The sequence below is a fragment of the Bos indicus x Bos taurus genome, chromosome 1 (assembly GCF_003369695.1).
Source record: "Bos indicus x Bos taurus breed Angus x Brahman F1 hybrid chromosome 1, Bos_hybrid_MaternalHap_v2.0, whole genome shotgun sequence".
Classification (NCBI taxonomy): Eukaryota; Metazoa; Chordata; class Mammalia; order Artiodactyla; family Bovidae; genus Bos; species Bos indicus x Bos taurus.
The window spans coordinates 129254322-129326410 of NC_040076.1; the positions used below are offsets into that span (position 1 = coordinate 129254322).

The window sequence follows — 72089 nt, forward strand, 5'->3', positions numbered from 1 at the left end:
GCAATGGCACCCCACTCCAGTACTCTTGCCTGGAAAATCCCCCTGGTAGGCTGCAGTCCATGGGGTCGCTAAGAGTCAGACATGACCAAGTGACTTCACTTTCACTTTTCACTTTCATGCATTGGAGAAGGAAATGACAACCCACTCCAGTGTTCTTGCCTGGAGAATCCCAGGGACGGGGAGCCTGGTGGGCTGCCATCTATGGGGTCGCACAGAGTTGGACACGACTGAGGTGACTTAGCAGCAGCAGCAGCAGCAGTGTATATGCTTCCATGTTCCTCTCTCCATTTGTCCCACCTGGAGAGGACACAGTTTGAGTGAAGGAGTGACTCTGATTTCCATTCCAGAATACTGTCAGTCAGGGACTCCCCACACACACACTCCCCTCCCCCTGCCCATAGGCATAAAGACCACTCCCTTGAGAGAGCCCCCTCTGTACTCTAGAGACCAGGCTGTACAAGGCAGGTCAAGGATGCATATGTTCAGCTGTGAGATGGGCAGCCACACTCACAGGTTCCTAGGGGCATGCAGACCCCTCACCCAGCAGACCCACCATGGCCATGGAAGGATGCACATTAGCACAGCAGATCTTGCCAAAGCTGCCAGCACGGTGAATGCTGAGCTCACAGCAGGTGGCTTTTCACAAACCCGTGTACACAGCCTGCTCTCCTCCCCCAGCTCTGACCAGCGCTTCCCATCCTCTTGCTCCTGGCAGGGCCGGGGGGCATCAGAGAGGTAGAGTGACTGATGGATGCAGGAAGAAAAATGGATTCTAGTGTTCTCAGCATGGAGAGCTTTTAACTCTAGCTTCTGAGTCCTGCTTAAAGTACATGTGTCAATGTGAGAGCCAGGGAGAATGTACGAGGCCCTCACATGGCCTCTGATCCACACAGTGATGAGAGCCCCCAGTATTCTCTGCCCATCCCTGCGGGGAGCTGCCCTCTCATCCACCCTGGCTTCCTATACGAGGCAAATTTGCGGGTCCCAGACAATCTGCTCCTTCCCCAGTAGGAGGGATCCAGGGATGTAATCTTGGCAGACTTCCAGCATTCCCTTAAGAGACTTTAGCACTTCCTCTACATGCACTGAAGCTGCTCTATTTATATATTGCTGCATAATGAACCACCCCCAAACTTAGTGGCTTATAACAGCAATTATCATTAATTTTGCTTATGAATATGCAATATAGGTAGAGCTTGGTGGGGAAAGTTCATATTTGCTCACCAGCTGGGGCAACTCAACAAGGGCTGGAGGATCCACGTCCAAGATAACCTTCAAGGCTGGAAAGTCACTGCCACCTACTGGCTGGGGCTTCCTCATGGCATGGTGGCTGGGTTCAAAGAATAAATGTTCCCAAATGTCCAGGCAGAGACCACAAGACTTCCTATGATCTAGCCTCAGAAGTCCAGGACATCATCTCTGCTGAATCCTCAGTCACTAATGGCCAACCCAGACTCAAGGGAAAGGCAGTTAGACACCACTCTCAATTAGAACAGTAAGAAATGATAACCCTGTATGCGAGACAGCAAAAGAGACACAGATGTATTGAACAGTCTTTTGGACTCTGTGGGAGAGGGCGAGGGCAGGAATGATATGGGAGAATGGCATTGAAACATGTAAATTATCATATGTGAAACCAATCGCCAGTCCAGGTTGGATGCATGAGACAGGGTGCTCGGGGCTGGGGCACTGGGATGACCCAGAGGGATGGGAGGTGGGAGGTGGGTTCAGGATGGGGAACACATGTACACCCATGGTGGATTCAAGTCAATGTATGGCAAAACCAATACAATATTGTAAAGTAAAATAACTAAAATAACTAAATTATTTTTAAAAATAAAAAAAAGAACAGTAAGAAAGAAGATGTAGCCATCTTTAATTTACTACACAAGTCTGGGTGATGAGGACTGTTTCAGAATTTCAGTGTGAGTGTGTGTGTGACAGAGAGAGAGAGAGAGAGAGAGAGAGAGAATTGGGAATAGGCAATCATTTATTCATTTCTTCAACAAGCACTTTTGAGCATCTCCACAGGGTCATTCAAGACATGTCCACACTCTCCAGGAGCTCCCAGTCATGTGGGAGAAGCAGATATGGATGGATGAACGTGGATATTTATCCATTCAATCTACATTGTTTGAGCACCTATTAAGCACTAGGCCTGGTGCTGGGGTACAGGGTGACCAAGTTGGGCAGGCCCTATCCTTACAAAGGTCACAGTTTGTCAGAGCAGATAGACTTAAAGGCTGTTATTTCAGTGAGTATTGTGAGGGCTTGGAGCAGAGCTGCACGGGGCAGGGATGGTCTCTGGCAGGCAGGTGTGCTGCTGTCTTGCTGGGAAAGTGGCGTTCAGCAGAATCCTTCAGTAGGCGTCTATGCAGTTGAAGTGGGGGAAGCAAGTGGGTTGCTGGTAGGGGGGACCATCCACATGAAGGCTCATGTGCAAGAAGGGGTGAGAAGCTCTTCAGGGCTTCAGAGATGTTCAGTGTGGTGTGTGCTTGCATGTGTACAGACTGTATATGCCTGGGTGTATATATCCATGTGTGTGCACAAGGGAAGTATGTGAGAGTCTGTGTGTGTAAGTGTGCATGTAAGTGCATGCATGTGTGGGTTTGGAGGAACACCAGGACCTCCTCCCCTGCACCTGGCCTAAGATGAGAAGTGTGCCCACTCTGCTGAGGTCTAGGGAACAGCACTCCCACTCTGCTGCCATACATCTCAGGGCACCCATGGCCCATCTCTTTTTACACTCTGGCCTGTAGTGGACAGATGCCACTAGCTCCCCTCTCAGGCACCTGTTGACATGCCATGATTGGCATGTAGCATGGAAAAGGAGAGGCAAGCTCTGGGCCCAGCCTCAAGGTGACCAGTCCACCTTCTCCTCCAGCCTGCTGGAAGACCTTGGGACCTCCCACCTCCTCCACCTCTCACCACCTCCTGGAGCTGAATCTGACCCCAACTCATGGAAGTGACCATGCCTCTGATCAGACTGGCCTGCCAGTGGCAGCCTGGACCAGACCTTGTGCATCTCTGGGCTACAGAATTCTCCATTTTGAGAGAGGAGAACCCACCCTGTGAAGAAGAGGCTCATTCCCATGTGAGTCAGGCAACTCTACCCCAAAGTCATGTATATAAAAGCTCTTCAAGACCCATTCTCTAGTTTCAGGTCTATATCCCCCTTGTGAGTGGGGTGAGGAGCTAGAAAGGGGTAGGCAGAGGAGGTGGGAAGGTGAGGCACGAGGCTGGGTCTTCCTGGGTTCAGTCTGGTAGATGGCCCCAAGAGAAAGCTGTCCCAGTCCCACGTTTCCACTTCACTTACTCCTCAGCAGCACATCAGGGTGAGAAAGAAGAGGGGATAGATAATAATCAGAGTAGTAATAACAGTCTCAAAACTGTTCTAATCATTTTTCTTTTTTTGCCCTTCTATTACCCTACAGGCATTGTCTTTCTGTCTGGACTTGGTTCAACTGCATGTTGATCACATGATCAATAGCAAAAGTTAACATGACTTTCACTAAATAAAAGTTTCTCTCTCACACAAAAGAAACTCAGCATCAGGCAGCCTAGGTCTGATTAAAATGACTTCATAAAGTTGGCAGGGACCCAGGCTCCCTCCAGTTCACTGCTCTGCAATCATCTTCATGTCCAAAGATGGCTGCTAGAGCTCCAGCCATCACATCTGTAAACAAGGCAGCTCTTTAAGTTGTTGTTGTTAAAAAAAAAAAAAAAAGAATTTACTGAGGTATAATTTATCTAAAATAAAATGCATATATGTTAAATAGTTTTGTAAATTCTGACAAATTTAAATACCCATGTAATCACCACTGCAATTAAGACATACAACATTCCCATCTCCCTAGAGGGCTTCCCTGGGTGGCTCAGATGGTAAAGAATATGCCTGCAATATAGGGGATCTGGGTTCAATCCCTAGGTTAGGAAGATCCCCTGGAGAAGGAAATAGCAACCCACTCCAGTATTCTTCCCTGGAGAACTCCCTCAGACAAAGGAGCTTGGTGGGTTACAGTCCATGGGGCCAAACACAACTGAGCAATGAACACTTTCACTTTCACCTCCCTAGAAAGTTCTCTCATGTTCCTGTAGTCAGTGTCCCCTTTGACATTTCCTGTTTTAGAACTTTATACAAATGCAGTAATTTACTATTTACTCTTCTGTGTCTGAATTCTTTCACTCAGCATAGTGCTTTTGCGGTTTACCCATGTTGTTGTTTATATCAGTGGTTTGTTCCTTTTTATTACTGAGTGGTAGTCCACAGTATGAATGGTCCATTGTTTATTCACATGCTGGTAGACATTTGCTTCTTTCTTCTCCATCCTTTTTAGGAGACTTTCTAGAAGTTCCATGTAACATTTCCTTTGGATTTCAAAACAGTCACATGGCCACACCTAGAAGTACAGCTCTTTAGTTGGGTGGAAGTGGGATTTTTTTCTAGGAGGAAGAGGGGGTGGATGTTGATGACAGGAGTGGGCTCATTTGACTGACTGAGAAACCAAGATCCAAAGAAGCAGTGATTCCCCTAAGGTCACCTAGGTCCTCATGACACAGGTGGGTCAAAGCTCCAGATTTAGGGCCTTTTCAATCTGTCCAAGAAGACCACTTCACATCTAGCAGGTATTCCCCATTGGCCAATGCCCACAGAGTCTGGGGCATGGGGTGAGAGTACCATGAAGGAGCTAGCTGGTGTCAGGGAAAAGGGATTAACACTGATGTCAGGGAGCATTTAACTGGGCATTCACTAACCACCAGGCCCACATAACGGTAAAGCCATCCAGTAAGCTAGTCACTCCCGTTAGCCCCATTTCTCAGATGAGTAAACCACATTTAGAGAGGTTAAGCAACTTGTCTGGGGTCACACAGCTAGCAAATGGCATTGATAGGTTCTAGACCTTCAGTTCTGTCAAAGGCGGGATCCAACCACCGAGAGAAATATCCTTTCCAAGAGGTAGAGGAGGTTCTATCTTAGACCTGTAAACAAACAGCCCGTCCAGAGGCCTGCCTATGGGCCTCAGGGGCCTGCCACAGACTCCTACGCTCCTAATTCACTCAGGACCTTTTCTCATAACTCTGCTTTCCTCCATTTCATGCCTATAACGTATTAACATAAACAACGGTGCTGACAGCAGCTCAGTTCTAACTGGCTCATGCTGGAATCTGACTGATGATTTTCATCAGGGAAAAAGACTAAACAGGTTAAGATGATTAAATTTTCTTAAACCTACAGCTAAGCCTAATCAAAGCCATTTGTGCAGAGGTGTGTGTGTGTTTTCCTTTGCTGGAAGGTTGATTGGCAGTTTAGAATAGATGAGAATGACTGCTGGGGGAACTGAGTTAAAATAAAGCATTTTCCACAACTTCCAGACATGAGTACAGCCCACTTCCACTTCCCTGTCTAGGCTGGAAATATCATTTTCCCTGAGAAACGTCTGATGATGAAAATGAAATTCAGAGTCTACATTTCATCCTCTCCCTGTTTTCCCCCTCAAGTTGAATCCTTTTATAATTAGAGCTGTCTGTGTTGAAGGACCAGGGAAAGGCCATAGCTTCCTCATTTCCAGGAGCTGGAAGGGTAGGCAGCCTCCCACACAGCCTGCCCATATCGTCTTTGGCAAAGCCTTTCCCCTCTCTGGGCCCTGGCCACCCTGTCTATACAATGGGGAGGCTAGCCCTCAGGATCTCCTGTTTTTGATGCCCAAGCAGTGGAGGAGGGGCACAGCAACCAGCAAAATCAACCCCCTTCTGTATGATGTTCTTTGTCACGCAAAGTTCTTAAGAGGGCTTACTAATTATGTCATAACCTACCTGGATACTGAAGGGCCTGAATGGGCCACAGGGTCCACATAGGTGACGCAGAGAGAAGGAGCCTCTGATTGTGGTTCTAAGACATTACTGGCTGAACGTTTCACAGTCTATAACATCAGACATCAAAACATTAACCACCCCATCTATCCACTGGGAATGCTTCTGTAGGTGCTTACAGACACCCACTCTCAGCACAGTATAGCTTCCTAAGGATGGCTGTGCACCCCCTGACCTCTTCAACCCCTTTCTCAGTGCCCCCTAAGCTGTTCTCCTCATAGTCACATACTGCTCAGCTTCCCTTGTCCCAGAAGGCAGGTCCTGTCAAGAAAGTTTGAGTCCTGGTACCTCCCTCTGCATTCACATGGCCCACAGGAAACTCTCATGTGAGGCTGCTATACTGCCACTGCCCCTCCCCCCACCTCCATGGGCCCCTCCAGCTAACCTTCAAGTCCTTGGGAAAAAGGCAGCAGTCTCCATGTTCAAAATCATCCCCCAACTCCAGGGGATGTATGCCATAATCAATCTCGCTGCCTTCCCTTTGCTTCATGAAGCAAAATAGCCTATGGGTTTCTGAAGCTTGGCAAATATTTCGCCAGGGCCTGGTGTTGGACTTTCGCTCCGACAGCTCATTCCTAACTTCTGTAAGTACTTCTGAAGCCCTATTAACCTGTTTAGGGAGGGCACTCCCACTGCCCCCATGGAGTAGTAGACAGGACACAAAAACTCCTGAGTTCCTTTCAGATCTAGATGCTCTTTTACATAGGCTGGAGGCAGATAATGAAGGTGAGTGTTCACGGGACCATTTCTGCTACCTTTCAGTAATCTGCACAGGTGTGACTCCCATCTTACCTTGTAATGTATTTTTTTCAACTTTGGGACTTAAATCAATCTTCTAAAACATATTATATTACATAGTTTTGAGGGTATTTTCCAGTACTTTTTCCTGGAAAAAGAAAAGCAAACTAAACCCAAAGCAAGCAGACGGAACTAAAGACAGTGAAGACAGAGATTAGAAAAACAATAGAAAAAAATCAACAATCCAAAAGTTAATCTTTGAAAAGATCAACAAAATTGGCAAACTTTTAGCTAGCCAGGCCAAGAAAAAAAGGGAGAAAGCTCAAATAACTAAAATCAGAAATGAAAGAGGAGACATCACTAACAGGTTACCTTACAGAAATAAAAAGGACTCTAAGTAAATACTACAAATGACCATATGCCAACAAATTAGATAATTTTATTGAAACAAATTCCTAGAAAGACAACTATCCAAACTGACCCAAGAAGAAATAGAAATCTGAATGCTGCTAAGTCACTTCAGTCATGTCTGACTCTGTGCGACCCCATAGACGGCAGCCAACCAGGCTCCCCCATCCCTGGGATTCTCAAGGCAAGAACACTGGAGTGGGTTGCCATTTCCTTCTCCAATGCATGAAAGTGAAAAGTGAAAGTGAAGTCTCTCAGTCATGTCCGACTCTTAGCGACCCCATGGACTGCAGCCTACCAGGCTCCTCCGCCCATGGGATTTTCCAGGCAAGAGTACTGGAGTGGGGTGCCACTGCCTTCTGAATAGACTATAACAAAAAAAGAGAGTTAATCATTTTAAAACTTCTCACAAAGAAACATCCAGCTGCAGATGGCTTCGCTGGTGCATTCTACCAATTACTGAAAGAATAATTAATATCAATCCTTCACAAAATCTTCCAAAAATAGAAGAGGCAGAAACATTTTCCAATTATGTGAGACTAGAATTTCCTCCGGAGAAGGCAGTGGCACCCCACTCCAGTACTCTTGCCTGGAAAATCCCAGGGGCAGAGGAGCCTGGTAGGCTGCAGTCCACGCGGTCACTAAGAGTCAAACACGACTGAGCAACTTCACTTTCACTTTTCACTTTCATGCCTTGGAAATGCATGAAATGCATTCCCACTCCAGTGTTCTTGCCTGGAGAATCCCAGGGACAGGGGAGCCTGGTGGGCTTCAGTCTATGGGGTCGCACAGAGTTGGACATGACTGAAGCAACTTAGCAGCAGCAGCAGCAGAATTTCCTCAATACCAAAACCAAGTTTTCACAAGAAAACTATAAATCACTATCTCTTATGAATACAGATCCAAAATCTCTCAACAGAACACTAGCAAACTGAATCTAGCAACAAATAAAAAGAATTATACATGACAATCAAGCAGAATTTATTCCAGGAAAACGAAGTTAAATATGTCAAAATCAATGAATGTAACACACCATATTAATATGGTTCAGTTCAGTTGCTCAGTCGTGTCCCACTCGCTGCGACCCCATGAACCACAGAACTCCAGGCCTCCCTGTCCATCACCAACTCCTGGAGTCCATCCAAACCCATGTCCATTGAGTTGGTGATGCCATCCAACCGTCTCATCCTCTGTCGTCCCCTTCTCCTCCTGCCCTCAATCTTTCCCAGCATCAGGGTCTTTGCTAATGAGTCAGCTCTTCGCATCAGATGGCCAAAGTATTGGAGTTTCAGCTTCAACATTAGTCCTACCAATGAACACTCAGGACTGATCTCCTTTAGGATGGAGTGGTTGGATCTCCTTGCAGTCCAAGGGACTCTCAAGAGTCTTCTCCAACACCACAGTCCAAAAGCATCAATTCTTCAGCACTCAGCCTTCTTCACAGTCCAACACTCACATCCATACATGACTAATGGAAAAACCATAGCCTTGACTAGACGGACCTTTGTTGGCGAAGTAATATCTCTGCGTTTTAATATGCTGTCTAGGTGGGTCATAACTTTCCTTCCAAGGAGTAAGCGTCTTTTAATTTCATGGCTGCAATCACCATCTGCAGTGATTTTGGAGCCCAGAAAAATAAAGTCAGCCACTGCTTCCACTGTTTCCCCATCTATTTGCCATGAAGTAATGGGACCAGATGCCATGATCTCAGTTTTCTGAATGTTGAGCTTTAAGCCAACTTTTTCACTCTCTTCTTTCACTTTCATCAAGAGGTTTTTTAGTTCCTCTTCACTTTCTGCCATAAAGGTGGTGTCATCTGCATATCTGAGGTTACTGATATTTCCCCTGGCAATCTTGATTCCAGCTTGTGCTTCTTCCAGTCCAGCGTTTCTCATGATGTACTCTGCATATAAGTTAAATAAGCAGGGTGACAATATACAGCCTTGATGTACTCCTTTTCCTATTTGGAACCAGTCTGTTCCAAATAAATAAGTTCCATATACAGTTCTAACTGTTGTTTCCTGACCTGCATATAGGTTTCTCAAGAGGCAGGTCAAGTGTTCTGGTATTCCCTTCTCTTTCAGAATTTTCACAGTTTATTGTGATCCACACAGTCAAAGGCTTTGGCATAGTCAATAAAGCAGAAATAGATGTTTTTTTGGAACTCTCTTGCTTTTCCATGATCCAGCAGATGTTGGCAATTTGATCTGTGGTTCCTCTGCCTATTCTAAAACCAGCTGAACATCTGGAAGTTCATGGCTCACATATTGCTGAAGCCTGGCTTGGAGAGAGGACCAAATTTAAAACACACACACACACACACACACACACACACACACACGACTATTCAACAGACACAGAAAAAGGATTTGGTAAAATCCAAAAGTGAGGGGACAAAAAAGGTGATCTAGGCAGAGAAAATAATCTAAAAAGTCACAAGGGAAAAAGTTTTATTGAGGAGATACACTAGAAGTAAAGGAGATATTTTCAGAAAGGAGATGAGAGGGCCAATCTATAGAGAATCTTAAAATCCAGTTTAAAGGATCAAGCGGGGACCCATGAGGGTTTCGAGTAGAACTCTGACATAATGCAAGTGGCATTCTAGTAAGCTAATCTAGACCAAATTAATCAATGATAAATTTGCATACACCAGTGTGACTCTAAGGTACAGAACAATAATCACAAACATTTTCTGAAGGATGAGTTGCAATCTAATTAAGTCCCAGAGAGGATCCATGCTTTGAGGCTGGAAGGATATATAAGTTTCAAGGCCCTCTTTAGAAAAGGGAAATAAAATTACAAATCAAAATTAGGTACAAAAATGAATTTATATTTAAAATGAACAAAGTAATTACAGTATGTTCATGGGCTACTCCAAGCCATCGGATACAAGCCAGAGTGATGAGGGAGGAATCTTAACCAAGGCCGTTATTATATCTAACTTCTGGAAACTGTACAAACACATATCAAAATGAAAACACACTGTATGGGATCCCCACAAGTGAGACAACCTGGAGCTTGAACCTCCTCTGCCTTCTGGTGAATCTGCCCACAAGTGTGCTGCAGCCAGTGTGTATGGGCTCCTGAGAAGTAGCTACTAGCACCCAGCTTAACATTGAGTGATGTCGGGGTGGTAGCTTGTGATCAGCCTTGGTGGGAGTATTTATATTCGTGAAAGAGAAAGTCACTCAGTCCTGTCTGACTCTTTGCAACCCCATTGACTATACAGTCCATGGAATTCTCCAGGCCAGAATACTGGAGTGGGTAGCCATTCCCTTCTCCAGGGGATCTTCCCAACCCAGGGATCGAATCCAGGTCTCCTGCATTGCTGGTGGATTCTTTACCAGCTGAGCCACCAGAGAAGCCCAAGAATACTAGAGTGGTTAGCCTATTCCTTCTCCAGGGGATCTTCCCGACCCAGGAATAGAGTTGGGGTCTCCCGCATTGCAGGCAGATTCTTTACCAGCTGAACTACCAGGGAAGCTCATTTACACCAGAGAAATGGCCAAATGCTACAAATTAGAGCATCTCCCCATCCCCAGAAAGTTGCTGTTAAACATTTCCCAGCACTCCACTGAATCTACTTCTATTTATAGGTAAAGTATATATCCAGTTCTGGTCCTTGGCACAAACTCTCTGTCACTGGCCATCATAGCTGGACTATTCAGAGGTCAGAGTCATTAGATTTAATATCAGGAGAGATCTCAGAGCCTTCTGTTTGTGCAGACTACTCACCGCACTGTAGCCCCTTCACTCTCTCATCTTCTCTGTCCCTCACCCACAGAACACCCCAAGGCAGCCCCATCAGCATTACCATGTGGGTGAAATGAGAACACTTCAGATCAGAAGTGTGAGCTTTTTCTCTAGGGCCAATAAGATCAAGGAGACAGGATCACAGGGGAAGGAGACTCTTTAAGCTTCTGGCCTTGGATTCCTGCATGACAATGATCTAAAATTGAACCATGCCCTGACCCATCATAACAATGCCATGGCCCTATGCGTGAGGTGACCTGTGTCTCCTGGATTAGGTGCCATTTCCGGCCTTCAGCACTGTCAGAGCAGTGAGGCCCTAAGTTTCCACCTCTGTGCCCATATCTCCTCTCATTTTCCCTAAATATGCTCACCTCCAGTTCTAAGGAGCCCCTCGTTCCAATATGATGGGCTAAGGAAAGGAGGCCGTGCTCCCCTCCCTGTGGTCTCCACAGTTCACAGGCTTTGACCCTCTCCCTACTCTCCATCCCTCTCCACAGAGAGAGGCCTCAGGTTTTACCGGGCCTCCATACAGCCAGTCTTTTCCATCCTTCCTCTGGACCTGCAGGCCCATTTCACAGTTAGGGAAACTGAGGCTCAGAAGTCAGAAGTCACACTGAGGCCTGTCTGACTCCAATGTCCATGCCCTTTCCATTTTACTAAGTTGCCTCTTAAACAGATATGAATTCTGTTTCCTGCCAGCATGGAGCCAGATCTCTATGTAGAAAGCATTCCCAACCTCACCACAGGGTCCAGAATGCCCACAATTCCCAGGGTGGTCACCCACAGCTTTAGGGCTGTGGGATGAATAGGTGGGAAGGAGACGGGCTTCCCAAGTGGTACAGTGGTAAAAAATCTGCCTGATAATGCAACAGATGCAAGAGACATGGGTTCAAACCCTGGGTCAGGAAGTTCCCCTGGAGGAGGGCAAGGAAACCCACTCCAGTATTCTTGCCTGGAAAACTCCATGGAGAGAGGAGCCTGGAGGGCTACAGGCCATGGGGTCACAAAGAGTCAGACGTGGCTGAGCGCATGCACGCACGCGCACACACACACACATACACACAACCACACACACATGAATAAGCAGGAGAGCACACAGGATAAAGACAAGGAAGAAAAGGGGTTAGGTAGGAATAGGGAAGTGTCCTGGGTTTGTAGCCTGAAGACATAAATGAATGGTACTCAGTGGGCCATATCTGGTTCCTGCCCATCTCTAGGGATGCTCACATCTAGGTGTGTGCAGCATCTATCAGCCTGAGCTATGACTACCTGTGAGTACAGCTTCCGAGGACCCTTTGAGAATAAGCACTCAATACTAGCAGCAGAGGGGCTTCTCTGGTGGTTCAGTGGTTAAGAATCAATCTTCCAATGCAGGGGACATGGGTTCCATTCCTGGTCAGAGAACTAAGCTCCCACATGCCGTGGGGTAACTAAGCCCACAGACTGCAACAAAAAGATCTCACATGCTGCGACAAAGATCCCGTGTGCCACAACTAAGACCTGACATAGCCAAAATTAAAATTAAAAACATTTTTTAAAAATATCAGTGGTTAAGGGACTGTGTTTTGAGCCAAAAGATGTAGGTTTGAATCCTGTCTCCACTACTAACTAGCCATAGGACCAAGGGGAAGTCACCTAGCCTCTCTGAGGTTCAGTGTCCCTCCCTGTAACATGGAGACAATAGAAGCACACACCTCATGGGTTATCAGGGGGGTGAAGGGAGATAATGCACATAAAGTGCTTAATAGCTGGCATAAAGGACCCATGCTGCTGCTGCTAAGTCTCTTCAGTCGTGTCCAACTCTGTGCGAGCCCATAGACGGCAGCCAACCAGGCTCCTCCGTCCCTGGGATTCTCCAGGCAAGAACACTGGAGTGGGTTGCCATTTCCTTCTCCAATGCATGAAAGTGAAAAGTGAAAGTGCAGTTGCTCAGTCGTGTTCGACTCTTCGCCACCCCATGGACTGCAGCCTACCAGGCTCCTCCACCCACGGGATTTTCCAGGCAAGAGTACTAGAGTGGGGTGTCATTGCCTTCTCCAAAAGAAGCCATACACAATGGTTATTACTATTATCATTAAGCAAGGAGTATACCTGACAAATGTTTGCTGGCTGAATGAACAGCAGTTATCCAGCAAGCCAGGAAGGAGAGGCCAGCTCACATGGCTATGACTTCCAGGTGAGGTCATGGCACACAAGCCCAAACTCCCAGCTCAGCCTGGTCAACTTACTTAACCCCTGTGCTTCAGTCTCCTCATCTGTAAAATAGAGTCAATAACAGTATCTAAGATAGAATCCACCTGCCATGTGTGAGACCTGGGCTCGAACCCTGGGTTGGGAAGATCCCCTGGAGAAGGGCATGGTAACCCACTCCAGTATTCTTGCCTGGAGAATCCCAATGGACAGAGGAGCCTGGTGGGCTATAGTCCATGGGGTTGCAAAGAGTCAGACATGAGCAACTAAGCACATCAACTAACAAGATAGAAAGATAGATAGGAAGGCAGATAGATATAAACACGTACAGACGGAATATTTTTAAGGATTAAATTAATTAACATTTGTAAAGAACTGAGAACAGTGCTTGGCACATTTCAAGTGCTATTCAGTGTGAGATACTGCTGTGACCCAGGTGTCAGCCTATGGCTATCGGCCAAGACGACACTGGGCCTCGAGACAGAATTACTCCCTCCAGAAACTTTGTCCCCATACAGGTCTCCCACAGCTGCCAGACCTCTGTCATCCATACCACTGGCCCTACCACTCACCCTGCTCAGATTTCCAATTATTTGTCCTGTTTTGAATTCAAGTGGGATATTAGTGGCGAGTCTGGCTTTATTAATGGCGGTGTCTTTAGTGTGATCGACTTTCTCCTTCACTCCTCGCTCTCACTCTAAGAAGCTCTGTTTCCTTTAATTAAGCCCCGTGCTAAGTGCTGAGCAGGTGACGTGGGTCTGGAAAGGCCTTTGTTCTGGGCTTAGGCGCTTTCTCATGGGCTGGAGATTGGAGAGACAGTGCGCTGCAGCCTTTGAAGTCTGACATCCATCCCCACAATCAGAGGAGTGGGACAGTGTGGAGAGCCAGACCCAAGAGGCAGGAGCCCGGCTCTCTCCCCAGTCTGCCTCCTTAGATCTGTGAAGTGGGGGTGGGGTGCAGGAGAGTGTCTCTGCTTCTGCTCCCAGCACCATGACACTTGGCATCTACTGAGGATTAGAAGATGACAAGAAAACAGGAGTTTCAATAGCCAAAGATATCCGAACGGATGTGAGGCTTAACGAAAGCAGCTCAAACGTTGCATTACCCAGCCTGGGGTTGAATCCTAGCCCTGCTGTGCCTTGACAAGTTGCTCAGGCATACTGAGCCTCAACTGCCTTCTCTGTATAATGGGGTGATGGAATCTACCTCATACAGAGAGCATTCAGGAGCCACCTTAACGCGACCTCTGCTGTGCAACAAGTTTCCTGTTTGAAGGACACCGTTATTTCCAGTCTCCCCTGTCCTGCAGGGCTGCCAGCACCTCTGCTTCTCCTGATCACCAAGACAGAATTAATCCTACTGTTCTTTGCACATGTCTCTGTGCCTTTCGCGGATGGATGCATGCACATATCATCACATGCATCCCACACTCTATCAAATGATGGTGACGTGTCTGTTTTTCCAGCCACAACCTGCTTCTTTACCATCTCTGGCAGCTGAGTGAAGAGGGAGGCAGGCTCTGTAAACAGTAGGCACTGGAAGACTGAACCAGGTGAGTTGAGCCCTATTCATTGTCCAGTAAGCCATCACCACAGGTGCCAAGCAGACTCTCTCACCTAGGTGAGACAGACCTGCACTTGTTGTAGGGCTTTAAGCCTTTCTAAGCACCATTAGAAAAATGAGAGCCAAGGTGGGTGATTCACTGTTAAGTGAAGACACAGAGGTTGAGTGTAAAGCCCCCAGCACAGAAATACCAAAGAAATGTCTCAAAATTGGTTTTGATGCCACAAAGGACTCGGATAATAAATGCCAGGGTGAACACGACTGTCTCATGAAGACAAGCATTGGCACCTGTGTGCCCTCCCTCACTGTGTGGTGGGAAAGCTCCATCACCCTCAGCTGGCTCCCAAACGCCCACAGGTGTCCCCAGACAACCACTGCCTGAGTCCACCTGATCTCCCAGCTGAGAGACCTGCTACAGAGTGGACAGGACGAGAGAGCCAGACCTCTGTCAGGTGCTGAAGAGCAGCTCTGGACCCTCTTTCCCAGAGTTCTGGGGCAAAGGGCCTCAATGCTCCTTATTCCGATTGGCACTGCCACCAAGTTCACCATTCATCCCGTCACCCTCCCCTAGTGGCCCTTCTCACTGCCTCCACGAAGTCCTGCCCAGTCTTTTATCTCTCGCCCGCTCCTGCACCAGAGGCTTCTGGAGCCCTGTGGTTGTAGTGATTCTCCACGGCACATGGTATTTCTTCCTCTCAACCCCAGAGGGCAGTTTGGCACAGCTTCTCTTACCTTCCCTCCAAGATTGTGAGCTCCCCGGGGCTAGGTCTGCTCCGATTCTTCTGTGTGTCCCCACCACCTAGAAGAGCCAACACAGAGCAGGCCGTTGGGGAAAAGCCAGAAAAACTGGCTTCAGTCACAGAACTATGTCCAGAAATATTCTTTCGGTTTTGGTTTTGATAGTCTACAAATTTCATTCAGTTCCGAAAGTGCTTACTCGTCTAGAAGTGCCTAGACATCAGTCCTGTGCCTACTGTGCAAGTTAGAATGATAGGTTTCTGTAAAAGACCGAGACTCAAACTGGCAAAACAAATGAAAGGAGGTAGGTTCTGGACTAAAGTGTGTGTGAGTCACCCACCGCTGGATTCGGGTGCTTGACTGCGGATCTTCTACGTTCCTCTCTCCATTTCCTATGGTATTGGCTTCACTTTCAGGGGAGCTAATTCCACAGAATGACCAGATGGCCACCAAGAGCTTCAGCTTTTGATTCTACCACTTTAGCAATTCCAGATAACTTAAAACTCTCGTAATAGCTAAGAGTAGCTGCCATCCAAGGAGGCCTCTCATTGGCCCAGCATGGACCCGCCCCTGAACAAATCACTGTGGCTGTTGGGAGTGGTTCTCTTGATTGGCCACATCTGCATCACGTGCCCACCCGCTGCTGGGAGGACCCTGGTCTGCCCTGCCCACGTGGACTGAAACTCGGATGGGCAGTTTCCCCAGGGGAAATCAGGTTACTCTTTCCATAAGGAGAAAGGACCATTGTCAGGCAAAAGCAATTATTACTCACCAGAGTGCCTACATTAAATAAGGCAAGTAAAGTAACAAGTCTAGATTGCAAATTAACATCCAAAAAACTTTAGGAAAGAGCACACGAGGCAAAAATAAATAAATAAATAAAAAGCCAAGCTAATGAAAGTCTAAATAAGAGCCAGCTCTATCTAATGGAAGCCTGATCGTGTGTCACAGACCTTCAGAATCGTTGGAACTGAAGTGAAAGCAGGCTGGAGCAGTCGGGAAGGCTTCCTGGAAGAAGAGGTGGGGCTTAAAGGACTGGCAGGCCCAAGATAAACAGGGGATGCTGCTGGCCTTCCATGTCCTAGGAGGACACTGAGCTGTCGCAGGACTGTGCTGGGGCCGGGGAGGGAAGGTGGGTGGATGAAGGGTTAGAAGGGATGTAGAGGGCTGGAGAGCCTCGGCCCCTCCAATGGGCTTGGCTCCACCCACAGGACCTGGGCCAGCGAGATCAAAATCTAATTTACCCATTAGACGCGTTTCTTCTGTACAAATCAAATCACGAGCTATTTTTCCACATCGTAAATATTGTTTTAAACTCTTGCTCATAGGCAATTAGATTACAAGCATCGCCTGGTGAGCTATACGCCAGTGTGTTTGGCGGGCCTCTGGTTGCTTTGCGAGCGCTTTCCTTTTGAAATGTTTCCCAATGATTTTTAAAGGTCTTTGAAATCCTCTCCCTTACTGATGCGTGAGGGCTCTTGTCTATGGCCATTAATCTCCATAACAGCCCAAGAGAGACTGTCTCATCTGTGTTCATTTCCAAACGGCTTCGTTGAACTCCACACCCTCCTTATTTCTCCCTGTGGAGAAATAAGTTCCGTCACTCCTCACTCACTAGCTCTGTCCCTCCCCGACCCCAACCCCACCCCCTATCTTTGTGTGCCCAGGGAAGTACAGACCTGAGCATCAGCCCACAGGAGACCTTCATTCCAGCGCCAAGACCTTCACTCATTTTGAGCAAGTTAGTCCACTTATCTTCCCTGACCTCAGTTTGACTTCTGTAGAATGGGTTTTGGTGGTGGTGTTCAGTCGCTAAGTCATGTCCAACTCTTTGGGAATCTAGTGGGCTGTTGAAGGCAGGCTCCTCTATCCATGGGATTTCCCAGGTAGGAATACTGGAGTGGGTTGCCATTTCCTTCTCCAGGGGATCTTCCCCACCCAGGGCTCAAACCCTCACCTTCTGTATTGGCAGGTGTATTCTTTACCACTGAGTCATCAGGGAAGTGTAGTATGGAGTTAATTCTTGCCTAACCCTGCTGCTGCTAAGTCGCTTCAGCCGTGCTGAATCTGTGCGACCCTATAGACAGTAGCCCACCAGGCTCTTCCATCCCTGGGATTCTTCAGGCAAGAACATTGGAGTGGGTTGCCATTTCCTTCTCCATGCCTAACCGTGCTGCTGCTACTGCTGCTAAGTCGCTTCAATCATGTCTGACTCTGTGCGACCCCATAGATGGCAGCCCACCAGGCTCCCCTGTCCCTGGGATAGCCTAACCCTAGTGGCCCCTTTTTCTTCTTTGCTGGCCTTACTAAGCTTGCACAGCTGACTAGGCTTTTGTTCTTTCTTTTCTCACCAGTGCTTCCTTCCTTTTCAGACCAGCCCCTCAACCTTTTATATGCCTTCCACCTTGGCTCCTCTTGGGCTCTGCCCCAGGGGTGGGTGCTCCTTCCTTGAGACCCACATAACCCCAGCCTGACCTGGCTGAGCTCCCAGCCACCTCCTCCAGAAGTGCAGCGCGATGACCTTGGCCCTCTGTTATCTATCTCTTTTCTGGACATCCACCCCATGCTGCTGCTGCTGCTGCTAAGTCGCTTCAGTTGTGTCCGACTCTGTGTGACCCCATAGACGGCAGCGCACCAGGCTCCCCCGTCCCTGGGATTCTCCAGGCAAGAACACTGGAGTGGGTTGCCATTTCCTTCTCCAATGCATGAAAGTGAAAAGTGAAAGTGAAGTCGCTCAGTCATGTCCGACCCTCAGCAACCCCATGGACTACAGCCTACCAGGCTCCTCTGGCCATGGGCCATGCAACACAGTTTAGTTCCTGATGATAGGAATAGCTATAACCACCTTTTACTGAGCACCTACTATGTGCCAGGCACAATGGTAGAGACTATGTACACTACACCTTTCAGTCTTCCCAACAGTCCTGCACTGTATGTGTTATTATTCCTATTAGGAAACTGAGGTTCAGAGAGGTAAAGTACCATCCCTAGTTCACACAATCTATAATGGCTGAGCCAGAAGTTTCTGCCTAAGAAGAATGATCTTGTACTGACCTTCTGCTGTGTCAGGCAGGGGCTGCGCCTCCTGTAATCCCAACAGCACCCATAATGAAGTAGGTAGTGTTACCCTTGTTTCATAGAAGAGAAAACAAAGTGGCATCTCCCATCTGTAACTCCTCAGCTGGAGTGAGAGTCAAAGTCAAATCTGCTGACTCCTCCTTCTCCTATCCTCCCCCCAAACCACACAGAGCCCCAGAGGTGTAGTTGCCTTGTTCCCAGATGGGAAGACAGCCCCACCTCCCAAGCTACTGGCCAACCCTCCCAGAGACAGTGCACCCTCTCTGAGCTGGGAGGTCAGAAGCCCACACTCACAGAGAAGGGTCCAGAGAGCATGACAAAATGTGCAATCTCTTCCAAAGGGCTTTTCCTTCCTTCCTCCCTTCCTTCCATATCTACTTAAGGAGCAGGACTCTGGACAAGGGTGTATCCAGTTCTGTGTCTCTCCATGTTTCAGAAGGACAAAGTTCTATCTCCCAGCCAAGAGCTTTCTGGGGAAGTGCTCCCAGGGCTGCAGTTCTCCCGGAGAAGATGTGCCTGAGAGGCAGCAGTGACACTGACACCGTGAGGCCGTACACCAGTGGGCCAGGCTGGGGACAGAGTCCGGGGGCTCCCCAGCCCCTGCACCGAATGGAGGGACAGGAACAAGGGTTTCCACAGTAGTATCTGTCCCCAGGGAATGTCAGCCCAGTCCTGAGAGGGCGGATGGTCTGGACTTTGTGGGCTTTGTAAAGTTGTGAAAGCAATAAAGGGCCTCCCCCGCCCTGCTAGTTCATGGGTCTCCCGTGTCCCTGGTGGGGCCCCTCTGTGTGCCTGAGTTTGCAAGATGACCTCCTTGTAGCAAAGGCAGCCTCTTCCCAAAGGTCTGACTCTCGCTACCCCGTTTATCCCTCCCCGAAGTTGCTTTTCCTAGGCTGAGCTTTGACCTCCACTAAAGGGCACTATGAGAAGCTGCCTCATGGAACCTCCTTTGGTCACGGTTGAGGGATGTTGTTCCTGAGGGTAACACAGATCACATCATCTCATCCTCACAATACTGATTTCCAACAGTCCTCTCAATCCCAACATCAGGAGCTCATAATTTTTAATTTAGTGGAAATTATGAATCCTATGGGCTTCCCAGGTAATGCTAGTGGTAAAGAACCCACCTGCCAATGAAGGAGACATAAGAGACTTGGGTTTGATCCTTGGGAAGATTGGCTCCATTTCTCTCCAATTAGAATCAGAAAACACCAGAACTGAAAGGCATTGTTTAGATAGCATCTAGTCCAGCCCCTCTATTTTGCTCATGGGACGCTGGAGGACCAGGAAGGGAAAGGGTCTGGACTGTGGTTGCATAGCCATCTAAGAGCCTTCATGACTCCAGCTAAGACCTCTCTCCTCAACTCCAGACTCATCTCTGACTTCCCACCTGACACATCCAGTTAGGTGGCTCAAATTGAGCATGTCTTGGTCTTTCCTTCAGACTGTTGCCTGATGCAGTCTTTCTGCCTCTCTTGTTAATGTGAACTCTACATTTCCAATTGCAAAAATTGAAAAATTTGGCATCCTTAACTTACTCTCCCCCTTTCTTCTTCTTCTCTAATTCTCCTTCCCCCTCCTTCTCCTCTTCCCTCTCCTTTTTATTCTCCCTCTGTCCCTCTCTCTTTCTTTCTCTCCCCTCCCCCCAATCACCACATTCGGTCTATGATCAGATCCTATCATCCAGATTTTCACCACTTGTCACCCCCTGGCTCAGGCCACCATCTCCTCTTGCCTGAGTTGTCTCCTCACTGTTTCTTTTGCTTTTGCCCTCAGCCCCTCGATCTATTCTGAACATGAAAACCAGAGTGGAAACATAAGTTGCCCTCTAATACCTAGATAGCATATTAAAAAGCAGAGACATTACTTTGCCAACAAAGGTCCATCTAGTCAAGGCTATGGTTTTTCCAGTGGTCATGTATGGATGTAAGAGTTGGACTGTGAAGAAAGCTGAGAGCTGAAGAATTGATGCTTTTGAACTGTGGTGTTGGAGAAGACTATTGAGAGTCCCTTGGACTGCAAGGAGATCCAACCAGTCCATCCTAAAGGAGATAAGTCCTGGATGTTCATTGGAAGGACTGACACTGAGGCTGAAACTCCAATACTTTGGCCACCTCATGCAAAGAGTTGACTCACTGGAAAAGACTCTGATGCTGGGAGGGATAGGGGGCAGGAGAAGAAGGGGACGACAGAGGATGAGATGGCTGGATGGCATCACCGACTCGAAGGACATGAGTTTGAGTGAACTCCGGGAGTTGGTGATGGACAGGGAGGCCTGGCGTGCTGTGATTCATGGGGTTGCAAAGAGTTGGATACGACTGAGCGACTGAACTGACTGAACTGAATAGCTTCCAGTTTTGCTCAGGAAAATGCAGAGTCCTCTTTATGATCCACAGACCCTCTATGATTTGCTCTCTGCTTCCCTCACCTCTCTGACCTTATCTTGTACCCTTCTCCCCTCATCCACTCCCCTCCAGCCAAACCTGCTCCTCTTGATATCTCCCCTTTACATCGGCTGTTCCCGCTGACAGATGTTCTTCCCCCAACATCCACAGGGCTAGCTCCTCACTTATTCTAGGTCTTTACTCAGAATTTACCCTCTTATCTCATATATATGGTAACACAATTTTCAACAAGCATCCCAAGACCATTCAGTGAGGAAAGGGCAGTCTTTTCAACCAATGACGCTAGGAGAGCTGGACATCCACCTGCAAGAGAATGAAGTTGGACTGTGACCTTACATCATATATTAAAAGTAACCCAAAATGGATCAAAGACCTAAGCCTAAGAGCTAAAACCATAAAACAGAAGAAAGTGAGAGAAAAGCTTCATGATGTTGAATTTGGCAATGATCTCTTGGATATGACACCAAAAGCACAAGCAATAACAACAACAAAAAAAAAACGATTAACTGGACTTGATCAAAATTTAACACTTTTGTGCATCAAAAGACACTATCAGTTGAGTGAAAAGATAGCCCATAGAATGGGAGAAAATATTTGCAAGTACATATCTAATATGGGATTAATGCCCAGAATATATAAAGAATTCCTAAAACTCTGCAATAAAAAAAGCAAACAACATAAAATGAGCAAACAGCTTGAATAGACATTTCTCCAAAGAAAATATGTGTGCCAATGAGCACACAAAAGATGTTCAATATCATTAATCATTAAGGAATGCAAACCAAAGCCACAAAACCTACTTCATACCCATCAGGATGCCTCTCATATAAATACACACATATTTTATAAAATTTATAAACTTCTAATATAGATATACATATATATTGTATATGTAAGTAAGTGATAGTCATTCAGTTCAACTCTTTGTGACCTCATGGACTGTAGCCCGCCAGGCTCTTCTGTCTATGGGATTTTTCAGGCAAGAATATTGGAGTGGGTTGTTGTTTTCTCCTCTAGGGGATCTTCCTGACTCAAAGATCAAACTGTCTCCTGTGGCTCCTGCATTAGCAGGCAGACTCTTTACCACTGAGCCACCTGGGAAGCCCCATAAGACCATGAAAAGAAAGAAAAATGAAAGTGAACAGTCATGTCTGACTCTTTGCGACCCCATGGACACCAGGCTCCTCCGTCCATGGGATTTTCTAGGCAAGGGTACTGGAGTGGGTTGCGATTTCCTTCTCCATGGAAACTTCCCGACCCAGGGATCGAACCCAGGTCTCCCACATTGTAGACAGACGCTTTACCATCTGAGCCACCAAAGAAGTCCATACGACCATATGACCAAGCAATTCTGCTTCCAGCTATATACACAAAAGAACTAAGATCAGGGACTCAGAGAGTTATTTGTACTCTCATGTTCATAGCAGCAGTATTCTCAGTAGCCAGAGGCGGAAGCAATTCAAATGTCCATTGTTAGATAACTAGATAAAAAAAAAAAATGTGGTGTATCCACACCATGGAATAAGAGTTACTATTTAATGGGTACAGAGTTTCAGCATAAGGTGATGAAAAAGTTCTGGAGATGGATGGTGGTACCATGTAAATGTACTGGATGCCACTGAACTGCACACTTAAAATAGTTAAAATTTTATTTTAGGTATATTTTACCTCAACAAACCAAATACATTCTAAAAATTACCTCCTCACCGAGGCACTCCCTGGCCACTCTCTCTAAAATTTCTACTCCTCCCCTGACAGGATATTTCACATCTCCTTTCCCTGCTTTATTTTTTCTTCTTAGTGCTTATGACTATCAAATAATTACCATTTTGACCTCTTTTGTTGTTTACTGCTACCTCCCCCACCCCATCAGAAACTACTAGCATATAAGCTCAGTGTAGGCAGAGATGTTTGTCTGTTTACTGATGCATTCCAGCACCCAGACTGGTGTTCGGCAGGTACATAAATGTGTGTTGAATGAATGTGAGGCACCAAGGCTGTTGGAGGCCAAGAAGAAGATGCCTCAGCTCATTTCTAGCAAATTCACAGTTCCCTGGAGAGGCTCTGACCCTATAAAGGGGTCAGGACCCTGGAGGCACTTCCAAGCTTCTACTCCCCTCAACTCCTCCCTGCCTAGGGAGCTCAGCTAGGAGACTATCTGTGTGATTGCCAGAAGTGAGGGGTGGTTATGGGAACAGAGCTTATTGGAGCCTCAAGAGAAACCAGGAAGGATCCTCCCCTCCTGCTTCAAACACTTCCCAGTCCCCTGTAGGAGGTGGCTGATCAGCCAACCTCTGAGCCAACAAGATAGCTATGGGCATTTACTGGGCGCTCACTGTGTGTCCAGGTCCTTACTGAGGTTAGCGGACCAACAAGAAAACTACTCAGCCTCTCTTGTTGTACTGGAGGATGGACACACACGGACACACAGGCAACTGATACAGGTGAGAACTGAGTGCTCCACTGTAGGGCGTAGGCCAGGCAGCCTTTCCCGCGGTTCTTATCCCCTTGTATGCAGTCAGAGGACGTACACTCCTGTTTCAACTTGTCCGCATCTGTCCCCAGGTAAACATGCTCTGCTGGCCATTTACACCTTAGTGAGAAGTTAACCTAAATGTTCTTTCTTACCAAGGGGTTTCACATCTAATATTTATCTTCTCAGTAAAATTTCTCATGTCCTAAGAAGTGAATCTGAGGCCTTAGGTGCAGTTGAGGCAAGAACTATTCATGGAGAGTTCTCCTTCTTGAAATGGGACCCTGGGGGACCTCTGGGTGCTAGTATAGCCCTGTAGTCAGGGAAGAGGTGATCACCATGAACTGGGGCAGAGTGGGATGTACCCAAGGAGGAGGTTCCTGTCCCAGAACAAGGCAAATGAAGACAACTGAATACAGCAGTGAGAGGTGGTGAGGTCATAAGCCAGCTGGTTAAAGCCAAGATTTAAGGGAAGAGGCCATGTTTTCCTCCTAATAACTCAGGTTTCTGGCCTGATCAATGGATATCCATGGAGCCTTCTTGTGCCAGGCCCTGAGCTAAGCACTGGGGTCACCAACACATCAGATGTTGTCCCCACCCAGACACAGCCCTCAGCCCAGGCATAAGAGGCCATAAGCAAAGAGGAAGGCTGAGGCAGGAGAGCACTGGGGAGCCCAGAGAAGGAGCTCCTTGCTCAGCCTTCAGGATCAGGGAGGACCTCTCGGAAGGGGGACAATGTCCAGGCTGGGTCCTGAAGGCTTAATGACAATTGGGCAGTTGCAGAGGTAAAGAAGGAAAATCCCAACCTGGAGGTTAGCATGTCCAGAGGCCTCATGACCACTGCTTGGTGGCTGGGGGTCCAGCGGGGTGCAGGGAGAGAGAATGATGAGATAAAGAAGGTGGTGGTGGGAGCTAGATTGTGGGAATCTTGGGTGTAATGTTGATGATGTGAGCTTTCTGCTTGAGTCCAGAGTTTTAGGCAGGCAGGTGCTATAGTCAGACACACGACTTGCAAGGTTTTTCCTACTGCTCTATGGAGAGTGGGTGGAGTGGGGGTGGGAGAGGAGACTGGAGCTTATGGAATCATTTGGGAAGTTACTGAGCAGTCTAGCCAAGAAGAAATCAGATGTTGGTACCTGAGGTGGAGGAGACTGTTAAGGACAAGCCTGAGTTTGTGGGTCGGGCAGCTGAGTGAGTGATAGCACCAGTCCCTGGGTCTAAGGTGAGGAGGAATTGATGCAAATGCTTTTGAAGTGTGGAGGTAAGATATCTGCTGGACACTCAGGTGGAAACCTATGAAGGTTTGGAGCTCAGAGGAAAGAGCTAAAATACAGGTTTGAGAGCTACCCGCGCATCAAGGGTAACAGAAGCCAGGACTAGGAACGTGATCCTACAAAGAAGGTGGAGCAATGGGAAGAGAGTTCAGGAAGCACTTCTAGGAATCCCACAACTCGAGACTGGGCAAAGAAAGACCCCCAAAGCTGATGAAAGAGCAGCCAGAAAGGCCAGTTCTGGGGGTGAAAAAACTGCACAGCCATTGGCAGGGCTAGTCATTCAGTCATTCAACAAACATGTATTTGGGAGCTTGTGATTGAAAGGCATGCAGAGCAGAGCTGAGAACTGCTTCCTGCCTAGGGAACTCAGTCATCCACTACAGCCCGCCTTGGTCAGAGATCACTCCAAACCCGGTAGCAAAGGGGCTCCCACAGCCCTTCCGCCCACTCTCCTTCCTCCCCAGACCATTTGTCCCCTTTGTGCCTGCAGATGGTGTAGCTTCTGGAGTTAGACTACATGGACTGAATCTCATCTCAGCCACTTGCAAGTTCTGTGACCCTTGGCAAATTACTTAACTTCTCTGAGCCCTAATGATCCCATCTATGAAATGAGGACAATGGCTGATTCTCCAGGTGTTTAGATGATCAAGGATTATATATATCAGATCAGATCAGTCGCTCAGTCATGTCCAACTCTTTGCGACCCCATGAATCGCAGCACGCCAGGCCTCCCTGTCCATCACCAACTCCCGGAGTTCACTGAGACTCACTTCCATCGAGTCAGTGATGCCATCCAGCCATCTCATTCTCTGTCGTCCCCTTCTCCTCCTGCCCCCAATCCCTCCCAGCATCAGTCTTTTCCAATGAGTCAACTCTTCACATGAGGTGACCAAAGTACTGGAGTTTCAGATTTAGCATCATTCCTTCCAAAGAAATCCCAGGCTGATCTCCTGCAGAACGGACTGGTTGGATCTCCTTGCAGTCCAAGGGACTCTCAAGAGTCTTCTCCAACACCACAGATCAAGAGCATCACTTCTTCAGCGCTCAGCCTTCTTCACAGTCCAACTCTCACATCCATACATGACCACAGGAAAAACCATAGCCTTGACTAGATGGACCTTTGTTGGCAAAGTAATGTCTCTGCTTTTGAATATGCTATCTAGGTTGGTCATAACTTTCCTTCCAAGGAGTAAGTGTCTTTTAATTTCATGGCTGCAGTCACCATCTGTAGTGATTTTGGAGCCCAGAAAAATAAAGTCTGACACTGTTTCCCCTGTTTCTCCATCTATTTCCCATGAAGTGATGGGACCAGATGCCATGATCTTCGTTTTCTGAATGTTGAGCTTTAAGCCAACTTTTTCACTCTCCACTTTCACTTTTATCAAGAGGCTTTTGAGTTCCTCTTCACTTTCTGCCATAAGGGTGGTGTCATCTGCATATCTGAGGTGATTGATATTTCTCCCGGCAATCTTGATTCCAACTTGTGTTTCTTCCAGTCCAGCGTTTCTCATGATGTACTCTGCATATAAGTTAAATAAACAGGGTGACAATATACAGCCTTGATGAACTCCTTTTCCTATTTGGAACCAGTCTGTTGTTCCATGTCCAGTTCTAACTGTTGCTTCCTGACCTGCATACAAATTTCTCAAGAGGCAGATCAGGTGTTCTGGTATTCCCATCTCTTTCAGAATTTTCCACAGTTTATTGTGATCCACACAGTCAAAGGCTTTGGCAAAGTCAATAAAGCAGAAATAGATGCTTTTTTGGAACTCTCTTGCTTTTTCCATGATCCAGCAGATGTTGGCAATTTGATCTGTGGTTCTTCTGCCTTTTCTAAAACCAGCTTGAATATCAGGAAGTTCACGGTTCACATATTGCTGAAGCCTGGCTTGGAGAATTTTGAGCATTACTTTACTAGCGTGTGAGATGAGTACTATTGTGCGGTAGTTTGAGCATTCTTTGGCATTGCCAGCACCCAGTAGAGCTCCTGGCTTCATATCCTCTCTTCTTTGTTTGAACAAACATCCACTGAGTGTCTCCTACGTTTCCAGACACTGGACCAAGCCTGGGAATACAAAGATGAAGACCAGGATTGCTTCTCGTAGGGAACTAACAGTTCAGTAAAAGAAACAGCAAATAACCGACAATGGATGTCCAGTGAGATCTCTGCCCTGGAGCTGAAGCTTGGAGCGGAGGTAGGGGGGCCCTGGGCTCTACTCCAGTTCTCCTCTCACTTGCTGTGCGACCATGAGCAATAACTTAGCCTCTTAAGCTCCAGGTTCATCTGTAAAACAGAGATAATCACACCTGCAAGGTACTGGCCACTGTGAGGAGATTCACAGGAAGGAGAGGTGGTTGAAATGTCCAAAATTCAGGACATTTATTTCAGTTTCTGGGAACTGTGAGGAGACGCTGAAATGGAGGCAGGAAGTAACAAACAATTGGAAAGAGAGAAACATAGCCAGCAAGAGAACAAGCCAGGGATCATTGCCCTCTGGCTCCCACGGCCTCTGTCCCCAGCTCTATCGACATTAAAGGGAGAGCTGAGGACTTCCCAAACCAAAAGGGAAAACAAGTGCATTCTTGAGATTAGCTGAGGCAAACAAGAGCCAGGAGAGCCTCACGTTCCCATGGACCCCGCCCAGGCCATCCCCAGGAGAAGGCCTGGGGCAGCAGCAGGGTGGAGGGAGGCCAGGGTTGTGGAGGGGCCACACCGGTGAGAGAGTACCTCTGGCACCCACTCTGGCCCCAGGAGCCAGGTTCTGAGCTTCTGTTCTGTTTTCCATGGCCCAGGGCTCCGTGCTCAGCTGGGCTCAGCAAGTATTTCCTGATAGCTAGACTCCTTCAGCCTCCAGACACCTGTCGTGCCTGCCGGGGACCAGAGCAGAGCTGGCAACAGTCTAGGGGGACACAAACACAGCAACCAAGCCATGGCTCTTTTCAGTTCCCTGAGTCCCTGTGTGCCTGCGAAGTGGGGTGGGTCTGGCCTGAGATGGGTTTAAGAACCTGGGATCAGAAGGAGCCCCAAGGCTTACTTCCCAGCAAGGGCAGTCACAGAAAACCCCCAGACCCCAGACAAGTAGAGGACTGCTGGTCAAGATGGATGGTCAAGGAACTTTCCTGGTGGTCCAGGGTCTAGGACTCTTCACTTGCAACGCAGGGGGCCCGGGCTCAGTCCCTGGTCAGGGAACTAGATCCCCCATGCCACAGCTAAAGGTCCTGTGAGCCTCAATGAAGATCAAAGATTCAGAGTGCTGCTGCTAAGACCCAATTCAGGCAAATATATATATCTATATATAAAAGATGAACAGTCAAGGGTCCACTGCTGACCCAGAGGTCAGCACCTCTGGTCTCTGAAGGGCTACTGCAGCCCTAGCAATTGTCATCTCTGGCCATTTCTGGGCAGGGCACCCTGTCTGGGGTGGGAGGAAGAGGGCTGAAGTGGGGAGTTTTGACCCTGGCTCCTCTCACCTCTCCAGATTCCAGCAGTGCCCCAACTCAGCAGAAAAGTCAGAACTATCATATTTCTTCCCCCGTAAAAAGGGTTAAAGACTTCCCCAGCTCCCCTCTCAGGATGTAGTGTCTGAGAAGAGCACAGGCCCTTCTCTATGGGCTGTCATGGAAGGAAAGGCCCCTACCTGTTATTCTCTTGAGCCAGAATGGAGCCCTGAGAATCCCAAGAGAGCTGAAGGGGCAAGCCCCATCCTTGAGTGACCATACAGGCGACAGACAACAACAGACCAAGGGGCTACCCTATGTCTCTAGAAACAGCCTTGTGCCCATGGGGAAGGTTGGGTGGGGCAGCCTGAAGCACATCTCCAAGACAGCAATAGTAACAGCAGTGCCCCAGGAGAGTAACAAAGAACTAAGGGCATGCTGCCTTGGCTGTGGTGAAGCCATTAAAAGAATTCTAGCGTGCTTCTCACAGGCAGGTAGCAAACCTTAAGCTTCTGAATGCTGGGTTTCTTCTCCCATGGGGAATTCAGAGTTGTGTGGTAGGAAAACCAAAGAGAGAGATGTTGCCTGGAGTCAACATCAAATAAGCTTTGTTTTTAAAGGTCCACATTTATGGAGGTGGACATGGGATAAAGAGGAAGAGGAGAAAGAAGTATAGCAGAAGGGGAGAAAGAAGAGGGAAGGAGGAGGAAGGGAGGAAACGAGGAAGGAGCAGGGCAGGAGGGGAAGGGACATGAGGAGAGATTCTGAGACCTGGTGATCAGAGTTCTGTGGGTAGAAGAAGGAAGGCGTTCAGTCCACTGGTGCACAAAGCTGTTGTGACAGACCATGGGGTGGCCATAGGGCTGTCCAGACTTTGAGTTCTAAGTCCTGTGTCCTTGCCAAACACAGAGGAGGTCCCTGTGGTAAGGCTTGCTGGGGGAGATGGAAGCATCTGATACAAGTGAGCAGAGCTGCTGCCTTTGAACTGATGTGGCGGGTCCTTTCCCAGGGGGTGTCTGGGCAGCTGCCATGGGATCTGCAGAAAAGAGGCCTTGTCACCATAAACTTCTGGGGCTGCAGAGCCCTGGGGTCCTGCTTCTCTCAGGGGAGGGAGAAGGAGCCTGAACCCATAAAAAGTGATCTTTCTTGGTTCACAGGTTTTGTACATCAATTCACAGGTTTTGTACATCAATTCACAGTTGTTTTATACTCAGTGGATACTGAGTTACTATTCTGTGTGGTTTCTATCTGCTGGATATTTAATAAAAATATATTTAAACAATAAATTAATTTTTAATGATAAAATAATAATGGAGATTGCATCAAGATGGCACATTGAGCACATGTGTCTGCCTGTCCTTCCATAAATCCTTAAAATGATCAACACACACATGTGCACACATGCACACACACGCACATCACTAGAAGTGGTGCCAGTGATGACCAGAAATGAAGATAAATTTTTAAAAGACAGAACACAGACGGGATTAGACCAGTGGAAAGAAAACCAGTCAAAGACATTCAATGGGGGACCACTGTGAAACTATGGCACAATTCCAGGGTTGCTCCAAGCTCAGGATGAGTCTCCATATTCCTGTCTGTTGTTGTTCAGTCGCTCAGTCATGTCTGACTCTTTGCAACCCCATGAACTGCAACAGGTCAGACTTCCCTGTCCTTCACCATCTTCCAGAACTTGCCCAAACTCATGTCCATTGAGTTGCTGATGCCATCCTACCATCTCATCCTCTGTTGTCCCCTTCTCCTCCTGCTTTCAATCTTTCCCAGCATCAGGGTCTTTTCCAATGAGTCAGCTCTTCACATCAGGTGGCCAAAATATTGGCGCTTCAGCTTCAGCATCAGTTCTTCCAATGAATATTCAGGATTGATTTCCTTTAATATTGACTGGTTTGATCTCCTTGCAGTTCAAGGGACTCTCGAGTCTTCTCTAGCACCACAGTTCAAAAGCATCAGTTCCTTGGCATTCAGCCTTTTTTATTGTCCAGCTCCAACATCTGTACATGACTACTGGAAAAACCATCGTTTTGACTGTATGGACCTTTGTAAAAGGCAAAATAATGTCTCTGCTTTTTAATATGCTGTCTAGGTTTGTCACTGTTTTTCTTCCAAGGAGCAAGTGTCTTTTAATTTCATGGCTGCAGTCACTGTCCACAGTGATTTTGAAGCCCAAGAAAATAAAGTCTGTCACTGTTTTCATTGTTTCTACCATCTAGTTGCCATGAAGTGATGGGACCAGATACCATGATGTTCATATTTTGAATGTTGAGTTTTAAGCCAGCTTTTTCACCCTCCTCTTTCACCTTCATCAAGAGATGCATACCATTTTTACACACCTCTCTTCTCTGTACTCACATTTATCCCTCCTTCTGAAAAGAAATTACCAGAAGCAGAACAAACAGCATCTACAGGTCAGAAGACAGGAAATCTCAAAATCAAAGAAAAGTACACATAGAAGAATCACCAATATATGAAAGAAAGACACCAAAGTCAACAAATGGTATGATATCTGAGGAAAGACAGTTAACAAGCAATCTGAAAGCAGCCATAAAAGTATATAAATGTCCTCAGAGGGATAAGAGAGGATAATTGAAATAATTAATAATTATTCATTGAAATAACTGAAAGCAAAGTATTGAAACATAAGCAACAAAAGTGACCATTACAAAAGACAATCAAAGGTTTTGGAAATGAAAAATATGACCATCAAAGTTTTAAAACAATTAAACACACTAAGTCTAAATCCAAAACGGACAAAGCTGAGGAGTAAATTTGTATGCTAAAAGGATGTTCTGATTTCACAACTTAGGACCAAAGTATAAATGACAAGAAAGTATAAAAAGAATCATTATAGTCAATTCTTATATTTAATATTATTGTATTGTACACTTGAAAGTCGCTAAAAGAACAGTCTAAAAAACTCTGACAAGAAAAAGATGTTTTTGGTAAATATGTATGGTGATGAATGTTAGTTAACTAGACTTACTGCGGTGATCATTTCACGCTGTGTTCAAATATCAATTCATTACATTGTACACTTGAAGCTAATGTGAATTAAAAAAGAATAATTAAGAAATATGTATAAATTCCAGTATCTAGTAAGAGTTCTAGGAGAAGAGAACAGAGGCAAAAAGGGGGTGGGGGTGAGGCAATTGTTGAGGAAGTAGAAGATACAGCATCCTTCTAAAAAGGCAAGCCAACACAGATGCAGGCTCATGCTCTGGAACCCACCCCTGGAGACACCCCAGAAGTCAAACAGCAGGTGGTAAGACTTCCAAACTGATGTATAAACTCTGAGATGACCACACCACTCCAGGGCAACAAAAGGCAGTTACATTATGAAGTGTGTGTTGGGAGAAGGGGGATGAAAACTGGCAGCTCAGAGCATAAAAGTGAAACAACATGAATGGGAGACAGGATGGGGGGAGGTTTTGGACTGTCCTTTTCTCTCTCCCACATTTCTCTGGAAATAAAACGTCTTTTCCTTGACTCCTATAAGGCAGAAAGACAGGAAAGTGAAAGTGAAAGTGTTAGTTGCTGGGTCATGTCCCACTCTTTGCAACAGTGGACTATAGCCCACCAGGCTCCTCTGTCCACGGAATTTTCCAGACAAGAATACTGGAGTGGGTTCCCATTTCCTTCTTCTGGGAATCTTCCTGATCCAGGAATAGAACCTGGGTCTCTTGCTGTTCAGGTGGATTCTTTACTCTCTGAGCCACCAGGGAAGCCCAGAAAAACAGGAACGAGGTACTACTGAGATGGCTTTCAAGTCCCACTGGGGTGTGGAGTAGTAGTAGAAATGGGTGAAGAAATACTGGCTGGCTTCTGCTTTCTCTCCTCCCCTCCTAACCTCCACAGCCAAGTGGCCAGATGGTTGCAGTTTATATGGTCAGGTTGGCACAAACCAGCAGTGCCAGGGTACAGATGGAGACTGTAACTCCAGACATCCCTTGCTCTGTAACTCACCCACCTCATCTCCCCCTGTCCAAACACATTAGGAGAAGGGACAGAACTACTCTCCTCAGTTACTATCTCCCCGTTTCATCAGTGTAGCTAAATAATACTCCCAGGGATTCATAAGGACAAATACGAAGGCGTCTAAGGAGCATGACTGCTATAAGGAAAAGACTGACCAATCTCTACCAGGTACAACAAAATGATGGGAAAATAAAATGACTTGAAATAGATATATTAAACTTCTTCAAAGACATGTGGAAGATACTGGAAACAAAAAGCAGGAACTAGATGGCCCAAATGAAAATCACCTGAAAATCTTGGGTAAGACACACATAGTAATTGGAACAAAGAACTCAATGAACAGATGGGATAGCAGAATAGTTACAGCTGAAGAAAGAATTTGCATATTCAGTGACCACGTTGAGGAGCTCACCCAGAAGGTATCATGAAGGAATTGGCAAATATGAAAGATAGGTTCAGAGATTAAAAAGTAAGAGGAAAAAATATCAACCTATACAACAAGTGAACGCCCATAAATAAGGACAAAAATAAACAAAGGAAGAAATACTTGAAGAAATAATGACTGAGGATTCCACAGAATTAGAGAAAGATAAGATCTCAGGTGGAAAGGACATGCAAATTGAAAGCAATGTAAATAAGAAAAAAAAAACTTTTCACATTACAATGAAAATAAAGAATACCAAAGACAAAAAGAAAAAAATTTTAAGTAGCTAAAGAGAATAAACAAATTATCTACAAAGAAACAAGAATCAAACTGCCATTAGCCTTCTCAACAACAACATGGAATGCAAGAAGATAAGAGACCATTATTTTCAAAGTGCTGACATCAAAGAACTTGAACCCAGAATAATATACCTAACAAAACTGTCATTTAAATGTGAGGGTGGGGACTTCCCCGGTGGTCTAGTGGTTAAGACTTCACCTTTCAATGCAGGGATGTGGGTTCAATACCTCACTGGGGTGCTAAGATCCCACATGTCTCATAGCCAAAAAACCAAAACATAAAACAGAAGCAGTATTGTAACAAATTCAAAAAAGATTTTTTAAATGGTCCACATTTTTTAAAAAAAATCTTAAAAAAAAAATGTGATGATCAATCATACAAAAATCTGCATACTTTACCACAAACCCTCACTGAAATAACTCCTGGAGAACATACTCAGAAATAGAGAAATAGGTACTGGAGAATTCTATAAAATATGAATAGAGTTGTCAAATATAAGAAAAAACACAGAAACAACAACACCACATCTGGCTAAATATGAATTTCAGATAAGCAATAAATATTTTTTAGTATAAATATCTCATATGCAGCATTCAAATTTAACTGGGTATCCTGTATCTTATCTGGCAACCCTAGATATGGGATATAAATATGGATAAATAAATTAATAAAGTTAATTATAGTCTAAATAAGAAAAGCTCTAGTAAGTCAAAAGGGGTATTCATGGAACTCCAGAATTAAAATTCTAGATGAAATATATGATGAGAGGTAGAGGGAGACAACCAAAAGGTAGTAAAAGAGGACTAAGGAAATTGTCACATTCAGGGGAAAGATGGAGAAGACTGGCAATTAGCATAAGTTGACAAGTTAGAGGCAAACACATAAGAATAAATATAGGATGCACAATATTCACATCAGCAGCAGAAAATTCGACTTATCCAATGGCATTCAGGAAAGGAGAAAACAGAAACAATACAAATGGAAAGTAAATAAAAAACAGGACACACAAAAGTCAAAATAAGTCCCAACATAACATTAGTTGTAGTAAGCTGTGTACTCAGATTAAATTCATCAATCAAAAGACAGACTATCAGAATGGATCTCTTAAAAAAATCAAATAATATATTTCTCAGAAGAAAATATTTCAAACAGAAGAATATATAAAATTTGAAAAAAACAGGGTTGAACAAAATACTATATGCAAATATGAACCAAAAGTAAATCAGACTGTCAACTTTAATATGAGATTAAGTAGATGTTAATACAAAAATTTCATAAACAGAAAAAAAACTACAAGATAGAAGGACTATTAAATCTATAAGATTATTAAAGACTATTAAATCTATAAGAAATTATATATATGTAGATAAAGATATACAAAATATATCAATGACCTCAAAATATACAATGACCAATAGAGAAAAATAGATGTCAACAATTTTAGTTGGGAGATTTTGATATACTCTTCTCAGAAACTGATATATCAAGCAGAAATAAAAATATTAGTATAACTAAAGATTAAAATTTACAGTTAAATTTTATGGAAGACTTGTATCTGATTTCTAGTACATGTAAAACCCATAGGCCATAGCTAACTGGTACTTAGAAAAATTTTTAATAGATTTAAATACATTCATCAGACTACAAATGAAGTGTAGGCATTAAAATTAAGAAGCTTGAAGAATGTATATGTACTTTCAAAGCAAAAATAAGAAAAATAAGGGTAGAAATCAGTAATAGAAAATACAAATAAAACAATAGAAAATATTTAAGCTGGTTTTTAAAGACACAAATAAAATGGGCAAACTCATCAAGACTAATAAAGGAAAAAAGAGAAAAGTATAAGCAAACAGGATGAAAAAGGAAGAAATAATTACAGTTACAACAGAGATTATTATTATTTTTTTTAATCTTTTGGCCATACCACATGGTATGCAGGATCTCAGTTCCCCGATCAGGAATCAAATCCTCAACCCCTGCATTGGCAGCATGGAGTCTTAACCACTGGACCGCTAGGGAAGCCCCAAAATAATTTTTTAATAAAGAAAAATATGTGACAGCAATACAGAAAGTTGGAAAGAATTTACATTGTCAAATGCGGTAAAAGACAAACTGAAAATAAAATAGACGTTAAAAAACAGATATTATATAATGAAAGACTACTTTCGTTGCTACTGCCTTCTTCAACTACCAAGAAAAATCTGAGGCTTACATGACTTTAAGAAGAGGCCAACACAATTAAGAAATTGTTAAAGTCTGTATTATACAAGTTGTTCTAAAAAAATAGAAAGAAGGAAGGGCTATCCAACTCATTTCGTGAGACTGGAATCATTTATCCATGATTTCAAAGCCAGATATGGACCTTATAAGGAAAGAAAATAAGACAGTAATAGCTAGTACTCTGAATCCAAAAATGTATTTAAAAGAATACATTATAATGAAATAAAATTTTAAAATTAATGTATCCATACATTAATGGACTGAAAAAGAAAATTACATTATTCTGTACTTAGGTGCAAAAAAAGCACAGCCTAACCATTTATGATAAAAGGCCTCAGAAAACTAAGAAGAGCTGGAACTTCCTTACCCTGACAATTATTATAGATTATAACATGGAGTAAACCTTAAACTCCATTGAAAACATTTAGACACATCCTCTCTAATACCAGCAAGCAATTAAAGATGTCCATCATCACTGCTTTAACTAGGTATTACCTAGTTCTGGCAGTCCCAGCCTGCAGAGTAAAACAAGAAAAAGAAATGAGGTAAAAGACAGGAAGAGAAAGAATAAGACTCATTATTTGCATATACCTTGATTATCAGCATAGAAAATGCAACAGAACTAAATAAACAATAGAAATAATAGGAGAGTCTGGCAAAGTTGCCAGATACAAAATCAACTTCCAAAAAATCAATACTATTCCCTACAGCAGCAGCAATCAACTAAACTACAATAATAAAACAAGATGCCATTCACAGTAGCAGCAGAAAGAGCAAAGTATCCAGGGATTATCCTGGCAAACAATATACAGCAAAAGATACCCTGGAAAAAGTGAATATGCTGGAAAAAGTGGCAGGCTGGGAGGAGATATTTGTAGCGATTAATATCAGAATTTTAAAGGAACTATTGCAAATTAAAGAGAGCAATTAAAACCTGGTTGACTAACAATTTTATGAAAAGATATTTAACCTCATTAGTAATTAGAAAAAGATCAATCAAACAAAATAAGAGAGGCAACAGAGTAGTAAAAATCATAAAATTGAATAATAACAAATAACATAAATGGTGTGCACAGGAAGAAACTCGGTTTCAGCACCTACACTTGGGTAGTACACTAATGCTGAAGAATAATCTGGAAGCAATTAATGAAATTTGGTATGCATATTCCCTATCAACTATCAGCTCCATTCCTGATACTTCTCTGGCAAAGTCGGTGCACAGCTCCATTACACATTATAGGAGTGTGTACACACTGCTATATTTAAAACATATAACCAACAAGGACCTACTATATAGCACAGGGAACTCTGCTCAACATACTGTAATAACTTAGATGGAAAAAGAATTTGAAAAAGAACAGACACTTGTACATGTATAACTGAATCACTTTGCTCTGCAACTGAAACTAACACAACATTGTTAATCAACTACACACTAATATAAAATAATTTTTTAAAAATAAAGTTAAAAAAAAACATATATAAGGATGCTTTTTCACACCGTTATTTCTCATAGGGGACAAACTAGGATTTAACCACTAAGAAAATGGACAAACAAAACATATGCAAATAGCAAAAGGAACCATGTTGGGATACATATGTTTGAAAATGTGTTGAGTGACAAAAAAGAAAAGAAACTGAAAGAGGTCTGCACCTTATCACTTATGTAAATTTCAAATACACACATACACACAAAATACACAGCAACTGTTAAATATTTCAAAAGCTTATCCTTCCAAAAGCCCCAGGCAAGGACAACCAACAGAAACAATAGACAAATATTAAAACTAAAAGAGAATTTAGCAAGTTAGATATAATATCAAGTTACAAAACTCAGTAGCATTCTCTAAACTAGAAACGTGACAATAAAATAAGACATCACTCAGGATTGTAACAAAAACTCTCCTTTAAGAATTATCTTAACAGGAAATGTACAATACCACCACTGAAGGACATGCAGAAGATCTGAATAAATACACGTCCCACACTTGTACTTGGAAAACTATAAGACACTGAAAAAAGAAACTGAAGATGACATAAACAGATGGAAAGACATATTGTGTTCATGGATTGGAAGAATTAATACTGTTAAAATGCCATACAAATTCAATGCAATCCCTATCAAAATACCAATGGAATTTTTCACAAAACTTGAACAAATAATTTAAAAATATGGATGGAAACACAAAAGATCCCGAGTAGCCAAAACAATATTGAGAAAACAGAACAGAGCTGGAGATATCACAGTCCCTGGCTTCAGACCAAACTACAAAGCTATAGTAATCAAAATAGCATGCTGCTACTGCTGCTGCTAAGTCGCTTCAGTCGTGTCTGACTCTGTGTGACCCCATAGATGGCCTCCTACCAGGCTCCTCTGTCCCTGGGATTCTCCAGGCAAGAACACTGGAGTGGGTTGCCATTTCCTTCTCCAATGCATGAAAGTGAAAAGTGAAAGTGAAGTCTCTTGGTCGTGTCTGACTCTTAGTGACCTCATGGACTGCAGCCTACCAGGCTCCTCCGTCCACGGGATTTTCCAGGCAAGAGTCCTGGAGCAGGGTGCCATTGCATGGTATGGCATAAAAACAGACACAAAGATCAATGGAATAGGATGGACAGTCCAGAAATAAGCCCATGCACTCAGGCCCAATAATCTATGAAAAAGGAAGCAAGAATATACAACGGAGAAAGACAGTCTCTTCAATAAATGATGCTGGGAAAGTTGGAAAGCTACGTGTAGAAGAATGAAATTAGAACATTTTCCCTCACCATTTACAAAAAAAAACTCAAAACTGATTAAAGACCTAAATGTAAGACCTAAAACCATAAAATTTCTAGAAGAAAACATAGGCAGAACAGTCTCTGACATAAGTGTAGCAATATTTTGTGGATCTGTCTCCTAAGGCAAGGGCAACAAAAGCAAAAAATAAACAAATAGAACCTAATTAAACTTAAAACTTTTTGCACAGCAAAGAAAACCACTGACAAAACAAAAAGACAACCTACTGAATGGGAGAAAATATTTGGAAATTATATGACTGACAAGGATTTAATATCCCAGCATGTATACAGCTCATACAACTCAATATATAAAAAATAAGCAACCCCATTAAAAATTTGGCAGAGGACCTGAATAGATATTTTTCCAAAGAGGATATACAGATGGCAAACAGGCACATGAAAAGATTCTCAATGTTGTTAATCATCAGAGAAACGCAAATCAAAACAAAAATGAGATACTTGTCAGAATGGCTATTATTAAAAAGACAAATGTTGGTGATGATAATAAACACTGGTGAGGATATAGAGAGAAAGGAACCCTGTACTGTTGGTGAGAATGTAAATAGGTATAGACACGGTGGAAACAGCATGGAGTCTCCTCAAAACACTAAAAAATAGAATTACCATATGATCCAGCAGTTCTACTCCTGGGTATAAATCCAAATAAAACGAAAACACTCATCTGAAAAGATACATGCACCCCAATGTTCATAGTAGCATTATTTACAATAGCCAAGATAGGGAAGCAACCTAAGTGTCCATCAACAGATGAACTGATAAAGAAGATGTAATATATCTGTACAATAGAACACAATTAAGCCATAAAAAAAGAATGAGATGTTCCCATTTACAATAACATAGAATGACCTGGTGAGTATTACACTAAGTGAAATAAATCAGACAGAGAAAGACAAATACTGTATGCTATCACTTATATATGGAACCTAAAACATAAAGCTAATTAGTGAACATGACAAAAAAGTTTAAACAGATTCACAGATACAGACAACACACTAATGGTTACCAGTGGGCACAGGAAAGTGAGGAGGGGCAACATAGGGGCATGGGACTAAGAGGCACAAGTTAGTACGTATAAAAGAAATATGCTATACGAGTATACTGTACAGCACAGGGAATATGGCCAATACAATAACTATCAGTTCATTTCAGTTGCTTGGTCTTGTCCGACTCTTTGCGACCCCATGAATTGCAGCACGCCAGGCCTCCCTGTCCATCACCAACTCCTGGAGTTCACTCAAACTCACATCCATCAGGTCGGTGCTGCCATTCAGCCCTCTCATCCTCTGTCCTCCCCTTCTCCTCCTGCCCCCAATTCCTCCCAGCATCAGAGTCTTTTCCAATGAGTCAACTCTTCACATGAGGTGGCCAAAGTACTGGAGTTTCAGCTTTAGCATCATTCTTTCCAAAGAACACCCAAGACTGATCTCCTTTAGAATGGACTGGTTGGATCTCCTTGCAGTCCAAGGGACTCTCAAGAGTCTTCTCCAACACCACAGTTCAAAAGCATCAATTCTCCGGCGCTCAGCTTTCTTCACAGTCCAACTCTCACATCCATACATGATCACTGGAAAAACCATAGCCTTGACTAGACGGACCTTTGTTGGCAAAGTAATGTCTCTGCTTTTGAATATGCTATCCAGGTTGGTCATAACTTTCCTTCCAAGGAGGAAGCATCTTTTAATTTCATGGCTGCAATCAATCTGCAGTGACTTTGGAGCCCCCCAAAATAAAGTCTGACACTGTTTCCCCTGTTTTCCCATCTATTTCCCATGAAGTGATGGGACCAGATGCCATTATCTTCGTTTTCTGAATGTTGAGCTTTAAGCCAACTTTTTCACTCTCTTCTTTCACTTTCATCAAGACGCTTTTTAGTTCCTCTTCACTTTCTGCCATAATGGTGGTGTCATCTGCATATCTGAGGTTATTGATATTTCTCCCGGCAATCTTGATTCCAGCTTGTGCTTCTTCCAGCCCAGCATTTCTCATGATGTACTCTGCATATAAGTTAAATAAGCAGGGTGACAATATACAGCCTTGACATACTCCTTCTCCTATTTGGAGCCAGTCTGTTGTCCCATGTCCGGTTCTAACTGTCACTTCCTAACCTGCATACAGGTTTCTCAAGAGGCAGGTCAGGTGGTCTGGTATTCCCATCTCTTTCAGAATTTTCCACAGTTTATTGTGATCCACACAGTCAAAGGCTTTGGCATAGTCAATAAAGCAGAAATAGATGCTTTTCTGGAACTCTCTTGCTTTTTCCATGATCCAGCAGATGTTGGCAATTTGATCTCTGGTTCCTCTGCCTTTTCTAAAACCAGCTTGAACATCTGGAAGTTCACGGTTCATGTACTGTTGAAGCCTGACTTGGAGAATTTTGAGCATTACTTTACTAGTATGTGAGATGAGTACAATTGTGCGGTAGTTTGAGCATTCTTTGGCATTGCCTTTCTTTGGGATTGGAATGAAAACTGACCTTTTCCAGTCCTGTGGCCACTGCTGAGTTTTCCAAATTTGCTGGCATATTGAGTGCAGCACTTTGACAGCATCATCTTCCAGGATTTGAAATAGTTCAACTGGAATTCCATCACCTCCACTAGCTTTGTTCATAGTGATGCTTTCTAAGGCCCACTTGACTTCACATTCCAGGATGTCTGGCTCTAGGTCAGTGATCACACCATCGTGATCATCTGGGTCATGAAGATCTTTTTTGTACAGTTCTTCTGTGTTTTCTGAGTCCCTTGGACTGCAAGGAGATCCAACCAGTCCATTCTGAAGGAGATCAGCCCTGGGATTTCTTTGGAAGGAATGATGCTAAAGCTGAAACTCCAGTACTTTGGCCACCTCATGTGAAGAGTTGACTCATTGGAAAAGACTCTGATGCTGGGAGGGATTGGGGCAAGAGGAGAAGGGGACGACAGAGGATGAGATGGCTGGATGGTATCACTGACTCGATGGACGTGAGTCTGGGTGAACTCCGGGAGTTGGTGATGGACAGGGAGGCCTGGCGTGCTGCAATTCATGGGGTCACAAAGAGTCAGACACGACTGAGCGGCTGATCTGATCTGATCTGATCTGTGTTTTCTTGCCACCTCTTCTTAATATCTTCTGCTTCTGTTAGGTCCATACCATTTCTGTCCTTTATCGAGCCCATCTTTGCATGAAGTGTTCCCTTGGTATCTCTAATTTTGTTGAAGAGATCTCTAGTTTTTCCCATTTTGTTGTTTTCCTCTATTTCTTTGCATTGATCGCTGAGGAAGGCTTTCTTATCTCTCCTTGCTATTCTTTGAAACTCTGCATTCGGATGCTTATATCCTTCCTTTTCTCCTTTGCTTTTGGCTTCTCTTCTTTTCACAGCTATTTGTAAGGCCTCCCCAGACAGCCATTTTGCTTTTTTGCATTTCTTTTCCATGGGGATGGTCTTGATCCCTGTCTCCTGTACAGTGTCACAAACCTCTGTCTATAGTTCATCAGGCACTCTATCTATCAGATCTAGTCCCTTAAATCTATTTCTCACTTTCACTGTATATTCATAAGGGATTTGATTTAGGGCATACCTGAATGGTCTAGTGGTTTTCCCTACTTTCTTCAATGCAGTATAATGTATAAAATTTTTGAGTCACTATCTTGTACACTTGAAACTAATATTGTAAATCAACTGCACCTCAATTAAAAAAAAATTAAAACACCAGTGCTCAGAGAAATTAAGACACACAAGCTTTGAAGTGTTAAGGGTATAAGTTGAAAACATCTTCACAGATGAACAAGCCTACACATTTTATAAGAGCACATAGAAATGTCCAAAGATGAGGAGAAAGGAGTTGAAGTAGTTGAGGGAACAAAATGGAATAAATAAAAGAAGAGGGGTGCCCTGAAGAGACAAATAATGATAATGTTCATGGACTGAGGAGTCTGATAAATTCACTTCTGCATTTGAGGTCTAGAAAAAGAGGAAAAAATATGCACAGAAACAAACACACTGTATAGGACAGGGATACACACCAAAAGCAGTGGAATGTATGCCAGAGGAGAGTGGGGGTGGGAGTGTACATTAGTGATAGAAAGTGAAAGTGGAAGTCGCTCAGTTGTGTCCGACTCTTTGCAATCCCATGCACATGCAGTCCACGGCCAGACTACTGGAGTGCGTAGCCTTTCCTTTCTCCAGGGGAATCTTCCCAACCCAGGGATCGAACCCAGGTCTCCCACTTTGCAGGCAGATTCTTTATCAGCTGAGCCACAAGGGAAGCCCAAGAATACTGGAGTGGGTAGCCTATTCCTTCTCCAGGGGATCTTCCCAACCCAGGAATCGAACCTGGGGTCTCCTGCATTGCAGGCAGATTCTTTACCAACTTAGTTATCAGGGAAGCCCCCAGATTAGTGATAAGAGAGGGGGGAAATGGTGAAACTAAACACCAAATGTTCAAAGAAAAGGAAGAAATAGTAAAAGACAATTTCCCAAAGTTAAAGACCCCAAAATTAAAAAGATAAAGCAAGTGCTAAATTGGCTGAAAATGAGTATCAGTGAATGCAATGATAAATAGTAAATAAGTGGTAAATAATTCTCACATCATAGTTTCACAAAGAATTCTTTTTATTTCTAGATACTCTCAGAGAAGAAAAAAATAATACGTAGAGGAATAAAAACTGTATTAAGAAGAGACTTTTTACAAGCAACACTAAATGCAAGAAAATAATGGAGAAATAATGTATTGTGGATTAAATTAAATCAAATAAAAGATGTTGAATCTAAAGTTGTATACCTAGCCAAACAATTATTCCAATGTGAAGGCAGACTACAAGCATTTTCATATATCCAAGGATTCAGAAGGTATTTCATCTATAGAGCCCTCTCTAAATAATAGAAGATGGACTCCAGAACAAAAGAAAGATGTTACCAATGCTATACATGAATGGAATATCTTTACATGTTGGCAATAAAAATTTATACACAACCACAGAATAAAAATGAAGCTAAGGAAACTTTATCAGTACAACAACAAATAAGGAAGAAAAACACACACACAAAAGACAAGATGTTAGGAATGCATTCATAAATTTAAATAATTTGATAAATTTTAAATAATTTTAATAAATTAAAATATTTTCTTCAAAAGTACAGATCTGATGGCAAAAAGAAAAGGAAAGTATCAAAGGAATGGAAAAACAACATTCCCCTCCACATACCCTGCCCCAAAAGAAGTGAAAAAGTGAAGAAGTGAAGTTGCTCAGTCGTGTCCAACTCTTTGCGACCCCATGGACTGCAGCCTCCCAGGCTCCTCCATCCATGGGATTTTCCAGGCAATAGTACTGGAGTGGGTTGCCATTTCCTTCTCCAGGGAATCTCCCAGGCCAGGGATTGAACCCCGGTCTCCCGCATTGTAGACAGATGCTTTACCATCTGAACAAGAGGAAAGTTTAAAGGCCAATAAGCATGTTCAACTCCATGGAAATGCAAATGAAAACAACAAACAATATTTTGTTTTTCATCTGACAGATGGGCAAATATTTTAAAGTAGTAACAAAATCGAGTACTGATGAGGAAGTAGAGAGAAGGGTCTTGTTTTGCTGGGGGGACAGTGGTACAGCCATTAGCAGAATTCACTAGAAGTGCAAATACAAAATATATTATTACATGATTCAGAGATTCCACTTATTGGTACACACCAAAGAGATGCCCTCCCATGTGTAATCAGAGAGGTGAATGATGCAGTGTCTGGAGAAAGATCTAGCAATATTTAGCCATGTACAAGGATGTATCTGGCAGCTTTGTTTTTAATAGTAGAAAAATGAGAAACTACGTAAATGTCCGTCACTGAGTAAATATACAAATAAAAGGTGGTGTTTTATTATAAGAGCATTCTGTGTGCTGTGTGTTGTGCTAAGTCACTTCAGTCTACATAGATGTTAAAATAAAAGAAGAAGATCTATATATACCAACAAGGTGAGTTTTTTAAAAACAGAGTGTGAGTTTAAAATGAAATGGGCAGAATGCTACATCAAGTATAACAACACTTATGTAGACTTAAAACTATAAAAATCTTACTGTATACTATTTAGGAATGGCCTGAATACTGTAAAAGTGCAAGAAATACATGGAAGGAGCATCCACCAAATTCATGCTAGTGGGAGCTTCAGGTACTCTGGGGCAGACAGGGAATGTAAGTGAAGACACCCTTTAGGTCTAACTGTGATGTTTTATTTCTTAACATAAAAGAAAAAGGAAGATGTCAATGGTTATTGATTATGGGTTGTGTGAATCCGTGTGCCCTTTATATCTTTGTACTCTTCCATTTTCTTTTAAAAAAGAAACCTTCTCAAGAGAAAAAAATATATATAAAGCAAATTATAAAGAAAACAGATGTGACAGTATTAATATCAGAAAACAGAATGCTTGACCAAAAAGAAAAAAAAAAAAAAGGGACATTTAAAGGGACAAAGAGGGATGTTTTATACTGATTAATAAATACCTTGAAGATTTATATCATGAATCTTTATACACCTAACTCAAAAATTAAAAACACATAAAGCAAAACCAGAAAGCAAAAGGAGAAACAGACAAATTATCAAAATAGGAGACTTTAGTACTTTGCCCTCAGAAATCAACAAATTGAGTAGAAAAAATAAGTAGAGGCATAAATGAATAACTTTCTTGCTCTAATAGTTATAAATAGAACTTAATAATCAACAAACTAACAATATCCATTTTCCCCAAACATACATGAGCAATTAGAGGAAATTAATCATCATGCTACAGAAATTTTTTTCACAATTCCAAAAAGCAAAATCATATGGATCTCATTCATTGGTTTACTAGTTACTGGAAAAACAAAGTGAGGAAAAACAGAAGACGGAAGAAGAGAGTAAAGCAGGAAAGAGAAGCTACACCATAATTTAATATGGGTTCCAGGAGCTTCAAAGAGGAGGGCTGATACTGTGCACAACTTCACTGTTCCTCCTGAGGAGCCCTCTCTTAGCACCATCTTGGTCTGGGTTCTGGGGACACACGTATGGACATGATACAGTCCCTGCCCTCAGGGAGCCCACAGGCTAGAGTAGGAAGAGAAAGCAGTGCCCCACACGGCACAGGGACCAAGAAAGTCATCTTCTATCCCCTGAAATTGACAGCAGAAAAGCAACAGTAGAGATTCTGTTGTGGTCCTCACACAGGAGCTCCAAAATAAACAATTGGAGCTTGCCTAAACACTGCCTCCTCAGTTCTTACTTAAGATCTAAATGGTTGTTGGAGAAAGGCAGAAAAGTTTCTAAACTCTTAATGAAAGTTAGACTTTCTAAGGGAAGGGGTTTGGAGGTGGAAGGGTGGAGAGAGAAGTGATAAGAGAAGAAACAGACTTATTGATACTCTAACAAGAAATAAACAAAAATTTGGATTGGGCTCCATTCCAACCACCTCCCACTACATCTCTTCCTGTTGGGGAGAATTTTCTGAGTAAATGTACCTGTAAACAGCTAACAATTTTGGTTCTGTTCTAAATGCCTGAAATATTCTCTCATTACTTCTTGACTGGTTCAAGAATCCCAAATACTTCACTGTGGTCTAAGATTCAGACACGATGGGAGGAGCACTTTATGGAAAGGACACTGGGCAATTTCTGGACTTAAAGAAAGTAGCCCATTCCTTCAATTCTGGGACGTCTATTCCACACTTCAGTTCAGTTCAGTCACTCAGTCGTGTCCAACTCTTAACGACCCCATGGACTGCAGCAGGCCAGGCTTCCCTGTCCATCACCAACTCCTGGAGCCTACTCAAACTCATGTCCATCACATCGGTGATGCCATCCAACCATCTCATGCTCTGTCACCCCTTCTCCTCCCACCTTCAATCTTTCCCAGCATCAGAGTCTTTTCCAATGAGTCAGTTCTTCACATCAGGTGGCCAAACATCAGCCCTTCCAATGAATATTCAGGACTCATTTCCTTTAGGATGGACTAGTTGGATGTCCTTGAAGTCCAAGGGACTCTCAAGAGTCTTCTCCAACACCACAGTTCAAAAACATCAATTTTTTGGTGCTCAGCTTTCTTTATAGTCCAACTCTCACATCCATACATGACTACTGGAAAAACCATAGCTTTGACTAGACAGACCTTTGTTGGTAAAGTAATGTCTCTGCTTTTTAATATGCTATCTAGGTTGGTCATAGCTTTTCTTCCAAGAAGCAAGCGTCTTTTAATTTCATGGCTGCAGTCACCATCTGCAATAATTCTGGAGCCCACGAAAATAAAGTCTGTCGCTGTTTCCATTGTTTCCCCATCTATTTGCCATGAAATGATGGGACTGGATGCCATGATCTTAGTTTTCTGAATGTTGAGCTTTAAGCCAACTTTTTCACACTCCTCTTTCACTTTCAAGAGGCTCTTCAGTTCTTCTTCACTTTCTGCCATAAAGGTGGTGTCATTTGTGTATCTGAGGTTATTGGTATTTTTCCCAGCAATCCTGATTCCAGTTTGTGCTTCATCCAGCCCAGCATTTTGCATGATGTGCTCTGCATATAAGTTAAATAAGTAGGGTGACGATATACAGCTTTGACATACTCCTTTCCTGATTTGGAATCAGTCTGTTGTTTCATGTCCAGTTCTAACTGTTGCTTCTTGACCTGCATACAGATTTCTCAGGAGGCAGGTCAGGTGGTCTGGTATTCCCATCTCTTTCAGAATTTTCCACAGGTTATTGTGATCCACACAGTCAAAGGCTTTGGTGTAGTCAATAAAGCAAAAGTAAATGTTTTTCTGGAGTTTGCTAATTCACAATAAGGCCCCATGGCATGAGGCCATATGTTCCTGACATAGATTGACACAGAGACACAGAGTAGGTACTCATCAATGTTTTATGTTGTTGCTGCCTTTTTTTTTGGTGTGGGGGCGGGGGGGCGTTGCACCTTATGGTATGCAGGATCTTAGTTCCCCAACCAAGGATTGAACCCACACACCTGCACTGGAAATGCAGAATCTTAACCACTGGACCCCAGGAAAGTCCCTGAGGGAGGAATGAAACACAGATTCCAGAAACAACAGTCTCTGATGTGGCCTAATGACTTGGCTGCAACCTAGTCTGTCTTTGTTTCCCAGGAAGTCTGTGCCACTAAGACTTTTGCTCCCTCTGACTTGAGCCCCGCATCAGAGACACTCACATCACTAGAGAGACTGAAGGACCAGATTGATCTTAGAATGGGAGATGGCATCAGGCTTGTAGGGTCATAGCTTCTCTGGGAAGACCTTCCCATGAGGACAGACTCATGCTCTAAGTCTTGGTAAAGAATTATCTTGGTCACTGAGAGCCCAGGAGAAAGCAGTGGGTGAAACTGGAGGAGATTCTAATGGAGTCATGGGTCTTTAAGTGTTTCTCCATGGTCACGTTTTTTTGATATGGAATCACATGCTTTGATAAGGAACAGCCCCAGGAGGCACTGGGGCAATGAACTCATCTTGCTCTCCAGCTGCCTTTGCAGAAGAACCTTTATTTTCTTCTACCAAAGCAATGTTATACACATTGAACTAAAATATTTCTCTGCTGATGGAGCTAATGCCCTATCACAGACAAGATCCACCAGTCTGATTTGACAGAAGGTCAGTAAGTAGAGAATAGCTTACATGGCAATAAAGTTATGGGAGAAATTGATTAAAGTCAGTCCTACACATGTGCAGTTACAGACCAAAGTTTAAAAAGAAAAAAAAAAAAAAAAAAACTCCCCTTGGAATGAAACCAAATGATCGCCTGGATCCTAAAGTGAAGCGATATTGTTCCAATTTTTCCTTTATCAGACAAAAGGAAAGGTCTTTCCACATAGCCTTTTGACATAGAGCTAATTTAAAGAAGATTTGGGAGTATGATGCCGGATCAGATGCCTTTACCAAATTCCTTGCTGTTTTCATTTGAAATCTCTCATTTATGCTCAAATTTCCAATTGGAAATTTAATGACTTTTTCTTTAAGGGAAGTTGGCAAGCTGAGTTGGTTTAAATACAAATCTCCCAAAGGTAAAAGATCAGACATCATTATAAAAATAGAAAATATTCCCATTGTCCTTTCGAGATGTTTCTCCTAGAAGACGTGAAGATGTTTCTGAACAGCAGATGCGTTTTGGTAAAACAAAGTTGAAAAATATGTGAAACTCTTGACACTGGAATTGCTTCCTGAGCTGTGTCAAGTTATGTGGCTGCCCAGAGTAACTGAGACCATTCTCTTTGTGACCATCCTATTCTATTTATATAAACTCATTGGAAAATGCCCCAGTTCCCTGGTGGTTCAGACGGTAAAAAATCTGCCTGCAATGCAGGAGACCCAGGTTCCATCCCTAGGTCAGGAAGATCCCCTGGAGAAGGAAATGGCTACCCACTCCAGTATTCTTGCCTGGAGAATTCTATGGACAGAGGAGCTTGGCAGGCTACAGACCATTGGGGCACAAAGAGTTGCACACAACTGAGAGACTAACACACACGACAGAAATACTGGTCATTTGCTGCCTGATGATTCACACTGCCACTCCGCAGAAGTCCTTTCCCTCCAGCAGCCCCATGTGTCAAATGGGAAGGCTGGTCCATAACATTTAGGGGCTCTTTAAGCATGGACATCCTCTGAGTTCATGGCATTTAACATATCAAATGAGTTTTGCATTCATCTATTATGGACCTTTTTATTTTCAACTAGCAAAATATTAAATTGTTCTATAAATAAACAAATATAAAAAAAACTTTAAAAGTCAAATTGTTGACTCTTTTCTCAAATTAGATATGGGTCATTCGGAGCAATCAAATAACAACCAGTCTTCCACTAGCAGCTCAAACTGTCCTGAGATGAAGTGTTTCTCTGCCTCTGCCCCACCCAAGCTGGTTTAAGCCCAATTCAAAACCCTGATTATTTTAAAGAATAAGGAAATAAATGAGATATGTTGAAATGGCCATTCTAGCCCCTTATTAACAGAGACTGCCTCAACATTTATACAGAAGAGGATCAGGGCAGAAATTTGTTAAGAACACAGGGAAGTGGCTAGGAGATTTGCCTCAGAGCTAAGGTTGCTTAATAAGGACATGGAATTGTCTTAGATTGTAATTTACTTCTTTATTTATTATTTATTTGACCTATTTATCTACCTGAGACTTTACTTTCGGTGGTTGGGAGGAAGGTGCTGATGGAAATTTGGAAAGTACTCTTCCCAAGCCTCCCCTTGACTCCACGCATGATAATTGATGGTGAGGTGGCTGAGGATTTCCTCGCAGGGTGTCCCACCCAGAGATATCTAGGACAGATAGGAAATGTCCTTTCTTTTCTGTCTGCATAGTTCCAGATGGCACAGTCATCGAAGTCAAAGGGAGTGCTGTGTTGGGGGTGACTGTGTGCGCATATGTGTTGCCGGCAGGGGCCAGTGCACAGTGCTTGCTTGGGGGGCTCAGTGGAGTAAAGGACAAAACAGAAGGAGGGCTGCAGCGGTGGGCAGAGCTGGGTTTGATCCTAGGTATTGGGGGCAGGTTCTGCTGAAGACCTTTATGCCATCAATGAGCCACTTAATCTTCTCATCTGAAAGAAGGGAGTCCCCTCCCTCCCCCACAGGCTTGTCTGGTTACCTAGATCTCCACAAATGGTTGAATCGTGTCCCACGTTCCTCTCTTTGTTATATGGGCCCGTCTCATGCCGGCCTCCCCAGCCTCGTGGCAGGCTCTGATCTCCTCCCACAAACACAAGGAACACATTTTCTCTGTCCTCCCAAAGCAGTCGAACAAGTCCATGCAAGTGACCCCTGACTTTACCTAAAGTGGAGCCAGGGATAATCACAGTCACTCTGTACCTCCATCAGGGGACACCGGGCACCCGTGCACAGAAGAGGGGAGAGTCAGTGAGGGTGGAGGAGTCCTGGGGCAAATGTTAGGTCAGGACAGACAGGACCTCAAATCGGTTTTGCCACTCAGACACCAAGGATCCTTGAGTCCTGACAAACCTGGCCTTTTCAGACCCTGCTGATGATGACTGGGGTTGGGAGAGTCAGGTTAAATTTCCTGATCTGCTTGTCCCAGCCTGACTGGGGCCCTTTCTCATTCAAACTGCAAGTCCCAGCGAGGGTTGTTGGTGTGTCCGTGAGAGTGTGTGTATGTGTACAAACACACATGTGCAGACACCCGTCTGCACACAGATATGACAAACATGACAGCTTCTCAGGTCAAAGCTAGTTTCAACCTGTTAACAAAAGAGGGAGAACACAGCAAAGATAACCCAAAACACATTTGCACTTAGTGCTTATTTGAAATGAAATTAGAAAATCGGCTTCAAATATGAAAAACACCTTTGTGAGATAAGAGCTTTAAAAAAACCCCTCAATTTTAAAGAAAATAATTCCCTGATAAACTGACCAAACAAGAATACTAGAAGCCATAAAACAGCAATATTTTGAAACGTTAGGCAAAAGGTACGTTTAGAATATATCCACGGAATTTACCAATGTCATATATACCACATATGTACCAATTAAATACAATAGCTATTAAATAACACTGAGATCAATAATCACATCATCCCTTTCTTCTGCTGTACTTTCATTTTGTGGGGCACCTTTTCATTCGGCATCTAGTAAACTTTTGCAGCCCTCCAAAATGCAAGCTGATCAAATTAATATGATGTAAAATGAATGCAATATCCTTATAAATATTTATATGTAAAGTCTGAACTTGGAGGCCAGAATAATGTTACATCGACTCTGAAAAACCACTGGGTTTGCATCTTCCCAGCTCATTCTAGTCTTCTAGCACCGTGTGGCAGCAATGTGTTTTCTCAGAAAAGTCAACTAATTTTAGAGAAAATTCATCTTTTTTCATTTCTTAACCTGGCCCATGAGAGATAACAGTTCACCTAGGTTTCAACATCTGCTGAGAGGAAGATTAAAAACAAAATCCTAATTTCTGGTGTGTTCTTGTTGTTGGAAAAAAATATCAGCTAGCGAGTATTATTAGCTATCTTCGAGTTGACAAGAATGCAGGATTAAGTTTCTTTAAGGCAATTACACTTTTGATGACCCCTCTGCATATAAAACATGTTAGCTAATGGGGGTGCAGAGGGGCAGCTTAAGTGTTTGATCAGGAAATCCTGCGTGAGCATATTGGATGGAAATTTGATTAGTGGCCTTAGTGACGGGCGATCAGATCCTCCGGGTCTGCACAATCAGATCTGGCAGCACTTGCCTTCTTGCCTCTTTGAAGGAGGCGAACATTTGTACAGAATCAAGACAGTGCTGGGTCCTTGGGTTTTGGTTTTTTTTTTCTTCTGGGTCCTTTCCTTTAAGTTATTGCAGACTAAAGCCTGAAAAGTACCTTTTATTTTCTTTGAACAATATGTTTGCAGTTACCTTCATGTTGTAGAATAAAATAAAAATCGGCCTTTCTCTGAAAATTTGAGGTCAGAGGAAGCAGAAATGAAAAATTGAGAGTCAGAAGGGACCTCAAAGAACATCCTTGTAAGCAAAGCTAACACTCACACAGTACTCATTACACCTCACTGCCACCTTGCTGCAAAGATATCCACACATTCATCCTCACAACGCCCCTGTTTTACCGAGGAGGAAATTCACACAGTACAGTGAAGTGACCCAGGGTCATCTGGTGGGGATTCGAACCCAGGCAGCTGGGCTCCTGACCCGGGCTCTTGACCACTCCACACATTCTGCACTTCTGCTTCCCCAGTGATATAAGTGGGAAAACTGAGCTCCCAGAGAAGATATGAATCTCCCAGAGTGAATCAGCTATGATTTAAACTACAATCTTTTTTAATCGTTCGATGTTCTTCTCTCATGCCACCTGAACTTCTAAATTTCACCTTCCTCTGTTAACCTGGACAAAACAGAATCTGTTCTAGGTGCTTTCCATCCATCACGCCAGACAGTGTGCAAATGACCCCCAGAAATGGATACTATTTCTGTTTTACAGATCAGAGAAGCTGTGTCTTAGAGAGGTTACGTGACTTGTCTGTGGTCACACAGCAAGAAACAGAAAAGAGATTTCATCTCACATCCGTCTCACTCCTTTCCACTTTCCTTCTGAGAAAAAGTGAAGCTGGGAGGAAAGAATAATCCCAGCAATATTTAGGGGTCAAACAGGAGCTAAAACAGTTAGTTTGCATTGTGCAAATTTCATGCATTTGTTTAGCATGAGGAATAGGACTTCACGTTAGGTGTATTGTTTTTAGTTAAACCAATAGGTATTCTCCATGTGCCTAAACCCCAGTCAGCCAGGTGAGGCATGGCATTAGCAAGAAGTAATGGCCAGATTCAGCCTTTAAAAGATGCATTTAAAAAAATGCAGGAAAAAAAGTCACATGCGCATAGGCACGCAGGACGTGACACATAAACATCATACAGTCTATGTTTCACTCTATTTTTCATATGGACTCTAAGCTTCCCAGATCCTCCCCTCCGGTGTGAACCATATAACTGGATACTTTTACAAAGGAAATGAAACAAAACAATCCTGAAATCTCTTAGTAACAAAAACGATCCAGGTAGGTTCTGGCATCAGACTGACCCTGAGTCACAGAAAAGTCAATTAATTGTGATGGCCATAATGGATCGATTATTCTGGGAAATCTCCGACATGACTTCAGCCCAGCAGGCTGACAAGGAGACACACATCAAATGAGCTAGCCCTTTCCAAGGGAGCAACAGCAGGGGGTGGGAGACCCACGAGCACGGCCACTCACCTCAGACAGTGTGGTCCCGACACTCAGGGAGATCGGCGCATGTCCCTTCCTCAGCTGGGAGGCTGGATTCTGCCACTTTCAAATATCTTGCTTCTTGTCAGTTAATAATTATGCAAGTGAAATATATTTTGCAAAACCAATACAATATTGTAAAGTTAAAAAATTAAATTAAATTAAAAAATTTAAAAAAAATACAATACGAAACTAAAACAGCAACTTGTATTTTTTGCAGAGTGATGGGGCAACACATAGATTTTAATCCATGCCCAAATGACTCAAATTCATTTTCTTCAGATTTCAATGTTTCACTTTTCTTTAATGTTTTTTATCTACTATAAAAATAACTCAAAGAGCAAAAGATGAAAGGCTCATCCATCTAGATACCCAGAGAGAACCACCATTAACATGAATAGTGCATTTTACTCTGGACATTTTCAGTCTAATATATAATTATAATCATTGGGCATAATCACAATTGCTACACTAATTTTTGAAAAAGCATTGTTGATATTTTTCTGATTATAAAATCAATATAAGCCCTTAGAGGATGTTCAGGGTAAGTAAACAGAAGAGTATAAAGATGAAAATTCCCTGTAGCCTACCCCTCTACAAGAAGCCCTCCTAATGAGAATCCCTGGCTCTGAACCGCTCCCCTCTCCAGCCCTTGGGTCCTCAGTTCCGGGGCCTGGCTGTGCCATCCGTCTCCATGTCCTGGGACAGGGGACAAGGGGGCTGTCCTCACATCAGTGCTCCAAGCGCCTCCACCAGGTCCAGGCTGCCAGCCCCTCAGCCCTGGGGCCACACACCCGCCCTGCGGTCGTTCATCTTCTTGGCTACCTTATGTCAAAATATTCATACTTGTTTTTGCCTTGTTAGCTAATGTCCTTTGCCGGCCACTACCCCCTCTGCGGTCGTACCCCATTTTAAATATTATGGTCCTAATTACAGCAGATGATTGTTGAATGACCAAACAGGGCGGACAGACCGTGATCACACTCCAGAGGCCCAGCCTCTCTCTTACAAAATGGGACTCTTTTTTTTTTTTTTTTTAACACCATCCAATGATGTCACCCGTTTGCGGTTTCTCTGGGACTTTATTAAAATGTTTGTGACGGAGCCAATGTAAACCATCCTAAATCCAACACAGAGCTGAAAGGACTGATTTTAGGGAATGTGAAGATATGGATCATTGGGCCTGTCGAAGCCCCATCTTGAGCCAATTATTGGTGTCATCTTGAGCCAATTTAATCAATCCAAGAGGGATTGGGGGGTAGAAGGGGGCTCGGGCAGGGGTTGTGAGCGTTGGTCAAATGTGCTGGCTCAAATGTGTGTGTCATGAAAGCAACTGGGCCCCCACTTTGTGGATTTCAGTCCCTGCTTTACTTGCACTTTCATCCCAGGGTACCCGCTGATACCCAGTTTCAGCCTCATTATGGGGTCAGTTTGAAATCCTTGAGTAGTCCTGGCCCAGATTTGAGAAAGGAAGCCCCCAAATCTTCAAGACCATTTCTCATTGGGGAGAGAATGTCAGGGGTGCAGAACCCACTAGACACTACCGACATTCAGGTCATTGAGGGGACCCAACTGGACCACAAAAGGGCCTGCAGCGCTCACAGTGGAAATGCTTAGAAACAGAACCCAGCCGCGAAGCAGCCTTGAGTACTTACCTATTGTTGAGTTGCTCTTTCTTTTTATCTTTTTTTTTTTAATTTTTATTGAGGTACAGTTGATTACAATGCTGTGTTAGTTTCAGCTGTACAGCAAAGTGAATCTGTTATACATACACATAGATCCACTCTTTTTTAAGATTCTTTCCCCATATAGGCCATTACAAAGTATTGACTAGAGTTCTTTGTGCTATAGAGAGAGTCCTCATTAGCTATCTGTTTTATATGTAGTGTTGTGTATATGTCAAGCCCAATCTCCCAATTTACCCCTCCTTCCCTTACCCCAGTAACCATAAGTTTATCTTCTATTGTCATATTGAGTGAAGTCGGTCAGACGGAGAAAGACAAATATCATATGATATTGCTTATATGCGGAATCTAAAAAAAGGCTACAAATGAACTTATCTACAAAACAGAAATAGAGTTTCTCTTTATCTTTTAATTGAGTGGCCAGCACTACAAATCATAAACTGGATGGTTATCTTCACTTAAAACAACAACAACAACAAAAAAAAAAACATTGACTGGAAAGAAAAGACCCTGAGACACCAGTACCAGAAATATTTGGTGTCAGGAGCGGAAGCCACATCAGCCTCCAGTTTTACACTCTGTGCCTTGAGTGGGTGACATAAATACAGGTAAGACAATTTTACTTTTTTCTTTGCAAATCCACAGAGAATGATCAACATCTGTGGCATGCAATTATTACTCATATCTTATTTCTCCACAGATATATTTTTACTTCTCCATGCCCCAGAAAGGATGTAAAGAGGTGGTACCCAGACCTGGCATATTTGATTAGCTGCCCCATCCTGAGTTCTCCCATCTATCTAGGTTTCAAAGGGCTGCTTCTCCTTCTTCTCCAGAGGCAACTCTTCACATTTTTTTATGATATAAAAAGAGTGCAGGCTGTCTAGTGTGTGTACTTTCTGTGTTTTGATGGCTAACATCCGTGAGTATGCTCAGTCAGTTCTCCAGAACCGGCTATTTGTCTTGGATATAACGCTGTGCGAGGCTGCGCGGTTTGGAAAGGTTACCACGGCAGTGAGCCTTGTCACAGTGCATCTCTGTGCAAGCTCGAGTCGATGGTGTGGAATGTGCACCGATAACACAATTGTTTTCAACCCACAAAATTGACGAGAAAGGCGCTCTTCAGTTCTGGAATGCAGGCTTGCTGTCAGTTCACAAAGGAGGTATCCAAAATCTTACGCCAGGAATGAAAGAATACGAGTCAGACAATCGCCTTGATGTTCCCAAATTTAATTACTTTAAAGAACTCTGCTTCCCCATCACCAAATTATTTTTCAGAAAACAATGGATATTGGATTCATCTCTTCCCATCATATGTATTCTGAAAGCTGTTTGGATTAAAACTGACTTTCCTTCTATTTTTACTTGTTTCCAAAGACTTTGATTGCTAAAGTTTTCATTTTTGTAAACCTAATGGGCTTCTGGAACAATCCAGGAGCATTGTTTACTCTGAACGTGCTCAAAACAAATCCCAAAGCAACTTTAATCGTTGCCACCTCCAAGGAAAGATGAGGAAACACAATTCTGGGATGGGCTGGCTTGGTTCATCAAATCAGTATCTCCACTGGAGAATGTGTTAGTCTGTTTAGAAGTCAGGCTAATCCTACCTTTCAGTTATGGAAGGAAATGGATTTTAGATTCAAGACTCAAGGTGGGTCCTCTAACTGCAAGATCAAATGTTCTGGTGCTTTCAACAAGCAAATGCTACTGCCTTTCTCAAGGCAGAGGCCAGCCGGGACTGCGGGCTTCATAAACAACACTCTGCTATTTATTGGAGCTGCCCACCCGAATCCAAATCTTCCTCTCTTCAATCGCGGCCTGTTTACCGCAGCTTAAACGGGGTTCTGCAGCCCTGCCTGGGTCTGCAATTTATTACTTGCTGAGAGAGCTCAGACCCAGAGTTTAAATGTCCCTAGCTGAAAGTTTATACCAGTCAGGACAGAAAATTATTCTCTCTGCCTAGGTTGAAGCACATTACTTCTTTATTGAATTAATTATGATAAGGATCATAACTTTAAACGAGGGGTGAGGTGCTGGCTTTCCGCTGGGATTGCTTGGAGCAATTTTCATCCAAGCATTTTTGTGGAGTTATTGAGTCTGGCAGGTCTGAACTTTGGAGAGGAGTAACTTTCTCCAGAACTTGAAAGGGCTTGGACATTGATCCAGGCAAAGCTGTACCAGATTCCATGTTTTGAGACAGGGAAATTTGCACTGCATGCTGAACAAATAACCGCGGGACCGGATGAAAGACAGCTCGGGAACTCCTCATGTGGCCTTGAGCTTGGCCTTTCCTTGACAGAGCTGGCCTGGGGAGGGCAAGGACAGACAGGGACAGGCAGGTCCCCAGCAAGCCCATCTTCCCCTGCCTCTTAATTCTAGAAGGGCTGCAGGGCTGTGCAAGCAGCGGGCTGGTCCTGATGCACAGACGATGGTGGGCTGAACAGCACAGGACGCTTGCTCCAAGGTCAAGTGGATCTGGGTCTAATTCTGCTTTGGCCACTCTCTAGTGCCGGAATACGAAGAGTGTCCCTTCCCTTCTTTGTTTCACCCCACATCACTGGACTATTTACAGAAGTCAGTTTGTTTATGTATAATATATGTTTTTTAGAATATATGGGGCTTCCCAGGTGGCTCAATGGTAAAGAATCCGCCTGCCAACTCAGGAGACACAAGTTCAATCCCTGGGACAGGAAGATGCCCTGGAGGAGGAAAGGGCAACCTGCTCCAGTATTCTTGCCTGGAAAATCACAAGGACAGGGGAGCCTAGCGGGCTACAGTCCATGGGTTGCAAAGAGTCAGATACAACTGAGCACGAACACACACAATATAGAATACATAGATGTTCTGTATACACACACACGCGCACACACACGTATATCTAGTACTTATTTGGGATTATTTAAAGGTAGTCATGGTTACTACTCTCATTATGTTCAGGAAAATGGAAAAGTTCAGCCAGACCAATGTCTCATATCTCTTCCAGCTAAAATCTTCCACTCCCACCCAGGTGACAAAGCTTTGTAGGTCTCTGGCTCCCAGTCCAGGAACACGCTGTCCATAGTCCTCACCCTTGGGTCCCTGCCTTCAGTAGTTCGGGGCCTGGCCTTGAGTTCCAGCCTCCTCAGAAGCTCAGCTCTACTCTGAGAGAGGAGCCTGCCACCCCAGGAGCTCAAACCAGCAGATCCTGACCGTGGCAGTTCCATTTTGGAGAGGTTTTATTTCTGCTGCTTCTGAGGGGCGGTATACCTCCAAGTCCCACCCGGAGACCTGCCTGCCGCGGATCCACCAGTGTTGTCCAGAGCAGGCCAACCAGGCAGTCAGCCAGTTAGCCAATCCAGGGGCCAGTGGGCGGAGCGGTCTGGGGTTCTAGCTGCTCAGCTGTGAACAAGTCCACCCTGAGGCCCCCTGCAGGCAGGACATACACTGTTGCCACAACAGCTCTTCCCTGTACCCCCACCCCACCACCTCAAAGCGCACTTTTCATCCCATAATTCATGCCCCCATCTTTGGAGTCTACATGGGTTATTGGAGCCTTCTCTGAATGGGGTGATCCATGGTTTTAATCTGTCAAAAGGAGGGTACCACAGCTGGGATCATGGCAAGGGCCAGGGACAGTGAACAGGGGCTAGGCTCAGGTGTACTGCCAGCAGCCTGCCCGGCACCCCCCGCCACTCCCTCAGGGCCAGGCCCTGGCTCCTCAGGCCTGCCCCAGCCAAGCCTCTGAATGAGGAGGGTCCCTTCCCCTCCACAGGGTTAGCCAGGGGTGAATGTGGGACAAATATCAGATTTCTCAGTGTCCTGCAGTGCGAGGCAGACGACAAGATTATTACCTCTCCAAGGGGATACAGGCTGAAAATATCAGCAGGTTCCAGGAGGGTTTTGAGAGTTTTGTGGAATGCGATAGCGTAGGAACATGACTGATCCTGGACGGGGTGTCCTGCCCTGTCTTTTAGCACCTGTTCTCATTCAAGGGTCCAACCTTCTTTGAGAAAGAAACATATAAAGGTGTTCACACTAAAATGTAAATGATTCTTCATGTGTTACACTGCATAAGGGTTTTTCACAGAAAACATATAAGTAGAAATTTTCATTGTAATTCTGCAGTCACTGCCTTCTCTGATATACAAATGTGCAGAGACACACACTGACATACACAAACCACACACACAAACACATATGCACATACAAACACACATGTCTCTCCATCCAAACCCTTACCCCAACCCTGAGTACCCTGGACCCTCTCTCCCTACTGGCATTTACCCCATGGACTGTAGCCCACCAGCCTCCTCTGTCCAGGGAATTTCCCAGGCAAGAATACTGGAGCAGCTTGCCATTTCCTCCTCCAGGGGATCTTCCTGACCCAGGGATCAAACCCACGTCTCTTGCATTTCCTGCACTGGCAGCGACAATATGCCCTACAATCCACTAAAGCACCCCCCTACTTGGTTTCCCTAATTTTCTTCAGTGCATCCTTCAATCCTAGCCCAGTTGCCATTTCCCAGGAAGCTCTCAGAGACTCTCTCTCCGTCTCTCTGGGCTGCATTAGCAGTTGTTCCCAGCCCGCTATGCTCATCCAGTGCAGCCCTCCCCACCCTGAGTGATCATCATTTGGTTCCCGGCCTCACTCTCCCATGAAACTGTCAGCTCCTGAAGGCAGAACCGGGGTTTCATTCTGCATTTCATCCCTAATGCTTCTTTCTTCCTAAGAAATAAAGTCAGAACTCCTGGCAGGGATGTGGAGCAAGGCACACACAGAGGCACTCCTGAGTGTGACACAGTTATGCACCCAGAGGCACCCCAAAGACAAAAAGGCACTCACCAATTTCCTAAAAATCTTTCCGACCATAGCTCTGACAAAGAGAACGAAAGCTTGAAGAAGGACTGACGCTGAAGCTGAAACTCCAATACTTTGGCCACCTGATGCAAAGAACTGAGTCATTGGAAAAGACCCTGATGCTGGGAAAGATTGAGGGCAGGAGGACAAGGGGACGACAGAGGATGAGATGGTTGGTTGCCATCACCGACTCGATGGACATGCATTTGAGCAGGCTGTGGGAGTTGGTGATGGACAGGGAAGCCTGGCATACTGCAGTCCACGGGGTCACAAAGAGTCAGACACAACTGAGTGATTGAATTGAACTGAACTGTGCCTCTCAGCATGTCACTGGGGCTTCCCTGGTGGCTCAGATGATAAGGAATCCACCTGCAATGCAGGAGACCAGGCTTTGAATCCCAGGTTGGGAAGATCCCTTGGAGAAGGGAAAGGCAACCACTCCAGTATTCTTGTCTGGATAATCCCACAGAGGAGCCTGGTAGGCCACAGTCCATGGGGTCACAAAGAGTTTGACACAACTGAGCGACTAACACTTTGCTTTAAAAAATAAATTAGCTGAAAAATGTGAAAATTGGCCAGTGAATAAATATGTGGTACTAAGCTGTGACCTCTCAGACCTGTGGCAGCTCCCACTCCTGCAGATGGAGGGCTCCCAGCCCATCCACCTCACTAAGTATCCCTAGAGGCAGATGGACAGCTTCTCAGGCCACGCGCGTTAACTCATGATTTCACAACAGCACAGCCTCCCTTGTTCTGTCACCTGGACCTGAAACTTCAGCTCCTTCCTTTCTGCCACCCTCAGCACAAGGCCTGCTCAGAGCCATCCTCAAAGATTTTTAGGATGACGGGCTGCCAGGGCAGACCTGCCACAGGCCACCTTTGGCCATGCCCACCTGCCCACACACCACACTCAGGCCTGGGAGACTGTAGGGTAAAAGGGCCAAGAGCATTGGCCCTGGAGGTGCTCTGCTGCTGCTGCTGCTGCTGCGTCACTTCAGTCATGTCTGATTCTGTGTGACCCCATAGACCGCAGCCCACCTGGCTCCGTCGTTCCTGGGATTCTCCAGGCAAGAACACTGGAGTGGGTTGCCATTTCCTTCTCCAATGCATGAAAGTGAAAAGTCAAAGTGAAGTTGCTTAGTCGTGTCCGACTCTTAGCAACCCCATGGATTGCAGCCTACCAGACTCCTCCGTCCATGGGGTTTACCAGGCAAGAGTACTGGAGTGCGTTGCCATTACCTTCTCTGAAATAAAGATCAAACACCCCATAAGGTTGGTTCTAATATGATTCCCATTTTTCAGATGAGGAAACAGAGGTATATAGAAAGCATCCTTGCTCAAGGATGTTCCACAGCTAGTTGTGAAACACAGCAAGGGTTGTCTAGCCAAGACCCTCCCCACTTAGTGAAGATTGGCCCAGAGGGACCTCAAAAGCCAGAGCAGCTGCTCCTTCATATCCCTGTAAAGGACCAGGTCATAGACAATCAGTGGAAGCTCCTCTCCAAGTGAGCTCTGCAAGAAGTGAGCAGGGTGCCCGCTACCTCCTCCCCGCCCCCACCCATCCTCATGGCTCTTGGCCCAGCAGCCTGTGTTTACATTTCTCCCTCAATCTGGAGACTGCAGATTGAAATTATCTCCTCTCGGCTATGTCAGCCTGTCCTGAGCCTTGCTCCCAGCCCCAGCACCTCCCAGTAAGCCCAAGGCAGCCACAGCTGGGGTCTGATAAAGTCAGTTCTGTCTCATAGGTTTCTGATGGGTTGGGAGAAAGAAGACCGCCCCCCCTTTCCCCAACACTGCAAACGTAACTTCTCAGCCAGCAGCCCTCCCTGCCTGGGGACTGAGGGGAAGCAGAGGGCCACCCACCCCACCCCAGCCCCAGCACCCTCTGGGAGCCACAGAGGTGCTCATACCAGGACCGTCAGGAGAGTAGTCTGTGGCTGGCCCCAGGCCCCCATACTGCAGCCCAGGTCACCTAGTGGGCAGGTGATTTCCAGGGAAGTGGAGAGATTCAGTGCCCCCTCACTTTAGATTCTCTTTTCTCATGACCTTTCTCACTATCTCTGTGATACAAGCACTTGCTGTGAAACCTGGAGGCAGTTCCCTTCCTTCTCTGGGCCTCAGTTACTTTATCTATTCAGTGAGGGACTAGGGTAGATGTTTTGGGGGGATGTGAAGGGATCTGCCTTGAGCCAGGCTCTTTTAAGCTCCCTGAGGTCGGTCTTCATGCCCAACACCTAGCAAAAAACCTGGCACTCAGTAGGTGCCCAAGGAGTGTTTGTTGATGGAATGAATAATGAATGTCCTACCTGTTCCCCTCCTCTGCCAGCGATGACTTCTCTTTCTCTTCTCAGCACTCTCATGCACCCCACTATACCTTGGAACCCATCTCTAGGCCATATCTTGATCTATGGAAAGATCTTTTCCCATTTCTGTTCTCAGTATGGGGTCTCAATAAAAATCATTTACTGCATTGTGGGAACTTGATACACTCTGGCTGTTACCATCATTAAAATGTCAGATATCCTCGTCCATACTAAAATTTTAATAGTTAATAGACAATGAGCAGGTCTCTCTTTTTTATTCTTAGTGTTTATTCTTGTTGTAGAGTTTCCAAGTCAGTTCTATTTATTTTCTTTCTTAAAATTTTATTATCGGGGTATAATTGCTTTCAATGTTGTGTGGATTTCTGCTGTACAACAAAGCAAATCAGCTGTGTATATACATGTATCCCCGCCCTCTTCAGCCTCCTTCCCACCATCCCTCCATCCCACCCCTCTAGGTCATCACAGAGCCCCGAGCTGAGGTCTGTTTTCTACAAGGCTTCTAAGAAGGGCCAGTCCCAGAGAACAAGTCTCTAAGCACATCTCTCATGTGCTACAGCAGGCTCTAGCCTGGTTCCCAGGTGTGGGAAGGAAGGCAGGCTGGTGTTCCTGCGGGAACACAGGGTCCTAAGGCTAAGGTCCATGTCTCAGAAAGCCAGAGGAGGCAGAGCAAGGGCAGAAACTTGTCAGCCAGCCAAGCTATAAGGAAACGTCCCTGTGATGAGAGACCACATACTCACCATCCCCTGAAACAATGATGATAATAGAGCCAATTGTGGAAATGCAGGCAGAGAAGCCTAGGATGGGGTCAGCCCAAGCTAAGCCAGGCAAACAATTTGTAGCAGGAACCTATGCCTGACCTAGAACCAGGCACCAAGTCTGAGGAATTTGCAAAGAGCTAAACCAGGCTCCCGAACAGCTTCTCAGGTGGCGCAGTGGTAAAGAATCCGCTTGCCAATGCAAGAGACACAAGAGTCGCAGGGTTCAATCCCTGGGTCAGGAAGATTCCCTGGAGTGGGAAATGGCAACCCGCTCCAGTGTTCTTGCCTGGAAAATCCCATGAAGAGAGAAGCCTGGTGGGTTACAGTCCATAGAGTAGCAAAGAGCTGGACACAACTGAGCATGAGCACACACACAAACCAGACTGTTTGCCTGGCTCAGCCCGGGCTGACCCCATCCCAGGCTTCTCTGCCTGCATTTCCACCATTGGCTCTATTACCATCACCGTTTCAAGGGATGGTGAATACATGGCTTTCTGAGACATGGACCTCAGCCTTAGGAGGAAGGGCCATGGTGAGTACATGGCCCCTCAGCACAGTGATGGTAATAGAGCCAATGGTGGAAATACAGAAAGCCATTCATTGTAGCTTGGCTGGCTGGCAAGTTTCTGCCCCCGCTGTGCCTCCTCTGGCTTTCTGAGACACAGACCTCAGCCTTAGGACCCTCTATTCCTGCTGGAACGCTGAGCAACATGTCCATAATATAAAACAATTATAGATGCAATGGTTGAGTGCTAGACTACGGCATGGTTGGTACTGAACTCCTACCCTTACTTCAAAATCCTGATAAGGATTCCTGCTCCTGGAGGTATTATGGATTTGATATTCTAAAGATAAACAAACTTCTGGTTTTAAAAAATAAGTAATGGATGAAATATATCAAACAATCTTTTTAAAAGCAGAGCTGAACTTGGCAAAAAACAAAGACTCTCCAAAGGTCAAAGGAGAAGAGAGGCTTCCAGCCTGGAGAGCCAGTGCCACACCAGGCCAGCTCCCCAGTATTTGCTGATGCCAGCACACTGGAACCTCAGGGTTTACTGGCAACAGAGGGGACAAGGCCTTGGGCACATGTGTGATTGGATCCCCTACGCCACTCCTCTCCCACACACAGAAGTTGACGTCTTTGAAAGGTTATACTCTCAGTGAAAGGTTAAACTAGAAAAAAAAATCTGCCCACCATCAAAGAGAGACAAGATAGCTTAGGCCCAAGATTTGATCTTAGGCTTGGATCCAAGTGGACAAAAAGGAAAAGTAAAAGAATAAAGGCTGCTGACAATTCATAACCATATCCCTGAACTCCACAGGTCTGGGTCAAATTTATACTATCTGCTTGGTCCAGGAAACCCCAAGTCAAGAAATTAAAGTAGTCCCAGACCAGCAGTGCTCTGTGGCAGCTGGCAGAGGAAAGCAAATTCCTCTGGAGGAATCAGTCATCAGTCCAGGCCCCACAGGTTCCTCCCAGGTTTACAGTGGTCAACAGAGCTTGCACTCAGTCAGAAAGGTGTTAAGACACATGAGAGACAGTAAGTGGGAATCATCAGAATCTGGAGTAGAATTATACTCAGAAGGACTTGAGACATTGGAATGATTAGGTACAACAATATGAAATAAGTAAGTCTAAAATGTTCAACAAAGTAAAACAATGAATTGAAAACTCAAGCAGAGACTAATAAAAATGGCCAGTCTATTTGATAAACAGATGGATGAATAGACAGATAAAATTTCTTAAACCGGAAATTCAAATACTTGAAATTTAAAGCCCAATGAATTGGTTAAACAGTTGAATGGAGAATTCCTGAGCTGTAAGACAAATCTAAAGAAATGTTATTCTGATTGATTTGTGGATAATGGAAGAATCCTTGCATCCCTGGGATGATCCCATTCAATCGTGGTGTATGATCCTTTTAATGTATTATTAGACTTGGTTTGCTAGTATTTTTGTGTCTATGGGCCTGTAATTTTCTTTTCTTTTGTAATATCTTTGTCTAGTTTTGGTATCCAGGTGACAGTGGCCTCATAGAATGAGCTTGGGAGTGTTCCTTCCTCTGCAATTTTTGGGAAGAACTTCAGGATACGTGTTAACTCTTCTCTAAATGTTTGACAGAATTTGTCTGTGAGGCACCTGGTCCTGGACTTTCGTTTCTTGGGAGTTTTCAAATCACTGTTTCAATTTCAGTACTTGTGATTGGTTTGTTCATATTTTTACTTCTTCTTGTTTCAGTATTAAAAGGTTGTATCTTTCTAAGAATTTGGCCATTTCTTATAGGTCATCCATTTTATTGGCATATAGTTGCTTGTAGTAGCCTGTTATGATCCTTTGTATTTCTGTGGTGTCAATTGTAACTTCTCTTTTTTGATTTCTAGTTTTATTGATTTAAGCCTTCTCTCTTTTTAACATCAGTAATTATTAGAGATTGGAGAAGGAAATGGCAACCCACTCCAGTATTCTTGCCTGGAGAATCCCAGGGACAGAGGAGCCTAGTGGGCTGCTATCTATGGGGTGGCACAGAGTTGGACACGACTGAAGCGACTTAGCAGCAGCAGCAGAAATTATTAGAGAAATGCAAATCAAAGCTACAACGAGGTATCACCTCACACTGGTCAGAATGGCCATCATCAAAAGTCTACAAACAATAAACACTGGAAACGGTGTAGAGAAAAGGGAACCCTCCTGCACCGTTGGTGGGAATGGAAATTTGTACAACCACTACGGAGAAGAGTATGGAAATTCCTTTAAAAACTAAAAATAGAACTGCCTTATGATCTAGCAATCCAACTCCTAGGCATATATTCAGAGAAAACACTAACTTGAAAAGACACATGCACCCCAGTGTTCATAGCAGGACTATTCACAGCAGCTAAGACATGGAAGCAACCTAAATGTCCCTCGACAGAGGAATGGATAAAGAAGATATTGGCTTCCCTGGTGGCTCAGGTGGGAATCTGCCTGCAATGCAGGAGACCCAGGTCCAATCCCTGGGTGGGGAAGATCCCCTGGAGAAGGAAATGGCAACCCACTCCAGTATTCCTGCCTGGAAATCCTATGGACAGAGGAGCCTGTTGGGCTACAGTTCATTGGGTCACAAGAACTGGACACGACTGAGCAACTAACACACACAGTGGCATATTACTCTGTCCTAAAAAAGGATACAGTAGACTTCCCTGGTGGTCCAGTGGTTAAGAATCGCCTGCCAATGCACGGGACACAGTTTCAGTCTCCAGTCTGGGAAGATCCTACACGCCTCGGGGCAATGCACCACAACTACTGAGCCCCTACTCTACAGCCTACAAGCCACAACTACTGTGCCCAATGCCTGGAGCCTGTGCTCTGCAACATCAGAAGCCATGGCAACGAAAAGCCTGCACACTTATCAAAGAACAGCCCGCACCTGCCACACTAGAGAGCCCACCAGCGCAACTGATCCAGTGCAATAAAAGAAAAAAGAATGAAGTAATGCCATTCATAGTCACACAAATGGATGTAGAGATTGTCACATTAAATGAAGTCAGATAAAGATAAATATCATATGATATCACTCATATATGGAATATAATTTTAAAAAATAATACAAAATGAACTTATTTTTAAAAAAGAAACAGTTATAAATTTTCAAAACAAACTTGTTACTACAAAAGGAGAAATGTGGAGGGGGGAGAGATAAATTAGGGGCTTGAGATTAATGTACATACACTACTATATATAAGATAGATAACCAACAAGGACCTATAGCACTGGGAACTTTACTCACTATTATGTTATAACCTATATGAGAAAATAATCTGAAAAAGAATGAATATACATATACATATAACTGAATCACTTTGCTGTACACGGGAAACTAACACAACATTGTAAATCAACTACACTCCAATACAATTTTTTTTAAAAAAGAAATGTTATAGTGCAGCCCAGAGATTAAAAACATGAAAACTATAAGAGACACTTAGAGACATGGAGGAAAAAATAAGAAGATCTAAAGTATGGCTAATTAGAGTTCCTGAAGATACAATTTAGGGGCAAGCAATACAAGAGAAGACTCTATACATGGACATCACCAGATGGTCAACACTGAAATCAGATTGATTATATTCTTTGCAGCCAAAGATGGAGAAGCTGTATACAGTCAGCAAAAACAAGACTGGGAGCTGACTGTAGCTCAGATCATGAACATCAGATCATGGCATCCTTATTTCCAAATTCAGACTTAAATTGAAGAAAGTAGGGAAAACCACTAGACCATTCAGGTATGACCTAAATCAAATCCCTTATGATTATACAGTGGAAGTGAGAAATACATTTAAGGGACTAGATTGATAGACAGAGTGCCTGATGAACTATGGAATGAGGTTCGTGACATTGTACAGGAGACAGGGGTCAAGACCATCCCCATGGAAAAGAAATGCAAAAAAGCAAAATGGCTGTCTGGGGAGGCCTTACAAATAGCTGTGAAAAGAAGAGAAGCCAAAAGCAAAGGAGAAAAGGAAAGATATAAGCATCTGAATGCAGAATTTCAAAGAATAGCAAGGATAGATAAGAAAGCCTTCTTCAGTGATCAATGCAAAAAATAGAGGAAAACAACAGAATGGGAAAGACTAGAGATCTCTTCAAGAAAATTTGAGATACCAAGGGAACATTTCATGCAAAGATGGGCTCGATAAAGGACAGAAATGGTATGGACCTAACAGAAGATGTTAAGAAGAGGTGGCAAGAATACACAGAAGAACTGTACAAAAAAGATCTTCATGACCAAGATAATCACGATGGTGTGATCACTCACGTAGAGCCAGACATCCTGGAATGTGAAGTCCAGTGGGCCTTAGAAAGCATCACTACAAACAAAGCTAGAGGAGGTGATGGAATTCCAGTTGAGCTATTTCAAATCCTGAAAGATGATGCTGTGAAAGTGTTGCACTCAATATGCCAGCAAATTTGGAAAACTCAGCAGTGGCCACAGGACTGGAAAAGGTCAGTTTTCATTCCAATCCCAAATAATGGCAATGCCAAAGAATGCTCAAACTACCGCACAATTGCACTCATCTCACATGCTAGTAAAGTAATGCTCAAAATTCTCCAAGCCAGGCTTCAGCAGTACGTGAACTGTGAACTTCCAGATGTTCAAGCTGGTTTTAGAAAAGGCAGAGGAACCAGAGATCAAATTGCCAACATCTGCTGGATCATGGAAAAAGCAAGAGAGTTCCAGAAAAACATCTATTTCTGCTTTATTGACTATGCCAAAGCCTTTGACTGTGTGGATCACAATAAACTGTGGAAAATTCTGAAAGAGATGGGAATACCAGACCACCTGACCTGCCTCTTGAGAAATCCGTATGCAGGTCAGGAAGCAACAGTTAGAACGGGACATGGAACAACAGACTGGTTCCAAATAGGAAAAGGAGTTCGTCAGGGCTGTATACTGTCACCCTGCTTATTTAACTTCTATGCAGAGTACATCATGAGAAAGGCTGGACTGGAAGAAGCACAAGCTGGAATCAAGACTGCCAGGGGAAATATCAATCACCTCAGATATGCAGATGACACCACCCTTATGGCAGAAAGTGAAGAGGAACTCAAAAGCCTCTTGATGAAAATGAAAGAGGAGAGTGAAAAAGTTGGCTTAAAGCTCAACATTCAGAAAACTAAGATCATGGCATCTGGTCCTATCACTTCATGGCAAATAGATGGGGAAACAGTGGAAACAGTGTCAGACTTTATTTTTGGGGGCTCCAAAATCACTGCAGATGGTGACTGCAGCCATGAAATTAAAAGACACTTACTCCTTGGAAGGAAAGTTATGACCAACCTAGATAGCATATTGAAAAGCAGAGATATTACTTTGCCAACAAAGGTCTGTCTAGTCAAGACTATGGTTTTTCCAGTGGTCATGTATGGATGTGAGAGTTGGACTGTGAAGAAAGCTGAGCACTGAAGAATTGATGCTTTTGAAGTGTGGTGTTGGAGAAGACTCTTGAGAGTCCCTTGGACTGCAAGGAGATCCAACCAGTCCATTCTAAAGGAGATCAGCCCTGGGTGTTCACTGAAGGACTGATGCTAAAGCTGAAACTCCCATACTTGGGCCACTTCATGCGAAGAGTTGACTCATTGGAAAAGACTCTGATGCTGGGAGGGATTGGGGGCAGGAGGAGAAGGGGACGATAAAGGATGAGATGGCTGGATGGCATCACCGACTCAATGGACATGAGTTTGAGTGAACTCCAGGAGTTGGTGAGGGACAGGGAGGCCTGGCATGCTGCGATTCATGGGGTCACAAAGAGTTGGACACAACTGAGCGACTGAACTGAACTGAATAAGTACGGCATGAAAGATGGGATGAGGGTGATAACCTTCAAGCTTGGCTATCTGTTAAAAGTTTAAGAGTAGCCACTAAAATGAGAGTCAAACTTCCTAAATCAATTGAGAAAGAAAGCAGAATTTTTAAAAAAAAATTTGAATAAAAGTTAAGCAAGACACGAATAGTCCTGACCTTGAGGAGTTCAGAGCCTCCTCAAGAGGACTCTGAGTACAAGGGACAAGCAAATAAGGACATAATTCTGCTGATAATATTTTAAATGTGTAAGGTCAAGTGTTGATGAGAACATGGAAACTATGGGGAAGTAGGTTGTGACAGTCACAGCCCCCATGCGTATAAGTTGTTCCGGTTGCTTGCGACGGTCATTTGCCATTTCATCCCTGGAATCCTCCTCTCACTGCCTGGCCCCAAAGCCATTCACCCACTTGCAGTTGTCTGAAGGGGGCATACTTAGGCATTATGTGAATATCAAAGCCCCTGAAACAAGCTAAATACCTGTGAACAAAGAATGGACAAAACTGTAGTTTAGCTATAACATAGAATATTTCTCCACAGTGAAAAGGAAGACCGGATAGATCTACTATGGTCTAATATTAAATATCTAATATCAAATACTCACCCGATACACACACACACACACTCACCCGCCATACCCCACACATCACATGCCAAACAGCACTCTCACAGGCCCAGGACAGGACCCTAGCACTTCACAACTGTGCAATAAACATGGATGGACTGAACTGAACTGAGTTGGGGGAAGTACCACAGAGAGGAATCAAGAGAAACAGATTATGAGCCAGGAGGAGCCTCCAGCAGCAATAGAACAAGACGGAAGAAAGTCCCCGGCTGGCACTACAAGGATGCTTCATCCCCAAGTGAAGGGGCAGAAGCAGAGGAGAAACCCACAGACCCAAGCACATCTGGTGCCCAGGTGCTTATACTCCCCCCAAGCCCACATCCGAGGTGATCTGGAGTTGGGGACGAGTCCCAGGCTGGCTGAGGCTGGGAGGAGAAGGCTGGAAGAGGCTCAGGCAGCAAGCCCCAGCCTTGCCTCCTCCCTGCACTATCAGCCCTTGTCTTCCTGTTTGACCAAACTTGTCAAGTATGTTTTTGAAAGCCCCTATCTTTGGGAAGACTTATGGGGAATGAGGGGGTCCAAATCTCTCAGCAGGCCACTGTGACCACCCAGCCCACGGCTCTGCACCTCTGCTCTGAGCTCCCAGAGGCTGGAAGGTCTGCAATACTTGGACCACAGTTCCTAGCAGGCTTCTCTCCCGAGGGAAGCCTGCAGAGTTATATAAATCAGGCATGTGAGTGTGAGCGTGTGTGTGAGTCTGTGCATGGGTGTTCACGCACACTCTAACTTGGTTGCTACCCAACCACATAGAAAATAATACCACATTATGTTCTGGGCACATAGTGGAGATGAATCAGCTCCTTTCCATGTTCCAGTCCTGACTACTGGTCATGACTTTTCACTCACCGTTCTGTACATCCTATGGAACATTATTATATCCATACACATAACAGACTGTTTCTCATTGCTAAGCTTTTACTCAGAGCTCTTTCTCCTGCCTGGAACTCCTTTCCACTCTTACCTGGTTAGCATTTACCTGTCTTTCAGGTTTGGCTTCTGGGAGGTTTTCTTTGTCACCCCTCCATGCCTAGTTGGACTAGATGTCTCTTTAGGATTTCCATCATGCCCTGGATTATGTCTACTGTGAAACTTACAGCAATACTAAAATCAACATTTATGCAGCACTTTCTGTGTTCCAGGAGTGGTACTAAACAGTCAACATGCATTAATATTTTTACTCTCCATAACATCCCTGTCAAATGGGATAGCTTCTAGTTACCTTCCTGAGTCATTTTCTCTCCTTCTTTACTAACTTAACTCTAATTCTGTTGAGAATATGAATGTGCCCAGCTTAATAATCAGTTAATAATCACCAGTCCCATCACTTCACGGCAAATAGATGGGGAAACAACGGAAACAGTGAGAGATTTCATTTTCTTGGGCTCCAAAATCACTGCAGATGGTTACTGCAGCCATGAAATTAAAAGACACTTGCTCCTCATGAAAAAAAGCTAACACAAACCTAGACAGCATATTAAAAATCAGAGACGTTACTTGACAACAAAGGTCCATCTAGTCAAAGCTATGATTTTTCCAGTAGTTATGTATGGATGTGAGAGTTAGACCATAAAGAAAGCTGAGCGCTGAAGAATTGATGCTTTTGAACTGTGGTGTTGGAGAAGACTCTTGAGAGTCCCTTGGACTGCAAGGAGATCCAACCAGTCAGTCCTAAAGGAAATCAGTCCTGAATATTCATTGGAAGGACTGATGATGAAGCTGAAGCTCCAATATTTTGGCCTGATTGGAAGAACTGACTCATTGGAAAGGACCCTGATGCTGGGGAAAATTGAAGGTAGGAGGAGAAGGGGATGACAAAGGATGAGATAGTTGGATGGAATCACTGACTTGATGGACATGAGTTTGAGCAAGCTCTGGGAGTTAGTGATGGACAGGGAAGCCTGGCATGCTGGAGTCCATGGGGTCTCAAAGAGTCGGACACAAGTGAGCAACTGAACTGAATAGCTTAATAATAACATTTCATATTCATAACTCTGCAATTAAATTCTGACAATGAGATGCAGGTAGAAGTTGCTGGGGGAAAATTATGGGACTATCTTTTAAAGGGTGGCTGATGCAGCTGGAAAGCACATGTTGCCCTTCCTCTTTCATAGTCCTTGCAGCCTAGAATGCTAACATGATGGCTTGAACCACGACAGTCATCTTGAAACCATGAGACAAACACTCTAAAAAAGGTGAAGGAGAAAAAGAGGACTTTCACCTTTGATACAACCAAGTGAACTCTTACTGGACCCAGTGATAATCCAATAACCATTAATTCTGGACAAAATTAAAAATATTAATACAACTATCGAAAGGTACTGGAGAGTGACCAAAAGCAAGCAGATTCTAGAGGAGAGTTGGCATGTGGAAGAAAGGATGGGGCATAAGTCATTTCCCATTTTTATGGCTTTTAGCTTGAAGACAGTTCAAAGTCAACTTGAACAGACACTGAGCCATGTCTGAGCTGTGATGAGCCATAAGCACCATGAGATGTGACCAAATTTCTTAAGGAAAATGCATAGTTTTCTGACTTAAAGAATCAGAAGATACAGTTCAGGAAGACCTTAGCTGCTGCAAAGTGAAAGGGGAATCTCCTTTCTAAGGATAGATCTGAAGACAAGGAGCTGAATTCTATACATAAATTCTGTCAAACCATGGGTCACTGCTGACCCATGCACTCATGGAGCCGGATCAAAGCTGCCTAGTTGAGGATAAAAGAACTCAGTGAGATTTGTGTTGCTGCCCCAGAAAAAGAGTTTGCAGTTTGAATCCAACCCAGTTAATGACTAGCTAAAACAAACAAACAAACAAAAAAATCAACGTTCTCCATAAGAACGTAACAAAATCCAGTGCCTCCACAATATTATACTCACAGGGTGTAGGATACAATTAAAAATACATTACTTAACATATGAAGAACAGGAAAGTGTGATCAATTCTCAAGGAAAAAGACAAATAATGGAGATGTGTATGTTGGGATTAGCAGACAAGGATTTTAAAGCAACTATTATAATTAGCATGAAAGATGTAAGAAGTATATGCTAGTAATGAATAAAGATGGGAACAGAAATTTGCACTGTTGCCTCTGGCCTGAGTGACTCTGAGCAGAGTTGGGACTGAGAGAAGACAAAGGGAGAAAGATAGGGGAAAGAAA

At 44.1% G+C, this 72089-nt stretch overlaps 1 long non-coding RNA gene and 1 other non-coding gene across 2 annotated transcripts; both read right to left on the reverse strand.

Moving 5' to 3' along the window:
* Positions 1-257: 257 nt before the first annotated feature.
* Positions 258-15763, reverse strand: LOC113899180. Its single transcript, XR_003512856.1, has 3 exons — positions 15602-15763; positions 15256-15322; positions 258-297 (listed from the first exon to the last, which is right to left on the reverse strand). It is a non-coding gene; the product is annotated as an uncharacterized LOC113899180 (long non-coding RNA).
* A 26190-nt stretch (positions 15764-41953) lies between these two features.
* On the reverse strand, positions 41954-42026 carry TRNAC-GCA. Its single transcript has one exon. It is a non-coding gene; the product is annotated as a tRNA-Cys (tRNA).
* Positions 42027-72089: the final 30063 nt, after the last annotated feature.